The sequence below is a fragment of the Triticum urartu genome, chromosome 4, assembly GCF_003073215.2.
Source record: "Triticum urartu cultivar G1812 chromosome 4, Tu2.1, whole genome shotgun sequence".
Classification (NCBI taxonomy): Eukaryota; Viridiplantae; Streptophyta; class Magnoliopsida; order Poales; family Poaceae; genus Triticum; species Triticum urartu.
Genome location: NC_053025.1, coordinates 36,368,101 through 36,440,189, shown reverse-complemented (window position 1 = coordinate 36,440,189; position 72,089 = coordinate 36,368,101).

Below are 72,089 nucleotides of genomic sequence, written 5' to 3'. Positions count from 1 at the left end.
TCCATAGAGAAGTTGAATATAGTAGGTTTAACACCAATATAAATCAATAATGAGTTCATTACAGTACCTTTAAGTGGTCTTTTGTTTTCTTTCGCTAACGGAGCTCACGAGTTTTCTACCTTGAGTTTTGTGTCGTGATGTTTTCAAGTTTTGGGTGAATTCTTTTGATGGATCATGGAACAAGGAGTGGCAAGATCCTTAGCTTGGGGATGCCCATGGCACCCCCAAGATAATCCAAGGACACCAAAAATTCAAAGCTTGGGGATGCCCCGGAAGGCAACCTGTAACGCCCTCGATGCGGCTATATCTCCCACGTGTCGAAGCACGACTTAGAGGCATAACCGCATTGAAAGCAATGTCGCAAGTGAGGTAATCTTCACAAACAACCCACGTAATACAATAAGGGAAAAGATACATAGTTGGCTTACAATCGCCACTTCACACAAATACATGAGTAAAGCATTACATCATCCAAATACAATCAGGGCCCGACTACGGAGCCAAAATAAAAGAAGACTACCCCAAATGCTACACAGATCCCCGATCGACCCCAACTGGGCTCCACTACTGATCAACTAGAACGAAACAACACAAAGGTCAAGATCTTCATCGAGCTCCTCCTTGAGCTTGGTTGCGTCATATGCACGGTTCAACGGCACCTGCAAGCTGGTTTTGGAAGTATCTGTGAGTCACGGGGACTCAGCAATCTCACACCCTCGCGATCAAGACTATTTAAGCTTATAGGAAGGGTAAAAGGTATAAGGTGGAGCTGCAGCAAGTGACTAGCATTTATGGTGGGTAACATACGCAAATGAGAGCGAGAAGAGAAGGCAAAGCAAGGACGAGAAACTATGATCAAGAAGTGATCCTAGAACAACTTACGTCAAGCATAACTCCAACACCGTGTTCACTTCCCGGACTCCGCCGGAAAGAGACCATCACGGTTACACACGTGGTTGATGTATTTTAAATAAGGTCAACTTTAGGTTTTCTACAACCGGATGTTAACAAATTCCCATCTGCCCATAACTGCGGGCACGGCTTTTGAAAGTTCAAATCCCTGCAGGTGTGTCCCAACTTAGCCCATCACAAGCTCTCACGGTCAACAAAGGATAAACCTTCTCCCGAGACATTCTGATTAGACTCGGCATCCCGGTTCTACAAGACACTTCGACAAAGATAAAACAAGTCCAGCAACACCGCCCGAATGTGCCGACAAATCCCGATAGGAGCTGCACATATCTCGTTCTCAGGGCACACTCAGATGAGACTAGCTACAAGTAAAACCAAACCTCAAGTTGCCCCGAGGTGGCCCCGCAGGCAGCTCAGTCGGACCAACACTCAGAGGAGCACTGGCCCAGGGGGTTTAAAATAAGATGACCCTTGAGTCCACGGAACCCAAGGGAAAAATAGGCTAGGTGGCGAATGGTAAAACCAATGTTGGGCATTGCTGGAAGAGTTTTATTCAAGGCGAACTGTCAAGGGGTTCCCATTATAGCCGAACCGCGTAAGGAACGCAAAATCCGGGAACATAACACCGATATGACGAAAACTAGGGCGGCAAGAGTGGAACAAAACACCAGGCAAAAGGCCGAGCCTTCCACCCTTTACCAAGTATATAGATGCATTAATTAAATAAGAGATATTGTGATATCCCAACAAGTAAACACGTTCCAACAAGGAACAACATCTCCATGTTCCAACAAGGAACAAACTTCAATCTTCACCTGCAACTAACAACACTATAAGAGGGGCTGAGCAAAGCGATAACATAGCCAAACAACAGTTTGCTAGGACAAGGTGGGTTTGAGGCTTGGTTCAACAATATGGGAGGCATGATAAGCAAGTGGTAGGTATCGCAACATAGGCATAGCAAAAGAGCGAGCAACTAGCAAGCAAAGATAGAAGTGATTTCGAGGGTATGGTCATCTTGCCTGAAATCCCGCAAGGAAGAAGAACGAGTCCATGAAGAAGACAAACGAACGTAGACGGACGGGTCCTCACAAACGCGACGTTACCGGATTACCGAGAAGAAGTACACCGGAAAGAAAGCAAACAACATAGTAAACAATCATCACATAAGCATGGCATGATGCACAAAAAAGTATGATGCATGTCCGGTTTAAAGAGGCATGGCATGACAAAATGCACAAACAATACTACAAATTAAGTGGAGCTCATTATGCAACGGAGTTACATATTGAAGAAAACACCACATGACTTATTTAGTTCTCTCTCGTTTATGTACCCAACAAGATTAAATTTTGTTAGCATGGCAAGAGGTGAAGCATTATGAAACTATCTAATCTAGGCAAGTTTAAATGAGGTCGGAACAACAAAACAACAAGTCCGGAAACTCCTCATAAGCATATATTAGGTTTGGTACTGATCTGCCCTAAACCATATTTTATAGTTGTTAAACATGCAAAGATGATGCCACCATGTTAAACTAGGCAAAATTCTACCCCATTTACATATAAAGTTTATTAGGTTTGGAGCTACGGTTACTTAGTTATGAATTAAACCATTTTAACATGACATAGGAGCAAATTTAAACAAACAACATTTTAGACATTTTAAACATGCATGAAAGTTGCATATTATTAAACTAGATGAAATTCTAAGCAAGTTTCATATTAAGTTTGTTTTAATCCGATGCACGGTTGGAGAGTTATAAAATGCAGGATGTATGAGGGCTAAACTGTAAAATTGACAAATCTTTGGATAAAGGCTAAAATCGCAGGCAGGAAAAAAACATAACGGACTGAAACTAAGCATAGGCCCAACAGGGAATAAAGAAAAAAAAATACAAAGGAGGCGCTGGGGCCTCACCATGGGCTTCGGCCCAGTATTGCGGAGAGGTGCGAGGAGGCCTTTTGGGTGCGGCTGCTAGGCCGACTTGTAGGATGCGGCCCAGGCGATGATCAAAGGGAGCGAGACAGCGGTGCGCTGGTGCTTGGAGGCCGGCCGCGCTGGCACTGGACCAAGTCAACGGGGCGCTCGCTCGCACGGAGCTGCTGCTTGAGGCTGGGGAAGCAGAGGCCGGCGACGGCGAACTTGGCATGGGGGAAGGAGGTCCTGCGGTGGCCCGAGGGTGCAGGGCGTCTGGGAGGCCGGATCAGGTCGCGAGAGGTAGCAGGGGTCCCGTTCCCTACCGGAACAAAGTGGAGGCAGGCCGGCGACTTGGATCTCCATGCGGTGCCGGCTTCCATGGCTGGACTCGAAGGGGACGCAAGGGACGGGCGTGGCAAGGCGGAGGGAGATGGGCGACACTGGCCAGAGGCAGACGTTGGCAGCTTCTGCGAGCGGCAACCATTCCTGCAGCGATGAAGTACAGAGAGAGAGAGATCGTGAGAAAGACGCACGGGGAGGAAAAGAGACAGGGAGGAGAGGAGCAGGACAAGGCCGGTCCTGGACGTGGTCGCCGGCAGCCGAGTCGATGGAGGGCGCGGCCTGCGGGGTCCTGCTGGAGGATCTCGTTGCCGACGAGGAGGCACGGCTGGCTGCGGTTCGCCCGGGGCTGAGGCGAGCGAGGTCAAGGCCTCGATCCAACCTGGATCGAGTGCTGGCTGGTGGTTGGATGGATGGATCTTGGAAGGGAAAATGGTCGGCGCTGAAAAATTGGGAGGGAGGTAACTAGCTGTCTGGATCGGGAAGGAGGAGGCTTCGGCTTTGCAGTGGTTGGGCGGTGGCGCAAATCGAGGGAGATGGTCGGAGCGAGGTGATTGGCCTGGCGCTGAAATTGAGGAGCAAGTGGGCGGCGGCGCTAGGGTAGGATCCCTAGAAATTAGGGATTTGGTCATCGGATAGACTAATATATATAGCGGGTAGGTTAGGCTAGGGGCTATCTCGTCCCTCCGATCATAATCGGACGGAAAAAATAGCTTAGGTAGCCCAAATAAGGAAACGATGATATTTTGTATATGTTTGGGGATGTTCCAGATCCAACGGTGACGACTATCCGGGTCGGGTCCGAGACCGATTTCGGACGCATGCGGGAGGAGGGCTGCGGGCTGACGGGAGAGGTTAGGTTGGGCCTGGCGGTAGGTAGTGTACTGTGCAGAAGGCCTCAGGCTGAGAAAAGGGAAGAGAGAAGGCCCGGCGACTGTTTTCGGAGACCGAAAACGTCCGACGTTTGACCGGCTATAATGCCGCTATAGTTTAACGGTTGGGCAATCAAACGAGCTCCGAATGCGATGGAACTTGGCAGGCGATCTACTAACAACATAACAACACCACATGCCAACTTTCAACCCATTCCAAGAACATTTTCTGGCCACATATAAAATACTATTTCGGACATGCCGTGGGCGCGTGCAAGTGTGTCTGGGCTCAGAACGGACAACGGAAAGAACGGGCAGGTTGGGACAGATGCAAGTTTTGAAAACATGATGATGCAATGCACATGATGACATGATAAAATGCAACACACAAGCAAAAGACATGGCAACGACAGCAAATAACTGGACGACACCTGGCACATCGGTCTCGGGGCGTTACAACACTCCACCACTGCGAGAGGATCTCATCCCAAGATCTAGAATGACACCGGAGGGAAAACGGAAGAGATAAAGAAGAGGTAAAACTAAGTTGCTCCTTTGACAAATGAGTGAAACCAAAGAACCTTGAAAAGGTTAAGCCAACTCGAGAAAATATTACAACGGAGATAAGTGAAGTTGAAAACATTCCATTAGAAAAGATGAACAAGGAAGAACAACTTCGGGCAGAACTTCGATTGAAAAGGAAAGGGATTGAATAAGAACTTGATAAGATGAGGGAACTTGAGCAGAGGACACAACACTCCGGTTAAAAGGATAAGCACGAAAAGAAAAACATGATCTTCACAATTCGAGATGATGATTGAAAAGAGCAACATCACAAGGCCTCCGGAAGAAAGAATAGAAGATAGATAATTGAAATAAAAGAATGGAGAAGAAAATGCCATCTTATGCCACAAAAGAGCTTGAGAAGGCATCCTTAGGAGACGGGTCGAGCGGAGTTGTTGGAAAACCAACAACGAAAGGATAAGCTTGATCTGGTCTTGTGGAGTACATCTCAAATTAAGAGATGAAAACCTGCCACTCACGGGAAAAAGAATTGGATTGATATGAATAAGGAGACGAGAAACTTACTTCACCGGGAGGATAAATGAAGAACTTGGATCATTTATAGTCACCATAAATAATAACAAATCCCTAGGGAAAGCTTTAGGTGAAATATAACCCAAGATAACTCCAACGAAGAGGTTGATGGATTTAATATATCTCATTCTTAACAACATGTGAATCATGGAACATGAACTCAAATTATCAAGAATGACGTAATATCACCTCCAATGGTACGGAAGGAAGAATTGCACTCCGGATTACAAGAAGAAGAATGCTTGAACTCCTCTGAAAATAATCTTGATGAATGTTTCGAGAACGGATTAAGTCCTTGATGAACCATCATGTTGAGCCTCCATGAAGAACTCCAGAAAACAAAAGGAAGATCAAACGGAAGGAAAGAGAAGTTGAAACACAAGGTGAAACCTTGCAATGATTAGATGGACCTTCGCTACGATATATTTGAGACAGCTTGGAACTCCGGAAAAGAAAAGATGAAACAATAGAAACCGAGAATTTGGTGAACCTCCAAAATAAGGAATTAAACAGTTGGATGAAGCGGGAATAAGAATTACGTTATGCGTATCCTTCACCAATTTAAAATTATGACAAGCAACAGATTGCAAACAACTTATTCCCGTTGGAAGGATTAAGAGAGATATAATGCAAACTTGAGAAGGTATTGAACGAACCACCGGAAGGGTTGAAACAACGAATAAATTGATATGGTGACCAAGGAAAAGAACTCTTGAACGGACCACCATATGAATTGAAAATAATCGAAGTAGGGGTGAATCACCGGTAAGAATTAGCAAATGAACGAAGGTTCTTGAGACAAACTAGATACATGAGAACGAAGGGATCACGAACTGAATAGAGAATATTTCAATGATGCACCGGTAAGATTGGAGAATGATAACTGAAAGCTGAGAATGAATAAATCTTAGATGATGGGCTCCGGATAAACAAACTGAGAAGACTCTTGAATTGCTCCAGAAGGGTGAAAAGGATTCTTACAATCAAAAACAATTATGAGATGATTTCCGAGAATGGGGCAAGATATGGAGGAAAAACTCTTCTTCAGTCTTCAAAAGATGAGAATGACAACGAGAAACACCATCAAGAGTTATTGAGGCACACCGGAATAAAGAAGAATATAAAAGTTGAATCAACAATGAAATGAATTTGAAAGATCTTGGAGAAAGACATTTAACTGATGATAAATCATTCTTACGTCAAACTTCAAAAAGAAATTTGAGGATAGCTCCAGGAAAATAAGAAGAGTCAGGTAAGATCCTGGAAAATGACCTGTGGGTTAGGGCCCACTCAAAAGAAACTCCGTAGAACGATTTAAAAGAGAGAATGCACCAGTAAGATTTAAATGGCTAGAATGAGATAACAACCTCGAAATAGGTTGAACTGATCTTGAAAGACAAGACGAGCCTTCTGAGATATCTTCAGCACTCCCGAACAAATGAATAGCGAGAAGTGAAATATTATGAGGTGCACCGGTATGAGAAGGTATTTGAAATAAGGAAAAGAATATGATCAAACACCGAAAGCTTGATTTGAATCCACCGGAGAAGAGAACGAGTGAAGAGTGACGAACTTGAAGCTCCGTTAGAATCTTCATGAGAATCACCGGATAAGAACATTAACGGAAAAGGGAATGGAGAGGCTTCCCATCAATAAGATGATACTTGATTAAGAAATCTGAGTCCTCGAAGAAAAAGGGGGGGGTGGTGGGTGGGAAAAAACAAAGACAACTTGGGACGGATGAAACGAACACCGTTGAGAAAACTGAGATTGGATCTTGTGAAAGTTGAAAATGAACGGATCCACTTGAAGAGAGACACACCGGTTGAAAAGGATTGACATGCCAATCTCGATTATCATGAAGGATTAGTATTCACATCGGGGTATGAGAACACCGCTTAGGAAAAGGTATGGAATCAACATTTGACTTCGAAGCAACTTGAATACCCCAACTCAAAAACAAAAACAAAGGATTGGCTTGCAGAATAAGCCGGAACAAACATATGATAGAGATTTCGTCCGAAGTTTTCATGGTGGGGCCTACACGGGCTCGATCATACAACACCATCATGTACAAGGCAGTGCACATGACATATGAAGCGTCCTCGAGTCGGCATAGCCAAGGACTCTTTAAGACACAACGAGACCACTGTAAAACCAACCGTGGATAGGCGGACCACTAGACGTCGAACCCCAATTTCCTATTATGCATCTGTCGGAAATATATCCTAAGAGCTACTTGAATTCCCACTTATAAACTCCCGAAATTTTCTGGTTATGCAATCAGGTGTTGGGGATACAGGGGAAGCATAATATCTCACCCAAATCTAGCAAATCCTACATCCACCTGTATCCATCCTTCAACACATAACCGAGAAAACTTCGGAAACCATCTACCTCAACCTTCGAAAAGCATCCGTTATACAAGTTATGGCAATACTCCCGAACTCCCACCCCAGTACTGGGTGGCGTCGAGGTTATCTCACCAACAACTGCATAAAAGAGATTTTCGATGTCGGTGAACTAAACTCAGGTATTCCAGAACTGCAACGATAAAATTGTGATGAGAACACCTCGGAGCTCAACTCCCTGGGACACTGCCACAACCCCTAAATGACAGGAGGCACCAAGAACAATGTTCTCATCACAAAACCATCGGAACGATTCCAAGATACCCACGTGATCCTAAAATTTTTTTAGTGAAATTTGAGAAGAGAAGAGTCAAAACTCTACGTCAGGATTCCTTACCAGAGCGATGAAGGGACTGGGGAGTAAAAAGAATTCCTAACTCTCCGATATATAATTCCTTATTAACTCAAAACATTTTTCTAGACTCAACAACGTCAGCTAATTCGATCAAGCAGTGGGGGCTCCTAAGGTCGGGGAAGGCTCTGATTACCAACTTGTAACACCCTCGATGCGGCTATATCTCCCACGTGTCAAAGCATGACTTAGAGGCATAACCACATTGAAAGCAATGTCGCAAGTGAGGTAATCTTCACAAACAACCCATGTAATACAATAAGGGAAAAGATACATAGTTGGCTTACAATCGCCACTTCACACAAATACATGAGTAAAGCATTACATCATCCAAATACAATCAGGGCCCGACTATGGAGCCAAAATAAAAGAAGACTACCCCAAATGCTACACAGATCCCCGATCGACCCCAACTGGGCTCCACTACTGATCAACTAGAACGAAACAACACAAAGGGCAAGATCTTCATCGAGCTCCTCCTTGAGCTTGGTTGCGTCATCTGCACGGTTCAACGGCACCTGCAAGCTGGTTTTGGAAGTATCTGTGAGTCACGAGGACTCAGCAATCTTACACCCTCGCGATCAAGACTATTTAAGCTTATAGGAAGGGTAAAAGGTATAAGGTGGAGCTGCAGCAAGCGACTAGCATTTATGGTGGCTAACATACGCAAATGAGAGCGAGAAGAGAAGGCAAAGCATGGACGAGAAACTATGATCAAGAAGTTATCCTAGAAAAACTTACGTCAAGCATAACTCCAACATCGTGTTCACTTCCCGGACTCCGCCGGAAAGAGACCATCATGGTTACACACGCGGTTGATGTATTTTAAATAAGGTAAACTTTAGGTTTTCTACAACCGGACATTAACAAATTCCCATCTGCCCATAACTGCGGGCACGGCTTTCGAAAGTTCAAATCCCTGCAGGGGTGTCCCAGCTTAGCCCATCACAAGCTCTCACGGTCAACGAAGGATAAACCTTCTCCCGAGACATTCTAATCAGACTCGGCATCCCGGTTCTACAAGACACTTCGACAAAGATAAAACAAGTCCAGCAACACCGCCCGAATGTGCCGACAAATCCTGATAGGAGCTGCACATATCTCATTCTCAGGGCACACTCAGATGAGACTAGCTACGAGTAAAACCAAACCTCAAGTTGCCCCGAGGTGGCCCCACAGGCAGCTCAATCGGACCAACACTCAGAGGAGCGCTGGCCCAGGGGGGTTTAAAATAAGATGACCCTTGAGTCTGCGGAACCCAAGGGAAAAAGAGGCTAGGTGGCGAATGGTAAAACCAATGTTGGGCATTGCTGGAAGAGTTTTATTCAAGGCGAACTGTCAAGGGGTTCCCATTATAGCCCAACCGCGTAAGGAACGCAAAATCCGGGAACATAACACCGATATGACGGAAACTAGGGCGGCAAGAGTGGAACAAAACACCAGGCAAAAGGCCGAGCCTTCCACCCTTTACCAAGTATATAGATGCATTAATTAAATAAGAGATATTGTGATATCCCAACAAGTAAACACGTTCCAACAAGGAACAACATCTCCATGTTCCAACAAGGAACAAACTTCAATCTTCACCTGCAACTAACAACACTATAAGAGGGGCTGAGCAAAGCGATAACATAGCCAAACAACGGTTTGCTAGGACAAGGTGGGTTAGAGTCTTGGTTCAACAATATGGGAGGCATGATAAGCAAGTGGTAGGTATCGCAGCATAGGCATAGCAAAAGAGCGAGCAACTAGCAAGCAAAGATAGAAGTGATTTCGAGGGTATGGTCATCTTGCCTGAAATCCCGCAAGGAAGAAGAACGAGTCCATGAAGAAGACAAACGAACATAGACGGACGGGTCCTCACAAACGCGACGTTACCGGATTACCGAGAAGAAGTACACCGGAAAGAAAGCAAACAACATAGTAAACAATCATCACATAAGCATGGCACGATGCGCAAACAAGTATGATGCATGTCTGGTTTAAAGAGGCATGGCATGGCAAAATGCACAAACAATACTACAAATTAAGTGGAGCTCATTATGCAACGGAGTTACATATTGAAGAAAACACCACATGACTTATTTAGTTCTCTCTCGTTTATTTACCCAACAAGATTAAATGTTGTTAGCATGGCAAGAGGTGAAGCATGATGAAACTATCTAATCTAGGCAAGTTTAAATGAGGCCGGAACAACAAAACAACAAGTCCGGAAACTCCTCATATGCATATATTAGGTTTGGTACTGATCTGCCCTAAACCATATTTTATAGTTGTTAAACATGCAAAGATGATGCCACCATGTTAAACTAGGCAAAATTCTACCCCATTTACATATAAAGTTTATTAGGTTTGGAGCTACGGTTATTTAGTTATGAATTAAACCATTTTAACATGACATAGGAGCAAATTTAAACAAACAGAATTTTAGACATTTTAAACATGCATGAAAGTTGCATATTATTAAACTAGATGAAATTCTAAGCAAGTTTCATATTAAGTTTGTTTTAATCTGATGCACGGTTGGAGAGTTATAAAATGCAGGATGTATGAGGGCTAAACTGTAAAACTGACAAATCTCTGGATAAAGGCTAAAATCGCATGCAGGAAAAAAACATAACGGACTGAAACTAAGCAGAGGCCCAACAGGGAATAAAGAAAAAAAATACAAAGGAGGCGCTGGGGCCTCACCATGGGCTTCGGCCCAGTACTGTGGAGAGGTGCCAAGAGGCCTTCTGGGTGCGGCTGCTGGGCCGGCTTGCAGGATGCGGCCCAGGCGATGGTCAAAGGGAGCGAGACAGCGGTGCGCTGGTGCTTGGAGGCCGGCCGCGCTGGCTCTGGACCAAGTCAATGGGGCACTCGCTCGCACGGAGCTGCTGCTCGAGGCTGGGGAAGCAGAGGCCGGCGACGGCGAACTTGGCGTGGGGGAAGGAGGTCCTGCGATGGCCCGAGGGTGCAGGGCGTTTGGGAGGCCGGATCAGGTCGCGGGAGGTAGCAGGGGTCCCATTCTCTACCGAAACAAAGTGGAGGCAGGCCGACGACTTGGATCTCCATGCGGTGGCGGCTTCCATGGCTGGACTCAAAGGGGATGCAAGGGACGGGCGCGGCGAGGCAGAGGGAGATGGGCGACACTGGCCAGAGGCAGACGTTGGCGGCTTCCGCGAGTGGCGGCCATTCCTGCAGCGATGAAGTACAGAGAGAGAGAGATCGTGAGAGAGACGCACGGGGAGGAAAAGAGACAGGGAGGAGAGGAGCAGGACAAGGCCGGTCCTGGACATGGTCGCCGGCAGCCGAGTCGATGGAGGGCGCGGCCTGCGGGGTCCTGCTGGAGGATCTCGTTGCCGACGAGGAGGCATGGCTGGCTGCAGTTCGCTCGGGGCTGAGGCGAGCGAGGTCAAGGCCTCGATCCAACCTGGATCGAGTGCTGGCTGGTGGTTGGATGGATGGATCTTGGCAGGGAAAATGGTGGGCGCTGAAAAATTGGGAGGGAGGTAACTAGCTGTCTGGATCGGGAAGGAGGAGGCTTTGGATTTGTAGTGGTTGGGCGGCGACGCAAATCAAGGGAGATGGTCGGAGCGAGGTGATTGGCCTGGCGCTGAAATTGAGGAGCAAGTGGGTGGCGACGCTAGGGTAGGATCCCTAGAAATTAGGGATTTGGTCATCGAATAGACTAATATATATAGCGGGTAGGTTAGGCTAGGGGCTATCTTGTCCCTTTGATTGTAATCGGACGGAAAAAATAGCTTAGGTAGCCCAAATAAGGAAACGGTGATATTTTGTAGATGTTTGGGGATGTTCCAGATCCAACGGTGACGATTGTCCGGGTCGGGTCCGAGACCGATTTCGGACGCGCGTGGGAGGAGGGCCGCGGGCTGACGAGAGAGGTTAGGTTGGGCCTGGTGGTAGGTAGTGGACTGTGCAGAAGGCCTCAGGCTGAGAAAAGGGAAGAGAGAAGGCCCGGCGACTGTTTTCGAAGACCGAAAACGTCCGACGTTTGACCGGCTATAATGCCGCTATAGTTTAACGGTTGGGCAATCAAACGAGCTCCGAATGCGATGAAACTTGGCAGGCGATCTACTAACAACATAACAACACCACATGCCAACTTTCAACCCATTCCGAGAACATTTTCCAGCCACTTATAAAATACTATTTCGGACATGCCGCGGGCGCGTGCAACTGTGCCTGGGCTCAGAACAGACAATAGAAAGAACGGGGAGGTCGAGACAGATGGAAGTTTTGAAAACATGATGATGCAATGCACATGATGACATGATAAAATGCAACACGCAAGCAAAAGACATGGCAACGACAGCAAATAACTGGATGACACCAGGCACATCGGTCTCGGGGCGTTACACATCCCCTCTTTCATCCACTTCCATCGGTAATTTACTTGGAGCTATATTTTTATTCACCAACATGATATGTGTTTTACTTGGAGCATCTTGTATTATTTGTGTATTTGTTTGTTAGTATGCCACAATCATCCTTGCTGTACACACCTTTTGAGAGAGCCATACATGAATTAAAATTTGATAGAATACTCTATGTGCTTCACTTATATCCTTTGAGCTAGATAATTTTGCTCTATGTGCTTCACTTATATCCTTTGAGCTAGATAATTTTGCTCTATGTGCTTCACTTATATCCTTTGAGCTAGATAATTTTGCTCTATGTGCTTGACTTAGATCTCTTAGAGCACGGTGGTGGATTCATTTTAAAGAAACTATTGATCTCTCATGCTTCACTTAAATTAATTTGAGAGTCTCTTAATAGCATGGTAATTTGCTTAATAATAATATGCTTGGTATTCAAGATTTGTGAAACTTTCTTTTGAGTGTGTTGAATACTAAGAAAAGATTGAAGCATGATAATTGTTTTGAGATATGGAGGTGATAATATTAAAGTCATGCTAGTTGAGTAGTTGTGAATTTAAAGAATACTTGTGTTGAAGTTTGTGATTCCCGTAGCATGCACGTATGGTGAACCGTTATGTGATGAAGTCCGAGCATGATTTATTTATTTATTGTCTTCCTTATGAGTGGCGGTTGGGGAAGAGCGATGGTCTTTTCCTACCATCTATCCCCCTAGGAGCATGCGCGTAATACTTTGCTTTGATAACTTCTAAATTTTTGCAATAAGTACATGAGTTCTTTATGACTAATGTTATGTCCATGGATTATACGCACTCTCACCCTTCCACCCTTGCTAGCCTCTCTAATACCGCGCACCTTTCGCCGGTATCATACACCTACCATATACCTTCCTCAAAACAGCCACCATACCTACCTATTATGGCATTTCCATAGCCATTCCGAGATATATTGCCATGCAACTTTCCACCATCTAGTTCATCATGACATATCCATCATTGTCATATTGCTTAGCATGATCATGTAGTTGACATAGTATTTGTGGCAAAGCCACCGTTCATAATTCTTTCATACTTGTCACTCATGATTCATTGCATATCCCGGTACACCGCCGGAGGCATTCATATAGAGTCATACTTTGTTTTAGTATCGAGTTGTAATCACTGAGTTGTAAATAAATAGAAGTGTGATGGTCATCATTCAATAGAGAATTGTCCCAAAAAAAGAAAGGCCAAAGAAAAAAAGAAGGCCCAAAAAAAAGGGGCAATGCTACTATCCTTTTTTCCACACTTGTGCTTCAAAGTAGCACTATGATATAGCAAGTCTCATATATTGTGCTTCAAAGTAGCACCATGTTCTTCATATAGAGAGTCTCATATGTTGTCACTTTCATATACTAGTGGGAATTTTATGTTATAGAACTTGGCTTGTATATTCCAATGATGGGCTTCCTCAAATTGCCCTAGGTCTTCGTGAGCAAGCAAGTTGGATGCACACCCACTAGTTTCTTTTGTTGAGCTTTCATACATTTATAGCTCTAGTGCATCCGTTGCATGGCAATCCCTACTCACTCACATTGATATCTATTGATGGGCATCTCCATAGCCCGTTGATACGCCTAGTTGATGTGAGACTATCTTCTCCCTTTTTGTCTTCTCCAAAACCACCATTCTATTCCACCTATAGTGCTATATCCATGGCTCATGCTCATGTATTGCGTGAAGATTGAAAAAGTTTTGAAAAAGTTAGAGTATGAAAAAATTGCTTGGCTTGTCATCGGGGTTGTGCATGATTTAAATACTTTGTGTGGGGAAGATGGAGCATAGCCAGACTATATGATTTTGTAGGGATAACTTTCTTTGGCCATGTTATTTTGAGAAGACATAATTGCTTTGTTAGTATGCTTGAAGTATTATTATTTTCTATGTCAATATAAACTTTTGTCTTGAATCTTTCTAATCTGAATATTCATACCACAATTAAGAAGATTTGCATTGAAGTTATGCCAAGTAGCACTCCGCATCAAAAATTCTCTTTTTATCATTTACCTACTCGAGGACGAACATGAATTAAGCTTGGGGATGCCTGATACGTCTCCAACATATCTATAATTTTCGATCGCTCCATGCTATATTATCTACTGTTTTGGACTATATTGGGCTTTATTTTTCACTTTTATATTATTTTTGGGACTAACCTATTAACCGGAGGCCGAGCCCATAATTGTTGTTTTTTTTGCCTATTTCAGTGTTTCGGATAAACAGAATATCAAACGGAGTCCAAATGGAATAAAATCTTCGGAAACGTGATTTTCTCACCGAACGTGATCCAGGAGACTTGGACCCTACTGCAAGGGATCAAAGAGGTGGTCACTAGGGAGGGGGGCACGCCCCCTGCTTCGTGGGCCCCTCGGTGCTCCACCGACATACTCCTTCCTCCTATATATACACACGTACCCCCAAATGATCAGACCAGGAGCCAAAACCCTAATTCCACTGCCGCAACTTTCTGTATCCACGAGATCCCATCTTGGGGCCTGTTCCGGAGCTCCGCCAGAAGAGGGCCGTCATCACGGAGGGCTTCTACATCATCCTAGCCCCTCCGATGAAGTGTGAGTAGTTTACCTCAGACCTTCGGGTCCATAGTTAGTAGCTAGATGGCTTCTTCTCTCTCTTTGAATCTCAATACAAAGTTCTCCCCCTCTCTTGTGGAGATCTATTCGATGTAATCTTCTTTTTGCGGTGTGTTTGTTGAGACCGATGAATTGTGGGTTTATGATCAAGTCTATCTATGAATAATATTTGAATCTTCTCTGAATTCTTTTATGCATGATTGGTTATCTTTGCAAGTCTCTTCGAATTATCCATTTGGTTTGGCCAACTATATTGGTAGTTCTTGCCATGGGAGAAGTGCTTAGCTTTGGGTTCAATCTTGCGGTGTCCTTACCCAGTGACAGAAGGGGCAGCAAGGCACGTATTGTATCGTTGCCATCGAGGATAACAAGATGGGGTTTATTTCATATTGCATGAATTTATCTCTTTACATCATGTCATCTTGCGTAAGGCGTTACTCTGTTTTTAACTTAATACTCTAGATGCATGCTGGATAGCAGTCGATGAGTGGAGTAATAGTAGTAGATGCAGAATCGTTTCGATCTACTTGTCACGGGCGTGATGCCTATATACATGATCATGCCTAGATATTCTCATAATTATGCACAATTCTATCAATTGCTCAACAGTAATTTGTTCACCCACCGTAGAATACTTATGCTCTTGAGAGAAGCCACTATGACCCCCGGGTCTATTCTCATCATATCAATCTCCATCACTTTTATATTGTTTTTCTATTTACTTTTCTTTTAATTTTTACTTTGCATCCTTATATCAAAAATGCCAAAAGTATTTTATCTATCAGATCTCACTCTCGTAAGTGACCGTGAAGGGCTTGACAACCCCTAATCATGTTGGTTGCGAGTAGCTATCGCTTTGTGCAGGTACGAGGGACTTGAGCGTGGGCTCCTACTGGATTGATACCTTGGTTCTCAAACTGAGGAAAATACTTACACTACTCTGCTGCATCATCCCTTCCTCTTCGGGGGAAAACCAACGCAAGCTCAAGACGTAGCATGTATCTCTTTCCCTTATGTATTACATGGGTTGTGTGAAGATTACCTTACTTGCGACATTGCTTTCAATGCGGTTATGCCTCTAAGTTGTGCTTCGACATGTGGGAGATATAGCCGCATCGAGGGCGTTACATACTATGAACATGTGTATCACTACTATCAAGATTTGGTAAAAATAGGGCACTCATCAAAGGTGCATGACCATAAAAGATATTACTCATATAAATAGAACAACCATTATTCTCTGATTTAAATGAATAACTGTCTCACATCAAACAAGATCCAGATATAATGTTCATGCTTAACGCTGGCATGAAATAACAATTATTCAGGTCTAAAACTAATCCCGAAGGTAGATGTAGAGGTAGCGTGACGACGGCGATCACATCGACTTTGGAACCATTTCCCACGTGCATCGTCACCTCGTCCTTAGCCAATCTTCACTTAATCCGTAGCCCCTATTTCGAGTTGCAAATATTAGCAACAGAACTAGTATCAAATACCCAGGTGCTACTGCGAGCATTAGTAAGGTACACATCAATAACATGTATATCAAATATACCTTTCACTTTGCCACCCTTCTTATCCGCCAAATACTTGGGGCAGTTCTGCTTCCAGTGACTAGTCCCTTTGTAGTAGAAACACTCAGTCTCAAGCTTAGGTCCAGACTTGGGCTTCTTCACTTGAGCAGCAACTTGCTTGCTGTTCTTTTTGAAGTTCCCCTTCTTCCCTTTGCCTTTCTTCTTGAAACTGGTGGTCTTTTTGACCATCAACACTTGATGCTCCTTCTTGATTTCTACCTCCGCAGTCTTTAGCATTGCGAAGAGCTCGGGAATTGTCTTATCCATCCCTTGCATATTATAGTTCATCACGAAGCTCTTGTAGCTTGGTGGCAGTGATTGAAGAACTCTGTCAATGACACTATCATCAGGAAGATTAACTCCCATTTGAGTCAAGTGGTTGTAGTACCCAGACATTCTGAGTATATGTTCACTAACACAACTATTCTCCTCCATTTTGCAGCTGTAGAACTTATTGGAGACTTCATATCTCTCAATCCAGGAATTTGCTTGAAATATTAACTTCAACTCCTGGAACATCTCATATGCTCCATGATGTTCAAAACGTCGTTGAAGTCCCGGTTCTAAGCCGTAAAGCATGGCACACTGAACTATCGAGTAGTCATCAGCTTTGCTTTGCCAGGTGTTCATAACATCTGGAGTTGCTCCTGCAGCGGGTTTGGCACCTAGCAGTGCTTCCAGGACGTAATTCTTCCGTGTAGCAATGAGGATAATCCTCAAGTTACGGACCCAGTCCTTGTAATTGCTACCATCATCTGTCAACTTAGCTTTCTCTAGGAACGCATTAAAATTCAACGAAACAACATCACGGGCCATTTATCGAACAACATAGACATGCAAAATACTATCAAGTACTAAGTTCATGATAAATTAAAGTTTAATTAATCATATTACTAAAGAACTCCCACTTAGATAGACATCTCTCGAATCATCTAAGTGATCACGTGATCCATATCAACTAAACGATGTCCAATCATCACGTGAGATGGAGTAGTTTTCAATGGTGAACATCACTATGTTGATCATATCTACTATATGATTCACGCTCGACCTTTCGGTCTCAGTGTTCCGAGGCCATATCTGCATATGCTAGGCTCGTCAAGTTTAACCCGAGTATTCTGCGTGTGCAAAACTGGCTTGCACCCGTTGTATGTGAACGTAGAGCTTATCACACCTGATCATCACGTGGTGTCTCGGCATGACGAACTGTAGCAACGGTGCATACTCAGGGAGAATAATTATACCTTGAAATTTAGTGAGAGATGATGTCTACTACACAACCTTCTTCTTGTAGACGTTGTTGGGCCTCCAAGTGCAGAGGTTTGTAGAACAGTAGCAAATTCCCCTCAAGTGGATGACCTAAGGTTTATCAATCCGTGGGAGGCGTAGGATGAAGATGGTCTCTCTCAAACAACCCTTCAACCAAATAGCAAAGAGTCTCTTGTGTCCCCAACACACCCAATACAATGGTAAATTGTATAGGTGCACTAGTTTGGCGAAGAGATGGTGATACAAGTGCAATATGGATGGTAGATATAGGTTTTTGTAATATGAAAATATAAAAACAGCAAGGTAAATAATGATAAAAGAGAGCACAAATGGTATTGCAATGCTTCAAAATAAGGCCTAGGGTTCATACTTTCACTAGTGCAAGTTCTCTCAACAATAATAACATAATTGGATCGTATAACAATCCCTCAACATGCAACAAAGAGTCACTAATAGCGGAGAACAAATGAAGAGATTATGGTAGGGTACAAAACCACCTCAAAGTTATCCTTTCTGATCGATCTATTCAAGAGTCCGTAGTAAAATAACATGAAGCTATTCTTTCCGTTCGATCTATCATAGAGTTCGTACTAGAATAACACCTTAAGATACAAATCAACCAAAACCCTCATGTCACCTAGATACTCCAATGTCATCTCAAGTATCCGTCGGTATGATTATACGATATGCATCACACAATCTCAGATTCATCTATTCAACCAACACAAAGAACTTCAAAGAGTGCCCCAAAGTTTCTACCGGAGAGTCAAGACGAAAACGTGTGCCAACACCTATGCATAAGTTCACGAGGCCACGAAAATCACAAGTTGATCACCAAAACATACATCAAGTGGATCACATGATATCCCATTGTCACCATAGATAAGCACATGCAAGACGTACATCAAGTGTTCTCAAATCCTTAAAGACTCAATCCGATAAGATAACTTCAAAGGGAAAACTCAATTCATCACAAGAGAGTAGAGGGGGAGAAATATCATAGGATCCAAATATAATAGAAAAGCTCGAGATACATCAAGATCGTACCACCTCAAGAACATGAGAGAGAGATCAAAAAGATAGCTACTGGCACATACCCTCAGCCCCGAGGGTGAACTACTCCCTCCTCGTCATGGAGAGCGCCCGGATGATGAAGATGGCCACTGGAGAGGGATTCCCCCCTCCGGCAGGGTGCCAGAATGGGTCTAGATTGGTTTTTGGTGGCTACGGAGGCTTCTGGCGGCGGAACTCCCGATCTATTTTGCTCTCGAATGTTTTAGGGTATATGGATATATATATATAGGCGAAAGAAGTCGGTCAGGGGAGCCACGAGGGGCCCACGAGGGTGGGGGGCGCGCCCAGGGAGTAGGGCACGCCTCCCTGCCTGGTGGCTTCCTTGAAGCTTCCCTGACATCTTTTCCAAGTCTCCTGGGTTGCTTCCGTTCCAAAAATAACTCTCCTGAAGGTTTCATTCCGTTTGGACTCCATTTGATATTCCTTTTCTTCGAAACACTGAAATAGGCAATAAAACAACATTTTTGGCTGGGCCTCCAGTTAATAGGTTAGTCCCAAAAATAATATAAAAGTGTATAATAAAGCCCATAAACATCCAAAACGGGTAATATAATAGCATGGAACAATAAAAAATTATAGATACGTTGGAGACGTATCAAGCATCCCCAAGCTTAATTCCTACTCGTCCTCGAGTAGGTAAATGATAAAAACCGAATTTTTGATGTGGAATTCTACCTAACATATTTATCAATGTAATCTTCTTTATTGTGGCAAGAATATTCAGATCCATAATATTCAAGACAAAAGTTTAATATTGACATAAAAATAATAATACTTCAAGCATACTAACAAAGTAATCATGTCTCAATCAAAATAACATGGCCAAAGAAAGCTATCCCTACAAAATCATATAGTCTAGCTATGCTCTATCTTCATCACACAAAATATTTAAATCATGCACAACCCCGATGACAAGCCAAACAATTGTTTCATACTTTTGATGTTCTCAAACTTTTTCAACTTTCACGCAATACATGAGCGTGAGCCATGGACATAGCACTATGGGTGGAATAGAATTAGTGGGTTGTGGAGAAGACAAAAAAGAGAAGATAGTCTCCATCAACTAGGCCGTATCGACGCTATGGAGATGCCCATCAATAGATATCAATGTGAGTGAGTAGGGATTGCCATGCGACGTATGCACTAGAGCTATAAGTGTATGAAAGCTCAAAAAGAAACTAAGTGGGTGTGCATTCCAACCTCGCTTGCTCATGAAGACCTAGGGCATTTTGAGGAAGCCCATATTGGAATATACAAGCCAAGTTCTATAATGAAAGATTCCCACTAGTATATGAAAGTGACAACATTGGAGACTCTCTATCATGAAGATCATGGTGCTACTTTGAAGCACAAGTGTGGTAAAAGGATAGTAGCATTGCCCCTTCTCTCTTTTTCTCTCATTTTTTTGTTTTTTTGGGCCTTCTCTTTTTTTATGGCCTCTTTTTTTTCGTCCGGAGTTCATCCCGACTTGTGGGGGAATCATAGTCTCCATCATCCTTTCCTCACTGGGACAATGCTCTAATAATGATGACCATCACACTTTTATTTACTTACAACTCAAGAATTACAACTCGATGCTTAGAACAAAACATGACTCTATATGAATGCCTCCGGCGGTGTACCGGGATGTGCAATGGCTCATGAGTGACATGTATGAAAGAATTATGAACGGTGGCTTTGCCACAAATATGATGTCAACTACATGATCATGCAAAGCAATATGACAATGATGAAGCGTGTCATAACAAACGAACAATGGAAAGTTGCATGGCAATATATCTCGGAATGGCTATGGAAATGCCATAATAGGTAGGTATGGTGGTTGTTTTGAGGAAGGTATATGGTGGGAGTATGATACCATTAAAAAGTGTGCAGTAATAGAGAGGCTAGCAAATGTGGAAGGGTGAGAGTGCGTATAATCCATGGACATAGCACTACTCCCTCCTCGTCATGGAGAGCACCGGGATGATGAAGATGGCCACCGGAGAGGGATTCCCCCCTCCGGCAGGGTGCCAGAACGGGTCTAGATTGGTTTTCGGTGGCTACGGAGGCTTCTGGCGGCGGAACTCCCGATCTATTGTGCTCTCGGATGTTTTTAGGGTATATGGATATATATATATATGCGAAAGAAGTTGGCCAGGGGAGCCATGAGGGGCCCACAAGGGTGGGGGCGCGCCCAGGGGGTAGGGCGCGCCTCCCTGCCTCGTGGCTTCCTTGAAGCTTCCCTGACGTCTACTCCAAGTCTCCTGGGTTGCTTCCGTTCCAAAAATAACTCTCCCGATGGTTTCATTCCGTTTGGACTCCATTTGATATTCCTTTTCTTCGAAACACTGAAATAGGCAATAAAACAACATTTTTGGCTGGGCCTCCGGTTAATAGGTTAGTCCCAAAAATAATATAAAAGTGTATAATAAAGCCCATAAACATCCAAAACGGGTAATATAATAGCATGGAACAATAAAAAATTATAGATACGTTGGAGACGTATCAAGCATCCCCAAGCTTAATTCCCGCTCCTCCTCGAGTAGGTAAATGATAAAAACAGAATTTTTGATGTGGAATGCTACCTAACATATTTATCAATGTAATCTTCTTTATTGTGGCAAGAATATCCAGATCCATAATATTCAAGACAAAAGTTTAATATTGACATAAAAATAATAATACTTCAAGCATACTAACAAAGTAATCATGTCTCATCAAAATAACATGGCCAAAGAAAGCTATCCCTACAAAATCATATAGTCTAGCTATGCTCTATCTTCATCACACAAAATATTTAAATCATGCACAACCCCGATGACAAGCCAAGCAATTGTTTCATACTTTTGATGTTCTCAAACTTTTTCAACTTTCACGCAATACATGAGCGTGAGCCATGGACATAGCACTATGGGTGGAATAGAATAGTGGTTGTGGAGAAGACAAAAAAGAGAAGATAGTCTCACATCAACTAGGCGTATCGACGGGCTATGGAGATGCCCATCAATAGATATCAATGTGAGTGAGTAGGGATTGCCATGCGACGTATGCACTAGAGCTATAAGTGTATGAAAGCTCAAAAAGAAACTAAGTGGGTGTGCATCCAACTCGCTTGCTCATGAAGACCTAGGGCATTTTGAGGAAGCCCATATTGGAATATACAAGCCAAGTTCTATAATGAAAGATTCCCACTAGTATATGAAAGTGACAACATTGGAGACTCTCTATCATGAAGATCATGGTGCTACTTTGAAGCACAAGTGTGGTAAAAGGATAGTAGCATTGCCCCTTCTCTCTTTTTCTCTCATTTTTTTGTTTTTTTGGGCCTTCTCTTTTTTTATGGCCTCTTTTTTTTCGTCCGGAGTTCATCCCGACTTGTGGGGGAATCATAGTCTCCATCATCCTTTCCTCACTGGGACAATGCTCTAATAATGATGACCATCACACTTTTATTTACTTACAACTCAAGAATTACAACTCGATGCTTAGAACAAAACATGACTCTATATGAATGCCTCCGGCGGTGTACCGGGATGTGCAATGGCTCATGAGTGACATGTATGAAAGAATTATGAACGGTGGCTTTGCCACAAAATATGATGTCAACTACATGATCATGCAAAGCAATATGACAATGATGAAGCGTGTCATAACAAACGAACAATGGAAAGTTGCATGGCAATATATCTCGGAATGGCTATGGAAATGCCATAATAGGTAGGTATGGTGGTTGTTTTGAGGAAGGTATATGGTGGGAGTATGATACCATTAAAAAGTGTGCAGTAATAGAGAGGCTAGCAAATGTGGAAGGGTGAGAGTGCGTATAATCCATGGACTCAACATTAGTCATAAATAACTCACATACTTATTGCAAAAATCTATTAGTTATCGAAACAAAGTACTATGTGCATGCTCCTAGGGGGATAGATTGGTAGGAAAAGACCATCGCTCTTCCCCGACCGCCACTCATAAGGAAGACAATCAATAAATAAATCATGTTCCGACTTCATTACATAACGGTTCACCATACGTGCATGCTGCGGGAATCACAAACTTTAACACAAGTATCTCTCAAATTCACAACTACTCAACTAGAATGACTCTAATATCACCATCTTCATATCTCAAAACAATAATCAAGTATCAAACTTCTCATAGTATTCAATGCACTTTATATGAAGGTTTTTATTGTATCCCTCTTGGATGCCCATCATATTAGGACTAAATTCATAACCAAAGCAAATTACCATGCTGTTCTAAAGACTCTCAAAATAATATAAGTGAAGCACGAGAGTTCATCTATTTATTCAAAATAAAACCACCGCCGTGCTCTAAAACGATATAAGTGAAGCACTACAGCCAATGACAAACTACTCCAAAAGATATAAGAGAAGATCAATGAGTAGTCGAATAATTATGTAACTATATGAAGACTCTCTAACATTTAATAATTTAAGATCTTGGTATTTTATTCAAACATGAAGCAAAACAAAAGAAAATAAAATGACGCTCTAAGCAAAACACATATCATGTGGTGAATAAAAAGATAGCTCCAAGTAAAGTTACCGATAGACGAAGACGAAAGAAGGGATGCCATCCGGGGCAGCCCCAAGCTTAGGCTCTTGGTTTTCCTTGAATATTAGCTTGGGGCGCCTTGGGCATCCCCAATATTATGCTCTTGCCACTCCTTATTCCATAGTCCATTGAATCTTTACCCAAAACTTGAAAACTTCACAACACAAAACTTAACAGAAAACTCGTAAGCTCCGTTAGTATAAGAAAATAAATCACCACTTAGGTCCTGTTGTGAACTCATTCTAAATTCATATAGGTGTAATATCTAATTTATTCCAATTTATCTATGGTTCATACCCTCCGATACTACTCATAGATTCATCAAAATAAGCAAACAACACAATGAAAATAGAATATGTCAAAAACAGAACAGTCTGTAGTAATCTGGATCAAACGTATACTTCTGGAACCCCAAAAATTCTAAAATAAATTGGTGGACGTGAGGAATTTGTCTATTAATCATCTTCAAAAAGAATCAACCTAATCGTACTCTCCAGTAAAAAATGGCAGCAAATCTCGTGAGCGCTAAAGTTTCTGTTTTCTACAGCAAGATCACATAAACTCCCCCAAGTCTTCCCAAAGGTTCTACTTGGCACAAACACTAATTAAAACATAAAACCACATCTAAACATAGGATAGATAAATTATTTATTACTAAACAGGAGCAAAAATTAAAGAACAAAAATAAACATGGGTTGCCTCCCAACAAGCGCTATCGTTTAACGCACCTAGCTAGGCATGTTGATTTCAATGATGCTCACATAAAAGATAAGAATTGAAATATAAAGAGAGCTTCATGAAGAATATGACTAGCACATTTAAGTCTAACCCACTTCCTATGCATAGGGATTTTATGAGCAAACAACTTGTGGGAACAATAATCAACTAGCATAGGAGGGCAAAACAAGCATAACTTCAAAACTTCAAGCACATAGAGAGGAAACTTGATATTATTGCAATTCCTACAAGCATATGTTCCTCCCTCATAGTAATTTTCAGTAGCATCATGAATGAATTCAATAATATAACCATCACATAAAGCATTATTTTCATGATGCACAAGCATGTAAATTTTATTACTCTCCACATAAGCAAAATTCTTCTCATTCGGAATAGTGGGAGTAAACTCACGAAATAACTATCATGTGAGGCATAATCCAATTGAAAATTAAAGTCATGATGAAAAGTTTCATGGTTATCATTATTCTTTATAGCATACGTGTCATCACAGTAATCATCATGTAGCAACTTTGTTCTCATAATCAATTGGAACCTCTTCCGAAATAGTGGATTCATCACTAAATAAAGTGATGACCTCTCCAGATCCACTTTCATAAATATTATAAGATTCAACACCCTCCAAAATAGTGGGATCATTACTTCCTAAAGTTGACACTCTTCCAAACCCACTTTCATCAATATAATCATCATAAATAGGAGGCATGCTATCATCATAATAAATTTGCTCATCAAAACTTGGGGGACAAAAATATCATCTTCATCAAACATAGCATCCCCAAGCTTGTGGCTTTGCATATCATTAGCATCATAGATATTCAAGGAATTCATACTAACAACATTGCAATCATGCTCATCATACAAAGATTTAGTGCCAAACATTCTAATGCATCCTTCTTCTAACAATTTGGCACAATTATCGGAATCCTTATTTTCATGGAAGACATTAAAAATATGAAGCATACGAGGTATCCTCAATTCCATTATTTTGTAGTTTTCTTTTATAAACTAAACTAGTGATAAAACAAGAAACAAAAAGATTCGATTGCAAGATCTAAAGATATACCTTCAAGCACTCACCTCCCCGGCAACGGCGCCAGAAAAGAGCTTGATGTCTACTACACAACCTTCTTCTTGTAGACATTGTTGGGCCCCCAAGTGCAGAGGTTTGTAGGACAGTAGCAAATTTCCCTCAAGTGGATGACCTAAGGTTTATCAATCCGTGGGAGGCGTAGGATGAAGATGGTCTCTCTCAAACAACCCTCCAACCAAATAGCAAAGAGTCTCTTGTGTCCCCAACACACCCAATACAATGGTAAATTGTATAGGTGCACTAGTTCGGCGAAGAGATGGTGATACAAGTGCAATATGGATGGTAGATATAGGTTTTTGTAATCTGAAAATATAAAAACAGCAAGGTAACTAATGATAAAATTGAGCACAAACGGTATTGCAATGCTTCGAAACAAGGCCTAGGGTTCATACTTTCACTAGTGCAAGTTCTCTCAACAATAATAACATAATAGTATCATATAACAATCCCTCAACATGCAACAAAGAGTCACTCCAAAGTCACTAATAGAGAAGAACAAACGAAGAGATTATGGTAGGGTATGAAGCCACCTCAAAGTCATCCTTTTTGATCGATCTATTCAAGAGTCCGTAGTAAAATAACATGAAGCTATTCTTTCCGTTCGATCTATCATAGAGTTCATACTAGAATAACACCTTAAGATACAAATCAACCAAAACCCTAATGTCACCTAGATACTCCAATGTCACCTCAAGTATCCGCGGGTATGATTATACGATATGCATCACACAATTTCAGATTCATCGATTCAACCAACACAAAGAACTTCAAAGAGTGCCCCAAAGTTTCTACCGGAGAGTCAAGACGAAAACGTGTGCCAACACCTATGCATAAGTTCACGAGGCCACGAAACTCACAAGTTGATCACCAAAACATACATCAAGTGGATCACATGATATCCCATTGTCACCATAGATAAGCACATGCAAGACGTACATCAAGTGTTCTCAAATCCTTAAAGACTCAATCCGATAAGATAACTTCAAAGGGAAAACTCAATTCATCACAAGAGAGTAGAGGGGGAGAAACATCATAGGATCCAAATATAATAGAAAAGCTCGAGATACATCAAGATCGTACCACCTCAAGAACATGAGAGAGAGAGATCAAACAGATAGCTACTGGCACATACCCTCAGCCCCGAGGGTGAACTACTCCCTCCTCGTCATGGAGAGCGCCCGGATGATGAAGATGGCCACTGGAGAGGGATTCCCCCCTCCGGCAGGGTGCCAGAATGGGTCTAGATTGGTTTTTAGTGGCTACGGAGGCTTCTGGCGGCGGAACTCCCGATCTATTTTGCTCTCGGATGTTTTAGGGTATATGGATATATATATATATATAGGCGAAAGAAGTCGGTCAGGGGAGCCACGAGGGGCCCACGAGGGTGGGGGGCGCGCCCATGGGGTAGGGCACGCCTCCCTGCCTGGTGGCTTCCTCGAAGCTTCCCTGACATCTTTTCCAAGTCTCCTGGGTTGCTACCGTTCCAAAAATAACTCTCCGAAGGTTTCATTCCGTTTGGACTCCATTTGATATTCCTTTTCTTCGAAACACTGAAATAGGCAATAAAACAACATTTTTGGCTGGGCCTCCAGTTAATAGGTTAGTCCAAAAATAATATATAAGTGTATAATAAAGCCCATAAACATCCAAAACGGGTAATATAATAGCATGGAACAATAAAAAATTATAGATACGTTGGAGACGTATCAAGCATCCCCAAGCTTAATTCCTACTCGTCCTCGAGTAGGTAAATGATAAAAACCGAATTTTTGATGTGGAATTCTACCTAACATATTTATCAATGTAATCTTCTTTATTGTGGCAAGAATATTCAGATCCATAATATTCAAGACAAAAGTTTAATATTGACATAAAAATAATAATACTTCAAGCATACTAACAAAGTAATCATGTCTCATCAAAATAACATGGCCAAAGAAAGCTATCCCTACAAAATCATATAGTCTAGCTATGCTCTATCTTCATCACACAAAATATTTAAATCATGCACAACCCCGATGACAAGCCAAACAATTGTTTCATACTTTTGATGTTCTCAAACTTTTTCAACTTTCACGCAATACATGAGCGTGAGCCATGGACATAGCACTATGGGTGGAATAGAATAGTGGTTGTGGAGAAGACAAAAAAGAGAAGATAGTCTCACATCAACTAGGCGTATCAACGGGCTATGGAGATGCCCATTAATAGATATCAATGTGAGTGAGTAGGGATTGCCATGCAACAGATGCACTAGAGCTATATGTGTATGAAATCTCAAAAAGAAACTAAGTGGGTGTGCATCCAACTCACTTGCTCGCGAAGACCTAGGGCATTTTGAGGAAGCCCATCATTGGAATATACATGCCAAGTTCTACAATGAAAGATTCCCACTAGTATATGAAAGTGACAACATAGGAGACTCTCTATCATGAAGATCATGGTTCTACCTTGAAGCACAAGTGTGGTAAAAGGATAGTAGCAAGGCCGAGGGAGAGTTACATCAGCATGACGGCGTGATGACAATGATGATGAAGTTACCGACGTAGGGCTTCGCCTAAGCACTACAACGATATGACCGAGGTGGAATTCTGTGGAGGGGGGCACCTCACACGACTAAACAATCAACTTGTGTGTCTATGGGGTGCCCCCTCTCTCGTATATAAAGGAGGGGAGGAGGGAAGGGTCGTCCCTCTCTATGGCGCGCCCAAGGGGAAGTCCTACTCCCAGTAGGAGTAGGTTTCGCCCCTTCCCTAGTTGGAGTAGGAGAAGAAGGAAGAGGGAGAGAGAGGGAAGGAAAGGGGGGTCGGCCCCCACCCAATTTGGATTGGGCTTGGGGGGGGGGGTGCGCCCACCACCTGGCCGCCTCCTCCTCTATCCCACTAAGGCCCAATAAGGCCCATTGACCCCCCCCCCGGGGGGGGGGGGGGGTCCGATAACCCCCCGGTACTCCGGTAAATGCCCAAACTCATCCGGAACCATTCCGATGTCCAAACATAGCCTTCCAATATATCGATATTTATGTCTCGACCATTTCGAGACTCCTTGTCATGTCCGTGATCAAATCCAGGACTCCGAACTACCTTCGGTACATCAAAACACATAAACTCATAATACCGATCATCATCGAACGTTAAGCGTGCGGACCCTACGGGTTTGAGAACTATGTAGACATGACCGAGACTCACCTCCGGTCAATAACAATTAGTGGAACCTGGATGCTCATATTGGTTCCTACATATTCTACGAAGATCTTTATCGGTCAAACCGCTTAATAACATACATTGTTCCCTTTGTCATCGGTATGTTACTTGCCCGAGATTCGATCGTCGGTATCTCAATACCTAGTTCAATCTCATTACCGAAAAGTCTATTTACTTGTTCCGTAATGCATCATCCCGCAACTAACTCATTAGTCACATTGCTTGCAAGGCTTATAGTGATGCGCATTACCGAGAGGGCCCAGAGATACCTCTCCAACAATTGGAGTGACAAATCCTAATCTCGATCTATGCCAACTCGACAAACACCATCAGAGACACCTATGAGCATCTTTATAGTCACCTAGTTACGTTGTGATGTTTGATAGCACAATAAGTGTTCCTCCGGTATTCGGGAGTTTCATAATCTCATAGTCATAGGAACACGTATAAGTTACGGAGAAAGCAATAGCAATAAACTAAACGATCATAGTGCTAAGCTAACGGATGGGTCAAGTCAATCACATCATTCTCTAATGATGTGATCTCGTTCATCAAATAACAACTCTTGTCCATGGCTAGGAAACTTAACCATCTTTGATTAACGAGCTAGTCAAGTAGAGGCATACTAGTGTCACTCTATTTGTCTATGTATTCACACATGTACTAAGTTTCTGGTTAATACAATTCTAGCATGAATAATAAACATTTATCATGATATAAGGAAATATAAATAACAACTTTATTATTGCCTCTAGGGCATATTTCCTTCAGTCGATGTGTGGAGTAATAGTAGTAGGAGCAGAACCATTTCGGTCTACTTGTCTCGGACATGATTCCTATATGCATGATCATTGCCTTGGATATCGTCATGATTATTCACTTTTATATCGATTGCCCAACAGTAATTTGTTTACCCACTGTATGCTATTTTCAAGAGAGAAGCCTCTAGTGAAAACTTTGGCCCTCGGGTCTACTTCTATCATATATTAAAAATCCTAAAAATACCTTGCTACAATTTTCCTTTATTTATTTTATTTTGTATTTTTGTTTGATCTATCTACCTATCACCATACAATTTAATCTTGCAATTGACGCCAAGGGATTGACAACCCCTTGTTCGCGTTGGGTGCAAGGATTTTTTATTTTGTGTGCAGGTGCCGCTAACAAGTTGTTGCGTGATTCTCCTACTGGATTGATAACCTTGGTTTCATAAGTGAGGGGAATACTTACCTCAACTGTACTGCATCATCCCTCCTCTCCGTGGTAAACCCAACGCAGCTCACAAGTAGTAGGAAGAATTTCTAGCACCGTTGTCGGGGAGACATCATCAACATCTATCATGTACCTACGCATAAACTTTCATCTCCTTACATTTATTTTATTTGCATTTGCCTCTCATTTTCATCTCCCCTTCTTCTAAAACATTTTCACAAAAGCACAAAAATATTTTCTGTTCGCCTTTTCGTTCGCTTGCTTGCTTTTTGCCTTCATGTCAACATTCAAAAGAACAGAAAAGAAATAAGAAAAATAAAGATGGATCCTTCTCCTCTTGCTAATATTTTTAAAAGATTCAGTTATGATGAACCAATTGCTAGTGAGTTGAGTGCACTAGATTATCTTTATGAAGTTTTTCTTGAAAATCATGAATTTGAAAATTGGGATGAAGTGTTAGAAACAGAAATTTATAAAATGATTCATGATAGCTCCTTGAATGAAAAGCATGATTGCAATGATGTTAACATAAATTCTATTAATGTTAATTGTGCTAATGATATGCAAAACCCCAAGCTTGGGGATTATGATTTTGTTATGTCCACTACTCATTGTAATGATCATGATTGTGGTGATGCTTCTTATGATCTTGAAAATTTATTTAAGCCGCACGATGAATATGAAATTGAGAATAATGTTTGCAATAATATTGAAAGTGGGTTTGGAAGAGTGTCAAATTTAGGAAAAAATAATCCCACATATTTGGGGAGTGTTCAATCTTATGAAATTATTGATAAAAGTGGGTTTGGAGAGGTCGTGACTTTACTTGATGATAATCCCACTATCTTGGAAGATTATAAGGCTTCTATGCATGCGAATCATGAAGAGAATATTTTATGTGATAGCTATATTGTTGAATTTGATTATGATCCTACATGCATTTATTCTGAGAGATGGAAATATGGTTATAGAAATCTTCATGTTCCTAAATTACCTCTCTTCATATTGAGATCATTATTGTTTCTTTCTTGTTCCATGCATATATTAGATATTTCTTGTCTTCATAATTCATTTGCTTATGAAATGCCTATGCATAGGAAGTATGTTAGACTTAAATGTGTTTGTCATATGCTACATGATGCTCTCTTTGTGCTTCAATTCTTGTATTTTATGTGAGCATCATTATTATCCCAAGCCTATCTTAATGGCTATAAAGAAAGAGCTTGTTGGGAGACAACTCAACAGTTATCTTTTCTGGGTTTTTTTATGTTCACACAATTATGCTACTGTTATGATTGTGTTTTTTATGTTTTAATTAGTATTTGTGCCAAGTAAAGCCTTTGGGATGATTTGGATGATAGTTGACTTGATTCCGTGAAAAAACAGAAACTTTTGTGCCCAGTTCTAGAACTTTCTAAATTCACAGAAATGTGATTTTGCTCCGATTTTTTTACAAATAATTCATATACCAATTTCCCTTGTTTTCCTAATTTTCAGAATTTTTAGAGTTACTGAAGTATGGTCAATGTTCGGATTACTATAGACTATTCTGTTTTTGACACATTCTGTTTTTGTTGCGATGTTTGCTTGTTTTGATGAATCTATGGATTGTATCGGGGGGTATAAGCCATGGTGAAGTTAGAATACAATATGTATAATGCAATAATAAAATATGAATAGGTTTGCAACAATACTTAAAGTAGTGATTTGCTATATTATACTAACGCATCTCACGGGGGCTTTGTTAAGTTTTGTGTGATTGATTTTTTTCAAGTTTTGGGTGAGATCACGATGGATTAAGGAATAAGGAGTGGCAAGAGCCTAACATTGAAGATTCCCCAGAAGGCATCCCCTGTTTCTTCTAACGACCATCGGTAATTTTACTTGGAGCTATATTTTTATTCGTCACATGATATGAGTTTGCCTTGGAGCGTGATGTATTATATGAGTCTTTGTTTTGCTTGCTTTTTGGTTTGTCACAATCATCCTTGTTTGACACACCTAACTGAGAGAGCCACACGTTTATGATGATTTGTTAAAATGCTCTATGTTCTTTGCTTAAATTTTTTGAGCTAGGCATGTGCTCTAGTGCTTCACTTAAATCTTTTTGAGCACGACGGTGATTATATTTGAAAGAAATGCATGCACTCTCATGCTTCATTTATATATTTTTGAGAGTTGATAAGATTATATTTTGAAGAAATATTTGCACTCTCATGCTTCACTTATATCATTTTGAGAGATGATAATAATAATGGTAATTTGCACAAGATATGAATTTGTTCCCAAAGTGATGAGTATTCAAGGGGGATATAATAAAAACTTTCATGAAAGATCATTGGATATGATAAGTTCGATTCCTTGCAATAGTTGTGCGATATGGAGATGATAATATGTGAGTCATGTTGGTGAGTAATTGTGGTTTAGTAAGAATATTGGTGTTAAGGTTTGTGATTCCCTATGCAAGCACGTAAAGTCAATAGTTATGCAACGAAGTTATATCCTACTTATGGTACATTATTTAGTGTTAGTTATGTTCAATGCATGTTTATGACCGTTTTTGTGTTTTGGTTGGTCGCTTCTCAATTTATTTGCTAGCCATCATTTATACTAAGCGGGAATGCTGCTTATGCATCCAATTCCTTAAACCCAAAGTTGTGCCAAATGAGTCCACCATACCTACCTATATGCGGTATTTCCATGCCGTTCAAAGTAAATTTGCATGTGCCAACTCTAATTTTTCAAAATAATTTTCTGTTTTGTGTGCCCATACCACTCATGAAGCGGCAGGGGGTGGCCAATATTTTTCCATGCTAGGTGGGTTATTCTCATGATGAGTGTTTATTCATTTGTCATCGCACGAGAGTGTGGCAGGTAATAGGGATGCCCAATCCTGATTTTTTAATATGATGATAATAATAAATTCCTTGGAAAGTGTTGGTATGGAAGGCACTGTGGATATGGCTAGCCATGGATTGTGAAAGAATGGTGGAAAGGAAATAAACTTTATTTTTCATTTGGGAACCGCCTATAATGGAAGATATTGGGAATTCTCGGTCGTTTTCGTTGACAGGAGAATCATGCCTCTCAAAATAATTTTATCTCTCAATTTAAGCCTTGTGCTCTGGAAACTATGCAAGTCTCTACTTCCCTCCGCGAAGGGCCTATCTATTTGCTTTTATGCAATTTTTATTTTTATTTTGAGTCTCCGTCTTCGCTTACAAAGAACCAACTAGGGAGCACTATTGTCATGCTTGTGCATTGGATGCAGCTAATGTTTTTTTAGAAACTACTGCAGAACTTGGTTCCACAGCCTTGCTTTATTTCATTGAAAGAAGATATATACAAATGTACATAGCCCATGAAGGGCTTTGAAAAAGGAAAAAAGAGAAAATATAACACCTACCTTATGGGGGTAAGTAAGTTATCCACCTAAACAAGTCATCTCTATATCTAGGTTTAACCCTGTGTGTCATCAAAGAGATGTTATGCATGAAAGTAGATCTCCATTTATGGAAAGAAGGCCTTTTTCCTGAAAACCTTCCCATTGCGAACAGTCCAAATGTTCCAGCAGGCTATAAAAACCACCTTAGTAAAAAAGGGTTTAACAAAATCTCTTCTTGCTTGTATCGTAGTTTCAATCTGATCCTCCCCCGGAGGCCAAGAAATCTGCAGGTAATTCCATACTCTATGGCTAAACCTACAGTTAAAAAATAAGTGGTCCCTGTCCTCTCTATTGTTTCCAAGGCAGAGCACACAAGCAAGGAAGTCAGAAACATTCCAATGCCTCCTTAACAACATATCTTGTGTGTTCAGCCTATCCATAATCATCATCCATGCAAAAACCTTGATTTTCATGGTGCAAGACGAAGCCCAAATCCATTTGAGCAGAGGATTAGGGATGATATTACAGTGGACATAAGTATAGTAACTCTTGGATTCATACTGCTTTCATTATGTTTTAACACCCAATAATCAGCTTCAGATGCCATTAACTGAATGTTTTGCACCATCCACTGTAGGCTAATCAGCTCCTGATTAGCTTGCTGAGATAGTGGGAGATGAAAAAGAGCCTCCCATTGCTGGCAATCTAGAAATCCTTAACTAAAGCTAAGGTGTCAATGGCATATGAGAATAATCTGGCGAATCTTTGCTTCAAAGAACCACAGAATTGTCCAACTGCCAATTATCATCCCAGAACAACACAGTGTCTCCCTGATTAACCTAGATACATCTGAACTCTCTGAACTTATCCATTACCTTGCAAACATCCCTCCACCAGAAGGAACCACATTGTTTAGTGGTATGGGGCACTCTATCATGGTAATATGAATTCCATATTAAGTTAACCCAAGGCACATTTTTCTTGTTAAAGAACTTGTGCAAATGCTTCATCAAAAGAGCATAATTTTGAACACCCAGATTCATGATACCTAACCCCCCTTATTTTTGGGTTTGCATACCAAATCCCAAACTGCTAGAGTACGCACTTTATCATTGCCATTCCTTCTCCATAGACATTGCCTATGTATCCTCTGTAGCTACTTTAAAATTCCAGGTGGTAGTTCCAAGATACAGGGAAAGAAAATAGGTAGAGAGGATAGAGAAGAATTAAGATATTGCAATCTACCACCATGGGCTAGGAAACTGGAGCTAGCAGAAAGTTTTTGTTTCCATGCTATCCACCAATGGTATAGATCCATGATTTTCAGCCTCATAATTCCCATTGGTAATCCCAGGGATGTGAAAGGTAGAGTTCCAACCTTACAACTAAAAGAATCAACCAACCTAGCCATTTCCACTTCATCCACATTGATAGGTAGCATAGATGATTTATGATAATTTATATGAAGCCCTGAGGATTGTGAGAACTGCAACAACATGCTTTTAAGAGCCAATAGTTGACCCTCCTCAAGAGGCAAGATGATTAAGGTATCATTAGCATGTTGAACTATTGGGTAATCAGGATCATGGTTGGGGATAGGTAGTTGCAAAATTCCTTTGTGCAGCAAATCATTAACAATAGACTGTAATGTATCAGCAGCCAATACAAACAGCAAAGGGGAGAGGGTATCTCCCTGCCCGACCCCCTTTTTACAAGCAAAGTGCCTGCCAGGTACTCCATTAACCAAAATAGAGGAAGTACCAATTGATAGGAATTGTTTTACCCACATTCCATTTCTCAAGGAAGCCTTTAAATTTAAAATTTTGATAGATTGCCTCATGCTCTAGAGAATCAAAGGTGAGGGAGTCCTGGATTAGCGGGTGTTCGGGTAGCCGAACTATACCTTCAGCCGGACTCCAGGACTATGAAGATACAAGATTGAAGAATTCGTCCCGTGTACGGATGGGACTTTCCTTGGTGTGGAAGGCAAGCTTGGCGATATAGATATTCAAGATCTCCTACCATTGTAACCGACTTTGTGTAACCCTAACCCTCTCCGGTGTCTATATAAACCGGAGGGTTTTAGTCTGTAGGACAACTTCATCATAAAACAATCATACCATAGGCTAGCTTTTAGGGTTTAGCCTCCTTGATCTCGTGGTAGATCTACCCTTGTACTACCCATATCATCAATATTAATCAAGCAGGACGTAGGGTGTTACCTCCATCAAGAGGGCCCGAACCTGGGTAAAACATCGTGTTCCTTGCCTCCTGTTACCATCCGGCCTAGACGCACAGTTCGGGACCCCTGAGGGAGTCCTGGATTAGGGGGTGTTCGGGTAGCCGGACTATACCTTCAGCCGGACTCCAGGACTATGAAGATACAAGATTGAAGACTTCGTCCCATGTCCGGATGGGACTTTCCTTGGTGTGGAAGGCAAACTTGGCGATGCGGATATTCAAGATCTCCTACCATTGTAACCGACTTTGTGTAACCCTAACCCTCTCCGGTGTCTATATAAACCGGAGGGTTTTAGTCCGTAGGACAACTTCATCATACAACAATCATACCATAGGCTGGCTTTTAGGGTTTAGCCTCCTTGATCTCGTGGTAGATCTACTCTTGTACTACCCATATCATCAATATTAATCAAGCAGGACATAGGGTTTTTCCTCCATCAAGAGGGCCCAAACCTGGGTAAAACATCGTGTTCCTTGCCTCCTGTTACCATCCGGCCTAGACGCACAGTTTAGGACCCCCCTACCCGAGATCCGCCGGTTTTGACACCGACATTGGTGCTTTCATTGAGAGTTCCTCTGTGTCGTCGCTTTTAGGCCCGATGGCTCCTTCGATCATCAACAACGATGCAGTCCATGGTGAGACTTTTCTCCCCGGACAGATCTTTGTCTTCGGCGGCTTCGCACCGCGGGCCAATTCGCTTGGCCACCTTGAGCAGATCGAAAGCTACGCCCCTGGCCATCAGGTCAGGTTTGGAAGCCTAAACTACACGGCTGACATCCGCGGGGACTTGATCTCCGACAGATTCGAGCCACAGCCAAGTGCGTCGCACTGTCTCGATGGGCATGATATAGCTCTGCCACCGAACAGCGCCTTGGAGGCCGCACACGCATCGGTTCCGATCATTGATTCGGAGCCTACTGCGCCAATCGAGGATCAGCGGTTGGACGCTGCCTCAGGGGCTGCGATCTCAGAGGCGATTGAGCCGAACTCTAGCCCCGCACTCCGCATGGCTCGTGACTCCGAGGAGCCGGATTCCTTTCCGAACTCCGAGCCCCCCGCGCCCCTGCCGATCGAATCCGATTGGGCACCGATAATGGAGTTCACCGCCGCAGACATCTTTCAGCACTCGCCCTTCGGCGACATCCTGAATTCTCTAAAATCTCTCTCTTTATCAGGAGAGCCCTGGCCGGACTACGATCAGCAAGGTTGGGATACGGACGATGAAGAAATTCAAAACCCGCCCACCACCCACTTCGTAGCCACTGTCGACGACTTAACCGACATGCTTGACTTCGACTCCGAAGACATCGATGGCATGGACGACGATGCAGGAGACGAACAAGAACCAGCACCTGTAGGGCGCTGGAAGGCCACCTCGTCATATGACATATATATGGTGGACACTCCAAAGGATGGAGATGGCGATGGAATAGCGGGGGATGATACCTCTAAGAAATAGCCCAAGCGCCGGCGTCAGCGGCGCCGCTCTAAATCCCGCCAAAGCAAAAACGGTGATTCCGGCACGGGAGATAATACTACTCCGGATAGCGCCGAAGAACACCCCCTCCAGCAAGATTCAGCACAGGAGGACAGAGAAGCCAGCCCTCACGAGAGGGCGGCGGACCAAGAGGTTGAGGACGATAATTATATGCCTCCCTCCGAAGATGAGGCAAGCCTCGACGACGACGAGTTCGTCGTGCCAGAGGATCTCGCCGAACAAGAGCGTTTTAAACGCAGGCTTATGGCCACGGCAAGCAGCCTCAAGAAAAAGCAGCAACAGCTTAGAGCTGATCAGGATTTGCTAGCTGACAGATGGACTGAAGTCCTTGCGGACGAAGAGTACGAACTCGAACGCCCCTGCAAGAGTTACTCAAAGCGCAGGTTGCTACCCTGACTAGAGGAGGAAGCACCTACATCACCAGCGCATGACATGGCCGACCGGCCACCTCGTGGCCGCGACAGAGAGGCCTCTTGGCCCTCCACTCAAGCCATGCCCCGACGCCGCGCCAAGCATACTAAGGCACGGGAAAATGCGCTCGACCTACGCGACATACTGGAGGACAAGGCAAGGCAAACAAGATCGATCTACGGATCGCGCAGGCGCCCCACGGCACGTGACGGTGATCGTCACTCCGGATGCAATAAATCTGGCCGAGCCGAACTCAACAGACAAAGCTCCTTCGAGCTGCGTCGCGATATAGCCCAATACAGAGGCGCCGCACACCCACTATGCTTCACAGATGATGTAATGGATCATAAAATCCCTGAGGGCTTCAAACCCGTAAACATCGAATCGTACGATGGCACAACAGATCCTGCGGTATGGATCGAGGATTATCTCCTTCATATCCACATGGCCCGCGGTGATGATCTACACACCATCAAATACCTCCCACTCAAACTTAAGGGACCGGCCCGACATTGGCTTAACAGCTTGCCAGCAGACTCAATCGGTTCTTGGGAGGACCTGGAAGCCACATTCCTTGACAACTTCCAGGGCACTTATGTGCGACCACCGGACGTCGATGACCTAAGCCACATAATTCAGCAGCCAGAGGAATCGGCCAGGCAATTCTGGACACGGTTCCTAACAAAGAAAAACCAGATTGTCGACTGTCTGGACGCAGAGGCCTTAGCGGCCTTCAAGCATAATATCCGTGACGAGTGGCTTGCCCGGCACCTGGGACAGGAAAAGCCGAAATCTATGGCAGCCCTCACGACACTCATGACCCGCTTTTGCGCGGGAGAAGACAGCTGGCTAGCTCGCAGCAACAATTTAACCAAGAACCCTGGTAATTCGAATACCATGGACAAAAGCGACAGGTCGCGTCGGAACAAACAAAAGCGCCGCGTTAACAGCGACAGCAACAAGGATACGGCAGTTAATGCCGGATTCCGAGGCTACAAATCCGGTCAACGGAAAAAGCCATTCAAAAGAAATACTCAGGGCCCGTCCAGTTTGGACCGAATACTCACCGCTTGTGCCAGATACATGGCACCCCCAAAAAGCCAGCCAATCACACCAACAGGGATTCTTGGGTGTTCAAGCAGGCAGGCAAGTTGAGAGCCGAAAACAAAGACAAGGGGCTGTATAGCAACAACGAGGAGGAGCCCAGACCGCTGAACAACGGTGGACAGAAGGGATTTCCCCCGCAAGTGCGGATGGTGAACATGATATACGCAACCCACATCCCCAAGAGGGAGCGGAAGCGTGCGTTACGGGACGTATATGCGATGGAGCCAGTCGCCCCAAAGTTCAACCCTTGGTCCTCCTGCCCGATCACCTTTGATCGAAGGGACCACCCCACTAGCATCCGTCACGGCGGCTTCCCCGCATTGGTTCTAGACCCAATCATTGACGGATTTCATCTCACAAGAGTTCTCATGGACGGCGGCAGCAGCCTGAACTTGCTTTACCAGGATACAGTGCGAAAAATGGGCATAGATCCCTCGAGGATCAAGCCCACCAAAACGACCTTTAAAGGCGTCATACCAGGTGTAGAAGCCAACTGTACAGGCTCAGTCACACTGGAAGTGGTCTTCGGATCTCCGGATAACTTCCGAAATGAGGAGTTAATCTTCGACATAGTCCTGTTCCGTAGTGGCTATCATGCACTGCTCGGGCGAACCGCATTCGCAAAATTCAACGCGGTACCGCACTATGCATACCTCAAGCTCAAGATGCCAGGCCCTAGAGGAGTAATCACGGTCAATGGGAACACTGAACGCTCCCTCCAAACGGAGGAGCACACGGCAGCGCTCGCAACAGAAGTACAAAGCAGCCTCTCCAGGCAGTTCTCCAGATCGGCCTTCAAAAAGCCCGACACTGTCAAGCGCGCCCGGAGTACCCTACAACAAGACGGCCTGGTACGTTCTGAGCTAGCGTAGCAATGCGGCCCCAACCCTAGCCCTCACGATATAGCGAAACCAGTGCTTCGCGTACATAACTATGCTCTGGAAATACCATGGGCACAGGGGAAGGGGCACTATCACGGCACGCCCGAAATACGGCTTCAACCGCACCAGGGGCTGCCGGATTCCTTTTTTTTTTCTCTCTCTTTTTCTCTTACTCTCAGGACTCCATACTTTGGATGACCCATTCGGCAATTCAACTGCCGCACAAACGATGCAAGATCCAGGAAAGCAGACAAGCCACGCCGCATTATGGAACTCCCAGGTGGTCTCTACTGCGAGCAGTATACCTGTTTTTTAATACAATTCCGCGGCCTGCCCCTGGCCAGGACATGTTAAATAGTCCAATTTCTTTGGCTTATCGCACGATTTGTATCGTTCTGCTTTCATAGCAGCCTTTCTATAAACAATGCATAACTTTTTGTCTATTTTTTGCATTATCCTCTTTTTATATATATGTTTATCAATAACATGTTGCATCCGTACACTGCGGTACGGCAAAAATATGCCAGGGGCTTCAGTACCCATCAATATGGCGTGAGAAGTCCGTACACTTTCACAAGTGCGGCACCCGAACTTATAGCACTATATGCATTGGCTCCGAATCATGATTTGGGTCAATAGTTGGGTTTGCCCGGCTCCTATGTTTTGGTGCCTTACGTTCCGCTATATCGGCTAAGGTAGCACTAGGAGAACTACTGCGATTGTGCCCCAGTTGAGCTGGGCTGAGCACCTCAGTACAGAAAGCTAAAACTGACTGTCATGATGAGGCGAGAGACCGGACGCTGTTCGAGAGGTTTTTCGAGTCCTTAAAGACTTATGCCGCTTCGAGCGAGGAACCGGCTTTGTCCGGCCAAGGCGTGGATAGCTCCCCGAACTCGGTCTTCCGAATACTAGGGGCTTCGCCGAAATTTAAAATTATAGAGTTCTATGCCTAAGTGAGAGTGTTCAAGCATTATAGTCCGATTGCCTTGTTCGTTGTGCTGAGCGCCTCCCTCGACGGACCCCATCATGGGAAAAAGAGCGCTCAGGTTTATCCCGAACACCCCAGCACTAGTGGCATGGGGGCAGAAGCCGACGACTGGCCATCTCTCAATTTTTTGATAAACGGCCGCACAGAAAGTAATATTTTAAATTCAAGCATTGCTTAGCGCATATGAACAAGTTTTCAGCGCACAGGATAACACGAGCGAGTTCATTCAAAAATTACATCCTTGGTGCATTCATCCGCCATAAGGCGGGCACTGGCCAGAACATCCTTGTAATAGTTCTCGGGCTTGCGATGCTCCTTCCCCGGCGGCGGCCCGTCCCTCACAAGCTTCTCACCGTCCAGCTTACCCCAGTGCACCTTTGCACGGGCAAGGGCCCTACGGGCACCTTCGATGCAGGCGGAGCGCTTGATGACCTCGAGCCTTGGACAAGCCTCCACCAGCCGCGCACCAGTCTGAAGTAGCTCCCAGGCAGGGCCTCTCTAGGCCACAGCCGAACTATGAAGCCCTTCAGGGCCTGTTCGGCCGCCTTGTGGAGCTCAACCAGCTGCTTCAGCTGGTCGCTCAAGGGCACAGGGTGTCCGGCCTCAGCGTACTGAGACCAGAACACCTTCTCCGTCGAGCTGCCTTCCTCGGCTCGGTAGAAGGCGGTGGCATCAGATACGCTGCGGGGAAGATCTGTGAATGCCCCTGGAGAGCTCTGGATTCGGGTAAGTAACAAGTAGTTTACTTTTATATGTCTGCTTTGCATAGAGAATGCCTTACCCGCCGCTATCTTTTTCACCGCATCCAATTCCTGGAGGGCCTTCTGGGCTTCGGCCTTGGCAGATTCGGCAGTTTTAAGGGCCGCAGCAAGCTCGAACGCTCGCGTCTTCGAGTCGAGCTCCAAACTCTCATGTTTTTTCATGAGAGCCTGAAGCTCTTGCTGCACCGCGCCGACCTGCGCCTCAAATTTCTCCCGCTCGGTGCGCTCTGTGGCCGCTCTCTTCTTGGCCTCGGACAACGCTTGCTTGAGGGTCGCCACCTCAGTTGTGGCCCCTACAATAAGCAGTATACTCCTGTCATTTTTTGCAATTGCGTCTTCTTATAGGCATTTTTTTCTATAAGGTATCTCTTACCTTCTTTCTCCTCGAGCTGTCGTTTGGCAAGGCCGAGCTCTTGCTCAGTCCGCTCGAGGCCTTGCTTCAGGGCACCCACCTCCGCAGTCAGTGCGGTGGTGGCCAGCAGCGAAGCCTGCACACGTATATTGACTCCTTTTTAGTTAGACTCCTGCAATATTTAATAGATCCTCTATTCGGCTTTTCTTTCCGAACGCCAAACAGAGCATCAGGGGCTACTGTCTATGCGGTAATATTTTTACATATTTCTACTTACCTCGAAGCCTGTTAGAAGGCTAGTACAAGCTTCAGTAAGTCCGCTTTTGGTGGACAGAACCTTCTGGACCACCGTACTCATGATGGCATTGTGCTCCTCGTCGATGGAGGCGCCCTTAAGCACCTCCAGCAGATTGTCCGGCACCTCCGGTTGGACGGAGGACGCCGGATCAATAGGCTTGCTCCTCCTGGCAGGAGTTCGCCTGCCGCGGTCCGGAACCGTTGATGATTCCGGCGCGGTGTCTGGCTTAAAGCCCGACTTGGAGCCCTGGGGGGTCTTGTCCCCTTTACTCCTGGAGTCCGGGAGGTCACCTCGCGGCTCCTCTTGCCCCGGAGCTTCTCGCGACGCCACTTCGGCATCATCCGCAGCACAGGGGGAGGCAGCGGGCGGAACTGAATTCACGTCCGATGAATCCAGGGAGCCGCTCGACAACTCGTCGAGCCCGTCCTTGGGCGGGCTGCATGATTATATTCGACATTAGGGAAAGCTACGCAACAAAAGGAATATCATGAGTTACTCTGGTATCCGAACACTTACGATTTCGCCGGACGCTTGGCCCTGTCTGGCCACTCCTCTTCGTCCTCATCGGCATCGGGGGCGTAGTCCGGCGGAGGGGTTTTCCTCTTCTTGGACCCTTCGGCCTCCCCTACTAGGGCGGCCTTCCTCTTCTTTCCTCCCCCCGCTGGAGGGGGAGAGGTCTCTTCTTCCTCCTCCTCGTCTTCACGGGAGGAGTGCGTCTTGGACTCATCGGACGACGAGTCCGACACCACCATATGCCGGGAACTCTTTCGAGTCCCCATGGCCTTCTTCTTCTTGGCCTTCTTCTCCGGAACCAGCAGCTTCACTAGGAGAGTAGGCGCTGGGTCTTCGGGCAAGGGAGCCGGACAGTTAATCAGTCTGGACTTCGCCTGCCAATCCTGTCAAAGGTGAGGGAGTTTAGATCCCGCATAGAGTCAAACTATGAAGAAAACTTAACATCCTGTAAAGGATGAAAATATTTTACCTCGCCAGCAGGACGCTACGAGCTGAATCCGCAGTCTTCGGAGGCGGATGTGGGAGCCTCGGCTACTGAGGGAGTCCTGGATTAGGGGGTGTTCGGGTAGCCGGACTATACCTTCAGCCGGACTCCAGGACTATGAAGATACAAGATTGAAGACTTCATCCCCGTGTCCGGATGGGACTTTCCTTGGCGTGGAAGGCAAGCTTGGCGATGCGGATATTCAAGATCTCCTACCACTGTAACCGACTTTGTGTAACCCTAACCCTCTCCGGTGTCTATATAAACCGGAGGGTTTTAGTCCGTAGGACAACTTCATCATACAACAATCATACCATAGGCTAGCTTTTAGGGTTTAGCCTCCTTGATCTCGTGGTAGATCTACTCTTGTACTACCCATATCATCAATATTAATCAAGCAGGACATAGGGTTTTACCTCCATCAAGAGGGCCCGAACCTGGGTAAAACATCCTGTTCCTTGCCTCCTATTACCATCCAGCCTAGACGCACAGTTCGGGAACCCCTACCCGAGATCCAGCAGTTTTGACACCGACAACCCCCTACCCGAGATCCGCCAGTTTTGACACCGACATTGGTGCTTTCATTGAGAGTTCCTCTGTGTCGTCGCTTTTAGGCCCGATGGCTCCTTCGATCATCAACAACGATGTAGTCCAGGGTGAGACTTTTATCCCCCGACAGATCTTCGTCTTCGGCGGCTTCGCACTGCGGGCCAAGTCGCTTGGCCACCTTAAGCAGATCGAAAGCTATGCCCCTGGCCATCAGGTCAGGTTTGGAAGCCTAAACTACACGGCTGATATCCGCGGGGACTTGATCTTCGACAGATTCGAGCCACAGCCAAGCGCGCCGCACTGTCTCGATGGGCATGATATAGCTCTGCCGCCGAACAGCGCCTTGGAGGCCGCATACGCATCGGTCCCGACCATTGATTCGGAGCCTACTGCACCGATTGAGGATCAGCGGTTGGACGCTGCCTCAGGGGCTGCGATCTCACAGGCGATCAAGCCGAACTCCAGGCCCACACTCCGCATGGCCCGTGACTCTGAGGAGCCGGATTCCTTTCCGAACTCCGAGCCCCCCGCACCCCTGCCGATTGAATCTGATTGTGCGCCGATAATGGAGTTCACCGCCGCAGACATCTTTCAGCACTCGCCCTTCGGCGACATCCTGAATTCGCTAAAGTCTCTCTCTTTATCAGGAGAGCCCTCGCCGGACTACGGTCAGCAAGGATGGGATTCAGATGATGAAGAAATTCAAAACCCACCCACCACCCACTTCGTAGCCACTGTCGACGACTTAACCGACATGCTCGACTTCGACTCTGAAGACATCGATGGTATGGACGACGATGCAGGAGACAACCAAGAACCAACACCTATAGGGCATTGGACAGCCACCTCATCTCACAATGTGTACATGGTGGATACCCCTAAAGGAAGCAACAACGAGGAAAACGGGGATGGAAAGAGGGATCGATCTCTCGAAAAATAATCAAAGCGTCGGCGTAAACGCCGACCCAAGCCCTACCTCGATAAAGACCCAGCCATAGAGCAGGATGAGCCAGTAGACGATGAGCATGCCTTAGAGAAACCGTCCCAACAGGACAACCCGGATAGAGAAACCGAACATCCCTCCCCGACGAAAATGGCATTCCGGACGACCCTACGCGGGACAAGCCCACGAAGCAGAAGAACCTCCACAAACGGCTCGTTGCAACTGCACGTAGCCTGAAAAAGAAGAAGCGGAAGCTAAAAACTGCGGAAGATGCACTCAGGATCAGATGGAGTAAAGTAATCAATACCGCAGACAAATACGGCGACAGCCACCGCACTAAAAGCTATCCGAAGAGAAAGCTACTGCCTGAATTCGACGAGGAGGCCTTAGGGCCCTCGCATTCCAAAAGTGAGAGAGCCACATGGTCGGATAGATGACCCCATGGCCAGCATAAAGCGGCAAGCAGCGCCGCACTTAAGCCGGCATGCGACCCACTTAAGGATTCGCATCATGGCCCAGCCAGGTCCATTTACGGGCCAAGAAAGCAAGGTTCCATAAGCAATGCAGTAAAGCCCTTGCCAGATTGCCATTATCAGAATCTGGCACACCCAAATACAGGGGTGCCGCACACCCCCTATGTTTCACCGATGAGGTCCTGGATTATGAATTTCCAGCGGGATTCAAACCCGTAAACATAGAGGCATATGATGGAACAACAGACCCTGGAGTCTGGATCGAGGATTATATCCTCCACATACATATGGCTAGAGGAGATGACCTCCATGCCATAAAATACTTACCCCTCAAGCTTAAAGGGCCAGCCCGACATTGGCTCAAAAGCCTTCCTGAAAACACAATCGGAAGTTGGGAAGAGCTCAAGGATGCTTTCCGAGCAATCTTATTTAATTAATGCATCTATATACTTGGTAAAGGGTGGAAGGCTCGGCCTTATGCCTGGTGTTTTGTTCCACTCTTGCCGCCCTAGTTTCCGTCATATCGGTGTTATGTTCCCGGATTTTGCGTTCCTTACGCGGTTGGGTAATAATGGGAACCCCTTGATAGTTTACCTTGAATAAAACTCCTCCAGCAATGCCCAACCTTGGTTTTACCATTTTCACTAACAACCTACCACCTTCCCTTGGGTTCTGCAGACTCAAGGGTCATCTTTATTCTAACCCCCCCGGGCTAGTGCTCCTCTGAGTGTTGGTCCAAACTGAGCTGCCTACAGGGCCACCTCAGGGAAACTTGAGGGTTGGTTTTACTCGTAGCTAGTCTCATTTGAGTGTGCCCTGAGAAAGAGATATGTGCAGCTCCTATCGGGATTTGTCGGCACATTCGGGCGGTGTTGCTGGATTTGTTTTAACTTGTCGAAGTGTCTTGTAGAACCGGGATACCGAGTCTGATCGGAATGTCTCGGGAGGAGGTCTATTCCTTCGTTGACCGTGAGAGCTTGTCATGGGCTAAGTTGGGACACCCCTGCAGGGATTTGAACTTTCGAAAGCCGTGCCCGCGGTTATGGGCAGATGGAATTTGTTAATGTCCGGTTGTAGAAAACCTGAAGTTGACCTTAATTAAAATACATCAACCGCGTGTGTGACCGTGATGGTCTCTTTCCGGCGGAGTCCGGGAAGTGAACACGGTGTTGGAGTTATACTTGACGTAGGTTGTTCTAGGATCACTTATTGATCATACTTTTATCGACCGTGCTTTGCCTTCTCTCCTCACTCTCATTTGCGTATGTTAGCCACCATATATGCTAGTCGCTTGCTGCAGCTCCACCTCATACCTTTTACCTTACCCATAAGCTTAAATAGTCTTGATCGCGAGGGTGCGAGATTGCTGAGTCCCCGTGGCTCACAGATACTTCCAAAACCAGCTTGCAGGTATCGATGAGTCCGTGCAGATGACGCAACCAAGCTCAGGAGGGGCTCGATGAAGATCTTGTCCTTTGTGTTGTTTCGTTCTAGTTGATCAGTAGTGGAGCTCAGTTGGGGTCGATCGGGGACCTTTTGTCGCATTTGGGGTTCTTCTTTTATTTTGGTTCCGTAGTCGGACCTTGATTGTATCTGGATGATGTAATGCTTTATTCATGTATTGTGTGAAGTGGCGATTGTAAGCCAACTATGTATCTTTTTCCCCTATTGTATTACATGGGTTGTGTGAAGATTACCTCACTTGCGACATTGCTTTCAATGCGGTTATACCTCTAAGTCGTGCTTCGACAACGTGGGAGATATAGCCGCATCGAGGGCGTCACATGCGCGTACCTGGAAACTAGGGGCTTATACCTCAGAGCGTTACCTCGCCCGCTCTCATAAAGACCGAATACCTTAGGGAGTGTTCGGCGTCGCGAGTTTGGCCTTATATGCATCAGCTCCGAGTCATGATTTTGGTCAAATGTTGGGTTGCCTGGCTCCTGTGTTCGGCCGCCTTACGTTCCGCTCTATCGGCTAAGGCGACACCAGGAGAACTACTGCGATTGTGCCCTGGTTTGGCCAGGCGAGCACCTCAGTAGAGAAAGCCGAAAACCGACTGTCATGATATGGCGTGAGACTGGTCAACCACTCGATGACTCTTCGGAATTTTTAGGATTCCTTCGCATTAACGAAGGGCCGTTTCCCGGCCAGGCACATATGCGCCCCGAATTCGGGCGAGCGCAGTCGCCACCAGGGGCTACCTAAATAGTCCCCTTGTCAAGCTCCTATGGCTAAGTGAAAGTGTTAAAGCATTATAGTCCAGTTGCCTAGCTCGTTGCGCTATCACCTCCTTTGTAGGACCAAGACGTTGGATTAAGTGTGAAAATGCGCCTTCTGCGAGCACCCCCGCACTATGTGCGTGGGGGCTGAAGCCAACGACTGCAATCTTTTAGATTTTGTATATATATCTTAAAAACGGCCGCACAAGAGGTGTTCCAAATACTTGAAGGCACAAGTATAAAAGGCTACTACAATTCATCAAAATATTGCTTTATAATTACATATGCTATCAGAACATAGCATCCTTCGAGCACTGCGTCTCTATTACATGAGCGCCTTCAAGGACTTCATGAAAATAGTGCTCGGAGGGTACTCGGCTTTTGTCCGAATCTCGGGATGCAACAATGGTGGTCTCCATCTCTGCCCAGTATGTCTTGACACGGGCAAGAGCCATCCGTGTGCCCTCTATGCATGTTGACCTCTTCATCGCATTGATACGTGGCACCGCGTCAAGGAATTGTTGCACCAAGCTGAAATAACTCTTCGGCTCTGATCTCCCCGGCCACAGATGACCCAGGACGTACTTCATGGAGAGTCCAGACAATCTATTCAGTTCGGCCCATTGAGCCAGATGATCTTCCACTGCCAGTGGACGCTCTGGATTCTGAAACCGCGACAAGAAAAGCCTTTCCACTCCGCGATCTTCTTGATCTCGAAAGTATTCAGTCGCATCAGCAGCACTCGCTGCCAAATCCAGATAGGTGTCCTCTGCACTCCACATCTAGTCCAATGGAGCAAACTTCGGATCGCAAAACTTCCTCCGCAGCATAAAGGGCTTTCCAGCCGCAATTTGTCTGGCCTGACGCAGCTCCTCCTTCGCAGCTCTCATCGCAGAGCGAGCGTCCTTGGCATCAACAACAGCCTTCTCTATGTCCGTCTGTCTCGCCCGGTCTTCTTTCTCAAGAAACTTGCAACGGTCAGCAGCACCTTTTAACTTCACGGCCATCATGGCCATCTCCTTCTTGCTTCGGCAGTGAGCAGCCTGTTCGGCTCTCAGCTCTTCAAGGGCCTTCTCGGCAGCTGCATCACTTTTCCTGGCTTGTTCCTTAGCTCGAGCAAGTTCCGCCCGAAGACTCTCCACGGCGGCCGCAACATCTGCGTCAAGCACACACATTGTAAGATACTGGCGTAAAGCTCCTCTTACCAGATGCCGCCCGAGGAATTGCATACCTTGAGCCTCATCAAGCCGCTCGTTGACGAGCGCGATGTCGGCATCTGCCACGTCAAGTTGCAGCTTTAGTTCGGCAAAATCATCAGTTCGGCTCGATTCCGGACACTTCGCCACCTGTATACAAAGGCGACATTTTAGACCTGGGATTATTATCCTCTGCGCACCATCAATTTTGACAACGCACAGAGTCTCAGGGGCTACTATCTACACAGGGCGCATCTTGTTTATGCGCAACTCACAAACAAGTACATTATCAAACGTACCTCAAAACCCGTCAGCAAACTTTTGACGGCCTCATGCAATCCGCTTTCCGCGGACGAAATCCTTCCAATCACCGTACCCATCAATGCACGGTGCTCCTCTGAGATAGAAGCTCGCCCCAGCAGAATCATCAGCTCCTCTGACCGCGCATCGGACAGCGCCAGACTCGTCCTATGACCTCCATCGAAGGCCGGACGCGGAGAACCTTGGGGGGACATATGGCTACCTTCCACCCCTGCCGGATTCGGAGAAACCCTCCACGACGACACCTCAGGGTCGCCCGCCTCGCCAAGCGGTACGGCAGGGGGAGGCGTTCCACTCTCCATCATCTCCGGAAGAAGATCCCCCGAAGACGAGCTCTGCTGAGAAGGGCTGAGGTCCGAGCTACAAAGTAAAATTCCGGTTAATCTTCTCAGATAAAAAGCAAGGAATTCTCTCATCCCTCTAAAGGAAAATCTTTCTCTACTTACGGCTCGCTGGAGGGCTGATCCCTTTGAGGGCGTAGTTCGGCCGAGGATCTCCCCGGCGTCGGACCCTCTGACGAGGACTTTTTCCCCCGCTTTGAGGCCATGGTCTCCGGGTCGTCAGAGGCGGCCCTCTTCTTCCCCTTAGGAGAGGAATTGTCGGTTCTTCCGTTCGGAGCAACCTCCTTCGAGGAGGCCATAGTTTCCTTGTCCTCCCCCTCACTTCCCTCCAAAGGCACGATCTTCAACATCCTGACTAGCACGGGATCCGGCTTGGTCTCAGGAAGGGGAGCCGGACACCTGATCAGCTTTGCCTTCGCTATCCACTCCTGTTTAAAAGGACAGCTCTTTTAGGGGCGAATTTATGACAATTTTACGGATAGCGAGTCCGGGCACAAGGTTACTTACTTGAGTATCCGGGCGATTGCAGCTTAAACCCGCGTCCTCGGTCAAATCCAGACACATTGCTTGTGATCCAAAGAACATTTTATACATCTCCACGGGCGTTGCAACCATAAAATGCTGGAGAGCTCGTGGTCCCTCCGGATTAAACTCCCACAAACGAAGGGAGCGACGTTTGCCAGGCAGTGTTCGGCAAATCAGCATGACCTGCGTCACCTTGACCAGGTTGAGGTCTCTTTCTAAGAGATCCCTAATGCGGCCCTACAACAAGGGCACGTCTTTGGATAACCCCCAATCTAATCCTTTGTTGACCCAAGATGCTAGCCGTGGTGGGGGACCCGAGCGAAAGGCAGGAGGCGCCACCCACTTGGCGCTCCTGGGAGCGGTGATATAGAACCACACTCGTTGCCACAAGCCGAGCTCCTCTTGAAAGGAGCCCTCGGGCCATGGAGCATCAGCATCCTTACTTATGACAGTGCCTCCGCACTCTGCGTGCCGTCCCTCGATCATCTTCGGCTCCACCCCAAAAGTCTTGAGCCATAATCCGAAGTGAGGAGTAACACGGAGGAACGCTTCGCACACAACGATGAATGAGGAAATGTGGAGGATGGACTCCGGAGGTAAATCATGAAATTCCAGCCCATAATAGAACATCAGCCCCCTCACGAAGGGATCCATCGGGAAGCCTAACCCCCGAAGGAAGTGAGACATGAACACTACGCTCTCACCGGGCTGGGGACTAGGAATATCCTGCCTTTGAGCAGGCAACCTATGCAAAATTTCGGCGGTCAAGAACTTAGCCTCCCTCAACTTTAGCACGTCCTCCTCCGTGACGGAGGAGGGCATCCATTGGCCTTGAAGGTCGCGACTGGACATTGTCGTAGGTCTGAAGCGCCTGGAATCTGGAGCCTAGGGTGTTGGAACTCGAGGCAACGGGCGAACTTGTTTTGAGATTGGAGAAAAGGAGTAAGGCCTTGGTCTCTTTATAAGAGGTTGAATACCAGGAGCCCTCCCCGTAACCGTTTGGGACTCGCCTTTAATTGAGAAGACATGCTAACGAGCACGATTGGGTTACCCACGTCCGTATTGATGAGAATCCCGTAAATAAAGGGGACACGATCTCTGCTTTGACAAGACGTGCCAAGGGAACCGCCTCGCAAAACACGCTGAGGTGGAAAAGTGAAAACCATTCGAATAAATGCTTGGCTGTAGTGTGATGTCATGCTGCGGAATACGTCAGCGAATTAGATTTGTGTTAATATTATTCTCTCTATGGCAAAACGTGGAAACTTATTTTGCAGAGCCGGACACTACTCTTGGTGTTTACAAACTTTTATGAAGGATTAGGAGGAGGAACCCGCCTTGCAATGCCGAAGACAATCTGCGCGCCGGACTCGTCGTCGTTGAAGCCTGGTTCAGGGGCTACTGAGGGAGTCCTGGATTAGGGGGTGTTCGGGTAGCCGAACTATACCTTTAGTCGGACTCTAGGACTATGAAGATACAAGATTGAAGACTTCGTCCCGTGTCCGGATGGGACTTTCCTTGGCGTGGAAGGCAAGCTTGGTGATACGGATATTCAAGATCTCCTACCATTGTAACCGACTTTGTGTAACCCTAACCCTCTCCGGTGTCTATATAAACCGGAGGGTTTTATTCCGTAGGACAACTTCATCATACAACAATCATACCATAGGCTAGCTTTTAGGGTTTAGCCTCCTTGATCTCGTGGTAGATCTACTCTTGTACTACCCATATCATCAATATTAATCAAGCAGGACGTAGGGTTTTACCTCCATCAAGAGGGCCCGAACCTGGGTAAAACATCGTGTTCCTTGCCTCCTGTTACCATCCGGCCTAGACGCATAGTTTGGGACCCCGTACCCGAGATCCGCCGGTTTTGACACCGACAAAAGGCCTTTCCAAAATCTAGTTTCAAGATAACAATTTTCCTTTTAGACTAATGGAATTGGTGCAAATATTCAGTGTCCAAGCTACACAGTCTTGGATACTCCTTGACTTAATAAAACCATACTGGTTTTTATGTGTACACCTCATCATTTCCAACTGGAATCTGTCAGCAACCATTTTTGAAATGAACTTTAAACCCATACTAGTTAAGGATATTCGTCTAAAGTCATTTACAGATTCAGGAGCAGCCACCTTTGGTATGAGTGTAATATAGGACCCATTTATGTTCTCCAACTTAGCTTTGTCCTCATGAAAAGCCTTTGCTAGGTCATAAAATTCTTGGCAAATTATTGGCCAACACTTCTTGAAGAACAGACCATTGAAACCATCAGGTCCAGGTGCTTTTTCCACTGGCATCCTCTTCACAGTGAGGTCCATTTCATCTTTCTCAAAAGGTTTTACAAGGACATCCAGACCCTCAATTGGTTTTATCAAAGCTTCTAGGTCCAAAGTCATGTTTATCCCTCTGGCAGTACCCATTATGTTCTTAAAAGTGGACCAGAAAGCACATGCAATTTGCATATGGTCATTGGTGATAGTTCCATCCTCCAGTTTGATAGAGGTCGCTGAGTTCCTACAATATCTTTCTGTAGCCATAGCATGAAACAATTTGATGTTTTCCCAAACCTTGATTGACCTGATAGTGCATCTTTTCCTCCAATAAAGATATTGTAGGTATAACAGTTTTTCCATATGTAATTTTACAATATTTATGAAGTTGAACTCAGGTCTAGACAAAAGGCCTTAGTTCCTCAAGCTCATCTAATAAAAGAATGACCCTTGTGCACTTCTGAATTAAAAGCTTCATTTTTGAGAGATCCATCTGCCACTTTTTCAGGTCCTGCCTCAAGGTTTTCAATTTGTCAGCAATGATAGCTGAGATATGTGTTTTGTGAGAGTGTTTCTTCTAGGTGTTCTGCACACACTCCATAAAACCCTCAAGCTCCACCCAGTAATTCTCAAAACGAAAAGATTACACTTGGGGATGCTGGTGCTTATAACTACCACACATGGTACATGATCAGAAGCAGTTTTTGCTAAGGGTAGAACTTGTGTTGCAGGGTACAATGTTGTCGAGTTTGCTGTGGTGAAGAACCAGGAAAATTGCAAAAGAAGAGGGGTGTCTTGCATATTAGACCAAGTGTACTTCCTCCCCTTAATTGGCAACTCAATCAGACCCATGTGGCCAATTATGTCATTGAAGATAAACATGAAGGAAATATGCCCTAGAGGCAATAATAAAGTTGTTATTTATATTTCCTTATATCATGATAAATGTTTATTATTCATGCTAGAATTGTATTAACCGGAAACTTAGTACATGTGTGAATACATAGACAAAATTGAGTGTCCCTAGTGTGCATCTACTTGACTAGCTCGTTAATCAAAGATGGTTAAGTTTCCTACCCATAGACATGTGTTGTCATTTGATGAATGGGATCACATCATTAGAGAATGATCTGATGGACAAGACCCATCTGTTAGCTTAGCATAATGATCGTTTAGTTTTATTTCTATTGCTTTCTTTGTGACCTATACATGTTCCTCTGACTATGAGATTATGCAACTCCCGAATACCGGAGGAACACCTTGTGTGCTATCAAACATCACAACGTAACTGGGTGATTATAAAGATTCTCTATAGGTGTCTCCGATGGTGTTTGTTGAGTTGGCATAGATCGAGATTAGGATTTCTCACTCCGTGTATCGGAGAGGTATCTCTGGGCCCTCTCGGTAATGCACATCACTATGAGCCTTGCAAGCAATGTGACTAATGAGTTAGTTACGGGATGATGCATTACGGAACGAGTAAAGAGATTTGCCGGTAACGAGATTGAACTAGGTATGTGGATACTGACATTCGAATCTCGGGCAAGTAACATACCAATGACAAAGGGAACAACGTATGTTGTTATGCGGTTTGACCGATAAAGATCTTCAAATAATATGTTGGAGCCAATATGAGCATCCAGGTTCCGCTATTGGTAATTGACCGGAGATGTGTCTTGGTTATGTTTGCATAGTTCTCGAACCCGTAGGGTCCACACACTTAACGTTCGATGACAATTTGTATTATGAGTTATGTGATTTGATGGCCGAAGTTTGTTCAGAGTCCCGGATGAGATCACGGACATGATGAGGAGTCTCGAAATGGTCGAGAGGTAAAGATCCATATATTGGAAGGCTACATTCGGACACCAGAATGGTTCAGGTTGTTTCGGATGAGTTTCGGAGTACCGGGGGTTACCGGACCCCCCCGGGAGGTTAATGGGCCACCATGGGTGTAACACCCACGATGCGGCCATATCTCGCACGTGTCGAGGCACGAGTTAGAGGCATAACAGCATGGTGGTTTAGTCGCAAGTGGGGTAATCTTCACACAATCCCATGTATTGAATAAGAAAGGGATAAAGAGTTGGCTTACAATCACCACTTCACACAAATAACAAGTTAAACATACATCATCCAGAGTACAATCAAGGTTCAACTACGAAACCAAAATAAAAGAAGAAAACCCCAAATGCTAGATCCCCGATCGTCCCAACTGGGCACCACTACTGATCATTCGGAAAAGACACAAAAAAATGACTAAGATCTTCATCGAGCTCCCACTTGAGCGCGGTTGCGCCACCTGTACTGGTATCATCAACAGCTGCAACTGTTTGGAAGTATCTATGAGTCACGAGGACTCAGCAATCTCACACCTATGAGATCAAGACTATTTAAGCTTATGGGTAGGATGAGGTAGTGAGGTGGAGCTGCAGCGAGCACTAAGCATATATGGTAGCTAACATATGCAAATAAGAGTGAGAAGAGAAGCAACGCAACGGTCGAGAAGCTAGAAGTGATCAAGAAGTGTTCCTTAAACTACTTACGTTCAAGCATAACACAAGACCGTGTTCACTTCCCGGACTCCGCCGAAAAGAGACCATCACGGCTACACACACGGTTGATGTATTTTAATTAAGTCAAGTGTCAAGTTCTCTACAATCGGATATTAACAAATTCCCATCTGCCACATAACTGCAGGAACGGCTCTCGAAAGTTTATACCCTACAGGGGTGTCCCAACTTAGTCCATCACAAGTTCACATGGTCAACGAAGGATATTCCTTCTCCCGGAAAGACCCGACCAGTCTCGGAATCCCGGTTACAAGACATTTCGACAATGGTAAAACAAGACCAGCAAAGCCACCTAATGTGCCGACAATCCGGATAGGAGTCACACGTATCTCGTTCTCAGGGCAACACCTGATGAGACAAGCTACGAGTAAAACCAGCCCTCGAGTCTGGCCGAGGTGGCCCCGCAGGCGGCTCGGTTCGGACCAACACTTAGAGAAGCACTGGTCCGGGGGGGGGGTTAAAATAAAGATGACCCTCGGGTCTGCAGAACCCAAGGGAAGGTTATAGGTTGTTAGGAAAATGGTAAAACCAAGGTTGGGCCTTGCTGGAGGAGTTTTATTCAAAGCGAACTGTCAAGGGGTTCCCATAACACCAAACCGCGTAAGCAACGCAAAATCAAGGAACATAACACCGGTATGATGGAAACTAGGGCAACAAGAGTGGAACAAAACACCAGGCATAAGGCCGAGCCTTCGACCCTTTACCAAGTATATAGATGCATTAATTAAATAAGAGATATTGTGATATCCCAACATATCCATGTTCCAACATGGAACAAACTTCAGCTTCACCTGCAACTAGCAATGCTAAAGAGGGGCTGAGCGAAAGCGGTAACATAGCCAGACAATGGTTTGCTAGGAAGGTGGGTTAGAGGCTTGACATGGAAATATGGGAGGCATGATAAACAAGTGGTAGGTAGTGCGTGATGTCTACTACAAAACCTTCTTCTTGTAGACGTTGTTGGGCCTCCAAGGGCAGAAGTTTGTAGGACAGTAGCAAATTTCCCTCAAGTGGATGACCTAAGGTTTATCAATCCGTAGGAGGCATAGGATGAAGATGGTCTCTCTCTCAAGCAACCCTGCAACCAAATAACAAAGAGTCTCTTGTGTCCCCAACACACCCAATACAATGGTAAATTGTATAGGTGCACTAGTTCGGCGAAGAGATGGTGATACAAGTGGTATATGGATAGTAGATAAAGGTTTTTGTAATCTGAAAATATAAAAACAGCAAGGTAACTAATGGTAAAAGTGAGCATAAACGGTATTGCAATGATAGGAAATAAGGCCTAGGGTTCATACTTTCGCTAGTGTAAGTTCCCTCAACAATGATAACATAATTGGATCACATAACTATCCCTCAGCATGCAACCAAGAGTCACTCCAAAGTCACTAATAGCGGAGAACGAACAAAGAGATTATGGTAGGGTACGAAACCACCTCAAAGTTATTCTTTCCAATCAATCCATTGGGCTATTCCTATAAGTGTCACAAACAGCCCTAGAGTTTGTACTAGAATAACACCTTAAGACACAAATCAACCAAAACTCTAATGTCACCTAGATACACCAATGTCACCTCAAGTATCTATGGGTATGATTATACGATATGCATCACACAATCTCAGATTCATCTATTCAACCAACACATAGAACCTCAAAGAGTGCCCCAAAGTCTCTACCAGAGAATCACGACGAAAACGTGTGCCAACCCCTATGCATAGGTTCATGGGCGGAACCCGCAAGTTGATCACCAAAACATACATCAAGTGGATCAATAGAATACCCCATTGTCACCACGGGTATCCCACGCAAGACATACATCAAGTGTTCTCAAATCTTTAAAGACTCAATCCGATAAGATTACTTCAAAGGGGAAACTCAATTCATTACAAGAGAGAAGAGGGGGAGGAGAAACATAGGATCCAACTATAATAGCAAAGCTCGCGATACATCAAGATCGTGCCAAATCAAGAACACGAGAGAGAGATCAAACACATAGCTACTGGTACATACCCTCAGCCCCGAGGGAGAACTACTCCCTCCTCGTCATGGAGAGCACCGGGATGATGAAGATGGCCAGCTGAGAAGGATTGCCCCCTCCGGCAGGGTGCTGGAACGGGTCTAGATTGGCTTTCGGTGGCTACGGAGGCTTCTGGCGGTGGAACTCCCGATCTATTGTGCTCCTCGATCGTTTTAGGGTATATGGAGATATATAGGCAAAAGAAGTACGTCAGGGGGGGCACGAGGGGCCCACGAGGGGCCCACGAGGGTGGAGGGCGTGCCCAGGGGGGGTGGGCGCGCCCCCTACCTCGTGGCCTCCTTGAAGGTCCCCTGATGTGCACTCCAAGTCTTCTGGGCTTCTTTCCTTCCAAAAATGAGTTCCGTGAAGTTTCGGGTCAATTGGACTCCGTTTGATTTTCCTTTTCTTCGAAACCCTAAAATAGGGTAATAATAGAAACTGGCACTGGGCTCTGGGTTAATAGGTTAGTCCCAAAAATGATATAGAAGTGTATAATAAAGCCCATAAACATCCAAAATAGTAGATAATATAGCATGGAACAATCAAAAATTATAGATACGTTGGAGACGTATCAGCATCCCAAAGCTTAATTCCTGCTCGTCCTCGAGTAGGTAAATGATAAAAGCAGAATTTTTGATGCGGAGTGCTACTTGGCATAATTTCAATGTGATTCTTCTTAATTGTGGTATGAATATTCAGATCCATAAGATTCAAGACAAAAGTTCATATTGACATAAAATAATAATACTTCAAGCATACTAACTAAGCAATCATGTCTTCTCAAAATAACATGGCCAAAGAAAGTTCATCCCTATAAAATCATATAGTTTAGTCGTGCTCCATTTTCGTCACACAAGAATGCTCTCATCATGCACAACCCCGATGACAAGCCAAGCAATTGTTTCATACTTTAGTAATCTCAAACCTATAAACTTTCACGCAATACATGAGCGTGAGCCATGGATATAGCACTATGGGTGGAATAGAATATAATGAGGGGGGGTTATGTGGAGAAGACAAAAAAGGAGAAAGTCTCACATCAACGAGGCTAATCAATTGGCTATGGAGATTCCCACCGATTGATGTTAATGCAAGGAGTAGGGATTGCCATGCAACGGATGCACTAGAGCTATAAACGTATGAAAGCTCAACAAAAGAAACTAGTGGGTGTGCATCCAACTTGCTTGCTCATTGAGGAGGCCCATTGTTGGAATATACAAGCCAAGTTCTATAATGAAAAATTCCCACTAGTATATGAAAGTGATAACATGAGAGACTCTCTACTATGAAGATCATGGTGCTACTTTGAAGCACAAGTGTGGTAAAAGGATAGTAACATTGTCCCTTCTCTCTTTTTCTCTCATTTTTTGGGCCTTTTCTTTTTATGGCCTTTCTCTTTTTTTTGGGCCTTCTATTTTTTATGGCCTTTCTCTTTTTTTCCTCACTTGGGACAATGCTCTAGAAAATGATGATCATCACACTTCTATTTTTTTACAACTCAATGATTACAACTTGATACTAGAACAAGGTATGACTCTATATGAATGCCTCCGGCGATGTACCGGGATGTGCAATGATTCATGAGTGACATGTATGAAAAATCATGAACGCTGGCTTTGCCACAAATACGATGTCAACTACATGATCATGCAAAGCAATATGACAATGATGATACGTGTCATAATAAACGGAACGGTGGAAAGTTGCATGGCAATATATCTCGGAATGGCTATGGAAATGCCATAATAGGTAGGTATGGTGGCTGTTTTGAGGAAGATATAAGGAGGTTTATGTGTGAAAGAGCGTATCATATCACGGGGTTTGGATGCGCCGGCGAAGTTTGCACCAACTCTCAATGTGAGAAAGGGCAATGCACGGTACTGAAGAGGCTAGCAAGGATGGAAGGGTGAGAGTGCGTATAATCCATGGACTCAACATTAGTCATAAAGAACTCACATACTTATTGAAAAAATCTACAAGTCATCAAAAACCTCGGTACTACGCGCATGCTCCTAGGGGGATAGATTGGTAGGAAAAGACCATCGCTCGTCCCCGACCGCCACTCATAAGGAGGACAATCAAATAACACCTCATGTTTCAAATTTGTTACACAACATTTACCATACGTGCATGCTACGGGACTTGCAAACTTCAACACAAGTATTCCTCAAATTCACAACTACTCAACTAGCACGACTTTGATATTATTACCTCCATATCTCAAGACAATCATCAAGCATCAAACTTCTCTTAGTATTCAATACTCTATATGAAAGTTTTTACTAATCTTAAATTCCTAGCATATTAGGATTTTAAGCAAATTACCATGCTATTTAAGACTCTCAAAATAATCTAAGTGAAGCATGAGAGTTCATCTATTTCTTCAAAATAAAACTACCACCATGCTCTAAAAGATACAAGTGAAGCACTAGAGCAAATGACAAACTACTCCGAAAGATATAAGTGAAGATCAAGGAGTAGTCGAATAATTATGCAACTATGTGAAGACTCTCTAACATTTAAGAATTTCAGATCTTGATACTTTATTGAAACAGAAAGCAAAGCAAAATAAAATGACATTCTAAGAATGGCAAACATCATGTGAAGAAGCAAAAACTTAGGATCAACCGAAACTAACCGATAGTTGTTGAAGAAGAAAGGTGGGATGCCAACCGGGGCATCCCCAAGCTTAGACGCTTGAGACTTCTTGAAATATTATCTTGGGGTGCCTTGGGCATCCCCAAGCTTGAGCTTTTGTGTCTCCTTAATTCCTCTCATATCACGGTCTCCCTAAATCTCAAAAGCTTCATCCACACAAAACTCAACAAGGACTCGTGAGATAAGTTAGTATAAACCATTGCCAAAACCTTATCATACTCTACTGTAGCAAATCACTAAAATTATTATTCAACATTGCATACTAAATGCGTCTGCATATTTAATAGTCCTATCCTCAAATAGAATCATTAAAGAAGCAAACATATGCAAACAATGCAAACATAACAGCAATCTGCCTAAACATGACAGTCTGTAAAGAATGCAGCAACATCCACACTTCCCTAGCTCCAAAAATAATGAAAGAAAATTCCCACTGTAGTAAATTTACCAGAGCTTAATATGCAGAAGGTTTCAACATTTTATCACATTCTTACTTTTCTAGGGAATTATTGCAACAACGGTAAACTTTCTGTTTTCAAACAACAGCATGTATACTTGTAACATAGGCATACTAAAGGCTATACATGCCACTTTTATTGAAATAAAAGATGCAAAACATTGTTCTAAATAACAGCAAGCAAATCCTAACAAAATAAATTGACGCTCTGAAAGCACAAGTGCTCCTTGGGTGGTTTTGGTAATTAATGTCAACATATCTCTTGTTGGACTAACACTTTTACCTAGTATGTTTCAGATAAGTTCAAAAATGTTGCAATTTGGGTTTGTTGCACCAACTATACTATAGGGGGTTCCCTTACAGTCTTTCTATCAAAAAAATGGAGTGGCATGGACTAGAGGATGTGGAACCCCTTCAAGATGCTAAGGACAAAGGATTGGCTCAAGCTTCAAGATCAAGACTCTACATTTTCTATTTTAGTGATCCAAGATCACATTGAGTCTATAGGAAAAGCCAATACTATCAAGAGGGGGTGAGGTGTTGCTTAATAGCTTGCTTGCTCAAAGTGCTTAGTGATATGCTCCAAAACCCTCAACTACCTTCCCACATCCACATATGACCTAAACCAAAAGTCAAACTCGGCCCCACCGATTCTTTCTATCCGGCGCCACCGAGTTTCAAATGTCATGGCCACTGCCACAAACCCTAGCAAATCAGTTTCACCGATAGGGATCTCGGTCTCATTGAGATGGGATTGTAATCTCTCTGTGTATGTCCATTACCAAAATCGGTCTCACCGAGTTTGAGCAATCGGTACTACTGAGATTACAATGAAAACCCTCTAGTTAGCTTATTACCAAAATCTGTCCCACCGAGTTTGTGTAATCGGTCTCACCGAGTTTGCCTGACCAACTCTCTGGTTAGCTTATTACCAAAATCGGTCCCACCGAGTTTGTGTAATCGGTCACACCGAGATTATGTTATGCCCTAACCCTAACCATATCAGTCCTACCGAGTTGCATCTCAGTCCCACCGAAAATCCTAACGGTCACTAGGTTTGCTGAATTGGTCCGACCGAGTTTAACCATTTGGTCCCACCGAGTTTGGCAAATTGTGTGTAACGGTTAGATTTTGTGTGGAGGCTATATATACCCCTCCACCCACTCTTCATTCGTGGAGAGAGCCATCAGAACATACCTACACTTCCAATACACATTTTCTGAGAGAGAACCACCTACACTTGTGTTGAGGTCAAGATATTCCATTCCAACCACATGAATCATGACCTCTAGCCTTCCCCAAGTTGCTTTCCACTCAAATCTTCTTTCCACCAAATCCAAATCCTGTGAGAGAGAGTTGAGTGTTGGGGAGACTATCATATGAAGCACAAGAGCAAGGAGTTCATCATCAACACACCATTTGTTACTTCTTGGAGAGTGGTGTCTCCTAGATTGGCTAGGTGTCACTTGGGAGCCTCCAACAAGATTGTGGAGTTGAACCAAGGAGTTTGTAAGGGCAAGGAGATCGCCTACTTCATGAAGATCTACTGCTAGTGAGGCAAGTCCTTCGTGGGCGACGGCCGTGATGGAATAGACAAGGTTGCTTCTTCGTGGACCCTTCGTGGGTGGAGCCCTCCGTGGACTCGCGCGACCGTTACCCTCCGTGGGTTGAAGTCTCCATCAACGTGGATGTACGATAGCACCACCTATCAGAACCACGACAAAAACATCCATGTCTCCAATTGCGTTTGAATACTCCAAACCCTTCTCTTTACATTCTTGCAAGTTGCATGCTTTACTTTCCGCTGCTCATATACTCATTGCATGCTTGCTTGATATGTATTGTGTTTGTTAAACTTGTGCTTAAACTCCACTTAAACTTAAGAATATTAAAAACTGCAACTTTTGGCACTTAGTGTCTAATCACCCCCCCTCTAGACACCTCTTCTTGATCCTTTCACGCTCCAAGCAAAACACATATCATGTGGTAAATAAAAATAGAGCTCCAAGTAAAGTTACCGATGAACGAAGACGAAAGAGGGGATGCCTTCCGGGGCATCCCCAAGCTTAGGCTCTTGGCTATCCTTGAATATTACCTTGGGGTGCCTTGGGCATCCCCAAGCTTAGGCTCTTGACACTCCTTGTTCCATAATCCATCAAATCTTTACCCAAAACTTGAAAACTTTACAACACAAAACTTAAAGTAGAAAATCTTGTGAGCTCTGTTAGTGAAAGAAAACAAAAGATCACTTCAAGGTACTGTAATGAACTCATTCTTTATTTATATGGTTGTTATACCTAATGTATTCCAACTTCTCTATGGTTTATAAACTAATTTACTAGCCGTAGATTCATCAAAATAAGCAAACAACACACGCAAAACAGAATCTGTCAAAAACAGAACAGTCTGTAGTAATCTGGATCAAACATATACTTCTGGAACTCATAAAATTATCAAATAAATTTCTGGACCTGAGGAATTTATATATTAATCATCTGCAAAAATAATTAACTAAATAGCACTCTCCAAATAAAATGGCAGCAATTCTCGTGAGCGCTAAAGTTTCTGTTTTTTACAGCAAGATCAACAAGACTTTCCCCAAGTCTTCCCAAAGGTTCTACTTGGCACAAACACTAATTAAACGCATAAAACCACATCTAAAAAGAGGCTAGATGAATTATTTATTACTAAACAGGAGCAAAAAGCAAGGAACAAAAAAAAAGTTGGGTTGCCTCCCAACAAGCGCTATCGTTTAACGCCCCTAGCTAGGTGAGGGAGTCCTGGATTAGGGGGTGTCCGGATGGCCGGACTATACCTTCAGCCGGACTCCTGGACTATGAAGATACAAGATTGAGACTTCGTCCCGTGTCCGGAAGGGACTTTCCTTGGCGTGGAAGGCAAGATTGGCGATACGGATATGTAGATCTCCTACCATTGTAACCGACTTTGTGTAACCCTAACCCTCTCCGGTGTCTATATGAATCGAAGGGTTTTAGTCCGTAGGACAACATACACAACAACAATCATACCATAGGCTAGCTTCTAGGGTTTAGCCTCTCCGATCTCGTGGTAGATCTACTCTTGTACTACCCATATCATCAATATTAATCAAGCAGGACGTAGGTTTTACCTCCATCGAGAGGGCCCAAACCTGGGTAAAACTTCATGTCCCTTGCCTCCTGTTACCATCCGGCCTAGACGCACAGTTCGGGACCCCCTACCCGAGATCCTCCGGTTTGGACACCTACATTGGTGCTTTCATTGAGAGTTCCACTGTGTCGTCGCCGTCAGGCTTGATGGCTCCTACGATCATCAATAGCGATGCAGTCCAGGGTGAGACTTTCCTCCCCGGACAAATCTTCATCTTCGGAGGCTTCGCACTGCGGGCCAATTAACTTGGCCATCTGGAGCAGATCAAAAGCTATGCCCCTGGTCGTCAGGTTAGATTTGGAAGCTTAAACTACACGTCTGACATCCGCGGGGACTTGATCTTCGACAGATTCGAGCCACTACCGAGCGCGCCGCATTGTCACGACGAGCATGATCTAGCTCTGCCGCCAACAGTGCCCTGGAGGCCGCACCCGCATCGGCTTTGACCCTTAATTCGGAGTCGACTGCGCCGATTGAGGATGGGTGGTTGGACGCCGCCTCGGGGGCTGCGATCCCAACGGCGATCGAGCCAAACACCAGCCCCGCACTCTGCGAGACTCGTGACTCCAAGGGGCCGGACTCCTCTCCGGACTCCGAACCCTCCGCGCCCCTGCCGATCGAATCCGATTGGGCGCCGATCATGGAGTTTACTGCTGCGGACATCTTTCAGCACTCGCCTTTCGGCGATATTCTGAAGACACTAAAGTCTCTCTCTTTATCAGGAGAGCCCTGGCCGGACTACGGTCAGCAAGGTTGGGATACGGACGATGAAGAAATTCAAAGCCCACCCACCACCCACTTTGTAGCCACTGTCGACGATTTAACCGACATGCTCGACTTCGACTCCGAAGACATCGACGGTATGGACGCCGATGAAGGAGACGATGAAGAACTAGCGCCTATTGGGCCCTGGAACGCCACCTCGTCATATGACGTATACATGGTGGACGCACCAAAAGATGACGACGAGGAGCGGAAGGACGCACCGAAGGCTTGTTCCCTCGAAAAGCAGTCAAAGCGGCGACGCAAGCGCCGCCCCAAATCCCGCCTCGACAGAAATAGCAATCACACAGACCCAGCGCTGGAGTAGGGCGAACCGCTGCTGGACAATGGCAATCCGGATAATCAAACCGAACAAACAAATTCTATCAAGGATAATGGTCCGGACGACATAACGCCGGACAGGCACCCGTAGCAGTAGAATGCCCGTAAAAGGCTTGTTGCCACCGCGAGGAGTCTTAAAAAGCAGAAACAAAGGCTCAAGGCCGCGCAAGACACACTCCAAATCGGATGGAGTAAAATACTCAACACTGCAGCGAGGTACGGCGACAATCGCCCCTCCAAGAGCTACCCATAGCGGAAGCTGCTACCCGAATTCGATGAGGAGGCCTCAGACCCCCCACAACCAAATATCAAAGCAGCCACCTGGTCAGATAGATGACCCCTCTACAAACACAGAGCGGTATACAACGCCGCTCACAATACAACATGCGACCCATGCGAGGGCTCCCACCCAAAGGACGGCGCAACAAGATCCATCTATGGACCATGCAAGCGCGCCCCAGCATACAATGCAACACAACAAACATCTGAACAATGCGGTACACCCAGCTACAGGGGTGCCGCACACCCCCTATGTTTCACCGATGAGGTGTTGGACCATGAATTTCCAGAGGAATTCAAACCCGTAAACATAGAGACATACGACGGAACAACAGACCCTGGGGTCTGGATTGAGGAATAAATCCTTCATATCCATATGGCTCGAGGAGATGATCTCCACGCCATCAAGTACCTACCCCTCAAGCTCAAAGGGCCAGCTCGTCACTGGCTTAAAGGCCTCCCCAAAAGCTCCATTGGAAGTTGGGAAGACCTCGAAGACGCCTTTCGGGCAAATTTTCAAGGGACTTATGTCCGACCTCCAGGTGCGGACGATTTGAGTCATATAACTCAACAGCCTGGAGAGTCAGCCCGAAAGCTTTGGAACAGGTTTCTTACTAAAAAGAACCAGATTGTCGACTGTCCGGACGCCGAAGCCTTGGCAGCTTTCAAGCATAGCGTCCGTGACGAATGGCTCGCCAGACACCTCAGCCAAAATAAGCCGAGAACGATGGCCGCATTAACAAACCTCATGACCCGCTTTTGCGCGGGTGAGGACAGCTGGCTAGCCAGATGCAGCACCAGCAACCCCAGTACATCTGAAGTTAGAGATGGAAATGGGAAATCACGGCGCAACAGCAATAACAAACGCCGGAATAAAGAAGACATCACGAAGGCACGGCAGTAAATGCCGGATTCAAAAGCTCTCGGCCAGGTCAAAAGCCGCCCCCTAAAGGCACCAGGGATGAACTGTCCAGCCTCAACAAAATTCTGGACCAAGTATGTCAGATCCATAGTACCCCTGGTAAACCTGCTAATCATACCCACAGAGAATGTTGGGTCTTCAAGCAGTCCAGCAAGCTCAACGCCATACACAAGGGGGAGGATACACCAAGTGAAGACGAGGATGAGCCTCCCAAGCAAGACACGGGGGAACACAAGAAATTTCCACCAGAAGTCAAAACAGTAAACGTGTTACACGTTATCAAGGGGAAAACAACACGGCACTCCCAGGAAAATATACCCAAGTGCCTGTCACCGCGAAGTCCTGCCACTGGTCGTCTCAACCGATCACTTTCGACCATCGCGGTTACTCAGCTAGTATCCGACACGCAGGATGGGCTGCCCTGGTATTAGACCCAGTAATTGGCGGATATCACTTGACACGAGTCTTGATGGACGGCAGCAGCAGCCTAAACCTAGTATATCAGGATACAATCCGCGGGATGGGGTTGGACCCAACACAAATTCGCCATAGCAATACTACCTTTGAAGGAGTAACGCCAGGCCCAGGGGCTCGTTGTACGTGCTCCCTCCTACTACAAGTTATATTCGGCTCCCTCGATAACTTCCGTCACGAGCATTTAACTTTCCACATCGCTCCGTTTCAAAGTGGCTATCAAGCACTGCTCGGACACGAAGCTTTCGCTCGCTTTAATGCAATACCACACTATGCCTCCCTCACACTCAAGATGCCCGGTCCACGTGGCATCATTTCAGTGCACGGAAATATCAAGCGATCTCTGCGCGCCGAAGAGAGTGAGGCTGCCTTGGCAGCCGCACACTAAAGGCGCCCGGACCAGCGAAAGCATCCAATAGGTCATCAAGACCTCAGACACAACTAATCAAGTCCGATGCCGCTACTTATACCGCATAAATGGTCACACCCCTATATGTCAATACAAGGGGCTCAACGCGTGCAGACAAGTGGCAATTTCTTCTCATCTTGAATTATACATGGTTTCTTTAAAAAACTATCTTTTTGCACGACAACTTTTTCACCTAAATTCCTCTCTTTTACAGACGATCATCATGCTACACCCGTCTAGGATACAGCACAACAGAGACACGGGCGCAGACGTCCAGCAGGGACCCGCTCCAAGGATTCTTTTTAGATTAAGACCCTGCGTAAACCTTTTTTACTGTCTCTTGTTGATACATATCCACCGTTGAGAAGGATGCTGACATCTTGGCATGTGGCCACGCCAGAACAATGCACGTACCTGGACACAAGGGGCTTCTTACAAAGGCCATTATTTAGGCCCGGTTTATACCACTAAGACCGAATACCTTAGGGACTGTTTGGCGTCGCGAGTTTGGCCTTATATGCATCAGCTCCGAATCATTGTCTTTGGTCAAATGTTGGGTTTGCCCGGCTCTTGTGTTTTGGTGCCTTACGTTCCACTTTACTAGCTAAGGTAGCACCAAGAGAACTACTGCGATTGTGCCCTCGTTCATCCGGACGAGCACCTCAGTAGAGAAAGCCGAAAACTGACTATCATGATATAGCGTGAGACTGGTCAACCACTCGATGACCTGTGGGAATGTTAGAATTCCTCCGCCTTAATGAAGGGCCGTTTTCCGGCCAGGCATGTATGCACCCCGGGATCGGGAGAGTGCGGAGCCACCAGGGGCTATCTAGTAGCCCCACTGTCAAACTCCTATGGCTAAGTGAAAGTGCTAAAGCATTATAGTCCGGTTGCCTCGCTCGCTCCGCTATCACCTCCTTAATAGGACCAAGACGTTGGGTTATGTGTGAACACATGTTTTTGCGAGCACCTCCGCATTATATGCGTGGGGGTTGAAGCCGACGACTGCAATCTTTCAGGTTATACACATGTATACATAAATGGCCGCCCCGGAGGCATCATATTACTTTCAGGCAAAAGTATAAAAATAGCCTTATAAATTTTTTTAAAAGCATTTCGCTTACAATGAGATTACATATCACCCAAACATAATATTTTTTGAGCACTGGGTCTCTATCAAACGAGCACCCTCAAGAACTTCTTCAAAGTAGTGCTCAGCAGCCCTACGACCTATGGCCGAATCCCGCGCTGCAACAGTGGTAGCATCCATCTCCGCCCAGTATGCTTTAACATGGGCAAAGGCCATCCATGCGCCCTCTATGTACGCCGACCTCTTCATCGCATTAATGCGCGGCACCACGTCAAGGAACTGCTGCACCAAGCTGAAATAGCTGTTCGGTTTTGACCTTTCCGGCCATAGCTGATCCACAACAGACCTCATGGAGAGACCGGACAACCTATTCAGTTCGGCCCATTCGGCTAATTGGTCAGTCAATGAAAGCGGACGCTCGGGAGAATGGAATTGTCTCCAAAACAGCTGGTCTACTTCACGGTCCGTCTGACCCTGGAAGTACTTGGCCGCATCGGCAGCGCTCGCTGCCAAATCCATATACACATCCTCTGAACTCCACAGCCGATCCAGAGGGGCATACCATGGATCTACAAACTTCCTCCGCAACATAAAGGATTTCCCAGCTACAATATCCCCGGCTTCCCGCAGCTCCTCCTACTTTGCCCTCATAGCAGAGCGGAGGTCTTTTCTCGTCTGTCGGCATTCTGGGAACGGGGGTCCCCAGACTTGCCTGCCTGCGGCCTGCGGCGTGGCTCAAAGGGGGGACCAGCACGGCCCATCTTCACCAACACAAACTCAATACCCTCGCGAGGGGCCAAGCCTCGCGGGGCGGACGGCACGGAGCTTCCTCAGGCGCGGCCTCGTCAGGCTGGCTCACGAGGAGGCGGAGAGATCAAGGCGGGGTACCTCGCGAGGTGCCCATGATGCAAGCCATGACGACTCAGGGTGACAGGCGGGTGCCAGCCAGCGCAGCATCGTCCTTTCTTCTTTGGTGCAAAGGGGGAAAGCGCAGCCGCGGAGTACCGAGGCATCAGGCAAAGGTTGCCATTTCGGTGCAACGAGACTAAGGCCAGGAGGACTACGAGACGTAGGTCACCGTGGAGCCCAAGACGGCGTCATCACCAGAGCTTTGCGCAGGCGAAGACTACTCTTGTCAGGATAGTTGATACTTGCTGTCCCCCTTCAAATTATCCCGCCATTGTTGGCTCCCTTCCCGCTCAATATTTGGGGAGAGGACCAGGGCCACTATAAATAGGACCGGCCACCCATGTAGCAAGGGGTCGGTTCGGCTCAGTTTCCTCCAAGGGCTCGACAAGTAGAGAGGTGGTAAAGGGAGAGAGAGAGTGAGATAGAGAAAGGTGGCTGAACTCCTCCCAGCAGTTCATCGCCCCAGCCAAGAACAGACCCTCGCGAGGCTGTTCTTCCTTGTACCGTCCATCATCATCAGCCCAAGAGGCAATCCACCACACCACACATTGGAGTAGGGTATTACACCACAACGGTGGCCCCAACCAGTATAAACCCTGTGTCCCTTGTGCTGTTCTTTTCATAGCCTTGATCCTAGCGTGGCGGAGGGGTGCCGGAAGGTAGGAGGCGAAATCTCCGTGCGCACCCCAGTGTCCGAACCTCAAGGGTCTGCCGGAACCCGAAATCCGACATTTGGCGCGCCAGGTAGGGGTGCGCCGGAATTCGTCTCCCACCGCTCCGTGCCCCGTCGCGTTGTCATCACCATGCCCGGCGACCAGGAGGGCAACCCAGACCCATGGGCTGCGTGGCCCGCCCCCGCAGAACCGCTCGCCTCAGGCGACCCCGTGCCCCAGGCAGCTCGCGGTCCGCAGGGCGCTGCGGGCCGCGGGCGATGCGGACAGGCTTCGACAACTCTTACACCGCGGCAGGCGTGGTCGGCAGCAAGGGCCTCCAATCACGCCGCGACCACGACACCGTACACCCGCCGGGAGAAGGCAAACTCGGGAGCCGCACTCATGGTGGCCCGAGAGCTACTGCAGCGCAGACTGCTGGAGGGCGGCCGTGACATGCTGCTGGAGCGAGTGGCAGAGCTCCTAGGCTTCGCCGCCTCGGGGGCTCACCCCTTCTCCACCCAGCCCCCATCTCAAGCCCAGGGCGACCTGCGCGGGGGCCCCACGCGCGCCTGCGGGCTCCAAGGCTACCCCGACGCCGGCGAAGCTGTCAGCACCGGGCCGGCGGCGGCGCTGCCCCCGCCCCCGGTCTGCGAAGAAGGACTCAACGCGACCTGTGGCCCAGTGGGCGGCCGCGCTGCGACCCCACGGTGGGCACGTCAGGCAGGACCGCGTGGCATGCGGGGCATTACGGCGTGGCATTCGGGATGACGGCGCCGGAGGAATATGTGCCCCTCATGATGGACCAAGGACACTCTCACAAGAACGGATAAGGCTGGCTCCTCAGCCCAAGCTGGGGGGAGAGGCACTAGAAGCTGAGCCTTTCCAGGAGCCCCGGGACGGTCCCACTGGCCACGCTGGAGGCAGCGATTATCGGGTACCGCTAATTCTTCAGGAGCAGGTATACGCTAACCATGGATCGCAGGAGGTGCAGGTCGCCGCAGCGAGCAGCTGCCCCGCTCCCACAGTCTCCTACCCCTCGGGAGGAGGGCGCAGGGGGCTGCAGGAGAGAGGTAGGGATCCGACATCGCCACCGCGGCATTCAGAGCAAGGCGTTCTCAGGAGGTAGGCCCTCCGCTGGGGAGGTGCCCCAGGGCCTGCCCCCGGCGGAGGACCCGTGGTCGTCGGGGGAACCGCTGGCGACCGATCTACCCCATCGGGCGGCGTCCTGGTTTCCGGTCGTTGCTGATGGCACTAGAGTGTGGCGCAAGGCGGGGCCCTCATCTGGCGATATGAAGCAAGGCCAGTACCTGTGAAGAAGGCCCAGTGCCTGTGAATCTCGCCGCCCCGTGACACTCTCACGTAATAATGAGTGGGGCTGTACACGCCCCGGAGTCTCAGGGGTGCCGGCCTCAGGCCCTGGGGCTCCCTCCCACGCCTAGTGGCCGCACTTAGCTCCGCGCTGGTGAGAAGACGTCCAAGACTAGACTAGGTGTCGGACACGGCCTTTTGTTTGCTTTTGTTGCTCTTCCCTTTGGTTGCCGCTTTCCCCCGCTGGATTCAAGTTGGATTCGAATTTGAGATTTGCGTGTGTTCGGGGAAGGGGTGCTTAGTCTCGTTCGAGCAATTTCTCGCGTTTCGGTTACCGCTTCGCCTCAGCTGCCTCCCCTCGTGAGCCCCTCGCGAGCTGGGTCAGGCCTAGCTTGCGCGCAGCCCAGACTGCCACCACCGCGTTCTCTCAGGAGGGCGTCTTACTGCAGGTCCAACGGATTCAATCAGGAAACACTCCGGGCTCCACAGCCTCCTGCGGGCTGCCCCAGGGCCAGCACGGGACAAAGGTAAATTAGCCGACCAGCACGTCGCTTAAGCCAACCACTTGGCACGAGCGCGTGGGCAATGTAGCTCCTACTGATACGATAAACACAAGTTTTACATGAGGGGCTACCCCTCCAAAATGCTCTCACAGCTATCAGACCAAAACCTGAGTTCTATTCATACAGGGTAAGCAGGAACGATGCACAATCAGTCGGATGAATCTCCCAATGCATCCTCAGGAGCGCCATCGGGGCCGTTGCTGGCGTCGCTGAACTCGCCACCGCTGCCCGCGTTGCCACCGGCGGCGTCAGGGCCGCCCGTCACGCCGCCCTCGTCGGCCGCCACGATCGCGTCGTTGTTATCCGAGGCGAAGGCCCTAATAAGAGCCTCCCAGTGCGCCAGCTCACCTCAGACGGCCTGGGGGACTGGGGCGATGGCGGCGTCGAAATCGAAGTGGGGATCCATGCTCCGGAGATGGCTGAAGACACGAGAAAAGGCGCGGCTGAGTAGGGCGCGGCTCCTCTCCTCCACCAACCTGTCAGCCCTGATCGACCGCGCCTCCAGCTGCGTCACCATGTCAGTAAAGAATTGAAGATTGCTCGCGTAGTTAACCGCGTACGGCTCGCTGACGGTCTCCTCGCAGATGTTGCCCAAGGCCGCGTTGGCCCTCTCCCGGAGCGTGGTCAGCATGGGGCCGTGCTCATGCTCCAGGAGACGCTGCTGACGTATCTCGTCCGCGTTCTGGCATGCGACGGCCTCAGCCTCCTCCACCCGCTGGCGAAGGAGGAGCACCTCAGCCTGGGAGGTGGTTAGCCCACCTCACGCCACCTCAAGGGCGGCCCGGGAAGCATCGGCCCGCCGCGTCACCTCTTCCAGCTTGGCCCTCAGGGCAGCAGTCCTACCTTCGGCTTCAGCCCGGATCAACCCCAGCTTCTCCTCGAACTCGTGCTCGAGGTTCAAATGCGCCATCGCCACCCGACGCCCGACCTCCTCCAGGACACGGGCTTCCTGGGCAGCGACGTCGTCCTCCGCCTGCGTCACCAAGCGCTCCCTCGTCTCCAGACGCTCGTACTCGCGGGTACGTTCGGCGGCTTCCAGCGTCAGCGCCTCCTCGCGCTTCTCGAGTTTCGCCGAGTCGCCGGAGGCCACCCTCATCGACGCGAGGGCTGCCTCGCGCAGCTCCACCTGCTCCTCCAGCGAGTGGCACCAGGCCAGGAGCTCCCGAGCCCGCTCCTCTGCAGCCGTTCGCCGCCGGTCAGCCTCCCGAGCTTCCTCAGCAGCCTGAGACCGGGCCTCCCGAGAGGCCACCAACGACGCCTTGGCCTCTGCTTCATCAAGGTCGCGCCGACGGCGCGTAAGGGCGATGGCGCCCTCCAGCTCGCGCCTCTCTACAGCCAGGCGCAGGCCCTCAGCCTAAAGGCGCGCGTCTTCATTAGCAAGCTCCTCACCAAGCAGGCTCACTGCGTCGCTCGCCCTTCGAAGGAATCCTTGGCGGAGAGCGCGACGCTCCCGAGCACGTTCAAGCACGTCTTCCATACCATCATCTGCCCCAAGCAGGCGCCGGGGGCTGCAGGTCAGCGCTCCCCCTTCGGGCTGGGGGCTGGCACCCTCATAACGGCCGGGCACGCCGCGTCAGAAGCCCGGCCTAGGGCCAGCCCGACCTCAGGAGAAGAGCGCAGGAAGCGCCTCAGCCAATCGTAGTCCACGACCAGGCGAGAAGCCCATGGCAGGTTGGCTATGCCACGAGAAGGCTCGCGAAGGAGGATCGCGAGGTGCGCGGGGCCACGGTACGCCTCGGGATGGTTCGCCTCTTCGATCACCCTCGCCACAAGGGCTCCGCTGCTTGGGGCGCTCGAGGACGGTGGAGGGGGCAAAGCCAAAGGGGATGGCTCCTCAGCCATCTCAGCAAGCTCGGCTGGAAGGGGCCTGCAGAGCAAGGGTCAGTAAGAGCAACGGGAGGATCAGGAGCAGGGAAAGGAGAAGGCTTACTCATCAGTGGCGAAGTACTTTCTGCGCTTCAGCAGGCTACAAGGATAACCGTCGCCCAGGGCCTCCCTTCTCTTCCGAAGAGCCCCAAAGTCCACGCGGAAGCGGCCTAAGAGTTGGGCGCAAGGATCGACCTGCGACGAAGATGGAGCGTCAAGACGATCATCATCAGGGGCGCCTGCCTGATGTGCGC